General features: G+C 41.1%; 2 protein-coding genes across 3 annotated transcripts; both read right to left on the minus strand.

The window, feature by feature from the left end:
* Positions 1-25,082: 25,082 nt before the first annotated feature.
* Positions 25,083-50,702, minus strand: GCS2alpha (glucosidase 2 subunit alpha). 2 transcript variants are annotated; one of them, XM_067784651.1, is made up of 9 exons: positions 50,553-50,702; positions 35,462-35,575; positions 28,384-28,525; positions 28,210-28,304; positions 27,531-28,034; positions 27,359-27,465; positions 26,831-27,298; positions 25,857-26,767; positions 25,083-25,788 (listed from the first exon to the last, which is right to left on the minus strand). In XM_067784651.1, exons 2-9 carry the CDS (start codon positions 35,560-35,562, stop codon positions 25,360-25,362), a joined length of 2,757 nt encoding a protein of 918 aa, XP_067640752.1. In that variant the 5' UTR covers positions 35,563-35,575; positions 50,553-50,702; the 3' UTR covers positions 25,083-25,359. The 2 variants fall into 2 exon arrangements, with proteins under 2 accessions (XP_067640752.1, XP_067640751.1); XM_067784650.1 differs by having other exon boundaries at positions 28,210-28,307.
* A 2,364-nt stretch (positions 50,703-53,066) lies between these two features.
* Positions 53,067-60,688, minus strand: LOC137248979 (tektin-3). The gene is made up of 8 exons (XM_067780009.1): positions 60,573-60,688; positions 60,336-60,540; positions 57,821-57,904; positions 57,472-57,740; positions 57,038-57,413; positions 54,835-55,046; positions 54,275-54,583; positions 53,067-53,295 (listed from the first exon to the last, which is right to left on the minus strand). The coding sequence occupies exons 1-8, from the start codon at positions 60,686-60,688 to the stop codon at positions 53,067-53,069; spliced, it is 1,800 nt and encodes a 599-aa protein (XP_067636110.1).
* Between the last annotated feature and the right edge of the window lie 260 nt (positions 60,689-60,948).

Here is a 60,948-nt window from a genome sequence, read left to right on the forward strand (position 1 = left end):
GATACAATATTTCGTTTGATGCTTGTATTCAGGTCTTCTCTCCTGCATTTTGGATTTTTAATTTTGTTTTTTCCTTAATGCGATGAGTCCACATTCGTATGAGTTGACAATAAAGCATATTTAATGAAGCTATGCCGTCTCTTCTTCACTGAAATAGGCAATAAAACACTCTCCTCCGAGTATTGCGGACTTCTTCGCTGGAAAGTTGACAATAAGTTCTTCCCTGGCCCTCCCACAATAGTAAACTGCTTCTCTGCAAAAATATCTCAAAGATTATTTTGCGGAAATTCAAAGAAAAGATTGATCTTATTCCTAAATTGTGACCCGGGAGTATACCTGTTGAGCAAATGGTAACAAGTACATTCCTATCGCTTCTGGATAACAGTTGATAATTGTTAAATTGTGTTTGTATTTACTTTTCTTTATGAAATGTTTGATGCAGGTTACCCTGGTGCTCAGAAAAGGTGCTCACATCTCATAATACTCGTCTTTAAAATTCTGGAACTGTATCATGTATCTGGCGGTGTCACGAGCGTCAGAACTGATTCAGCTTATTATTTATGCTTGAAATAAAATGCTATTGGAACTCATGGTGGAGTTACCTAACAACCGGTTGTCATTATCCTTAAAATATTGGGAGCTTGAATAGACTCCATATAATACCAAGTTAAGACTTTGGGATTGTATACCCGATTTCAAGCTAATTTGGTATCAATTCGTGCAATTAGATGTTTTTTACGCCGTGAGGTTGAGCTTTTGAGGCAGGTACTCACGTTAAAACGTAATTATTAATTGTCGGATCATCGGATGATCACTTTTCGTATATGCACATACTGGGAAAGGGAGAAAAATGTGTTCCATAGAAATCAAAATTAACACATTGAAGCGAATAGAGAAAAGATTTCAGGTATTGTACAAAGTCAACTGTTCAACCGCCTCTTGGGATAGAGACATTGGCGTTTAAGGAGGAATAAATACACGAGTATTTTAATACAAAAAAAATCCTGACAAGGACATTGCGAATCGATAGAGACGATGAGGGATTTATCAAAGCTTGATAATCTTGATGGAATATGGACAGAATAGGCAGCGCAGACAATTGACATCCTTAGAGATGTTCATATTCCGCACGACCACAGGAAATCAGTGCAAATAACAGACGCGAGGCAATAGGAAGCACTTGACGTGTTAGTTAAGAAGATTTTCGCGAAGTAAACAAAACAAGATTTTGTGCAATAGCTCCTAGTCGTATACATCCCGGGAAACCCTGGTTATTTTGCACCTTCTGCTAACGTTCATATCGCTGAACTGTCGCATAAATAACTCCAACATTCAGCATTGCAATATGGTCTTTATTTAGTCTACTTTGGGAGTAGTACAATTATATTTCAATATCACGTACTGCATAAAATCATGTTTAAATCAAACTGATTACTGATTCCTCAACTTGCCCTGCTTTTATACTCTCGGTTTTCTCGTTCACCTATTTCTCCTAAGGTCTAGTCATTACGCGAACAGTTCGGGAACAATTGTATCTCATGCTTGGTTACCAGCTATATACATGTATATTTGTAGCCATATGTGTGAGTATGTGGGAGTAACTACTTCGGCTGATGACTACATGTGTGTGTGTGAGAGATATCTCTTCGTTGCCTTATACATAAGTGTTGCAGCTTGCTGTCTTTTGTTGTTGCAATTATTTACTAACAACATAGTGACGTCAACTTTCGCTACATTATTTATTATGCAGGTAGAAGACCTAAAGACTTCTAATCAACGAACTTAAAGAAATATGCACTTTATTCACACAGCCGTACTCTGGTTACATAGAGGAAACAAGAAAGTATTTCAGGTCAAGTATTCAGACCAATAGGTTATATTGTATTTGTTTTAAAAGCTCTCTAGGGATAAAACGACAAATATAACAGAAGTTCTGGGCGAGTTTTCCCGTTCTTCATTTCAGCATGCTTATATGAGAAGGAAGGTTAGTGGTGCGTATAGTGACGATGTCACTTCTGTAGAAGCATTTTACTCTGGCTGCGTTTTGTTCATATTGTAACGAATATTAACATCACTAAGCGATACTAAGCATATGTACGCCAACAAATCAATCATCGTGTAATCATCAGCCGAAGTAGTACTCACATATACACACGCAAATAGCTACAAACTACAAATGTACATGTATATGGCTGGTAACCAAGCACGAAATTACTAGACCTTAGGAGAAATGGGTGAACGAGGAAACCGAGAGTATAAAAGCAGCGCAAGCTGAGGCATGACTAAGCAGTTTGATTTAAACACGCAATTAGTTGTGCTGTATGAGTTATTGTGAGTTATTCTCAAAGTAGTCTAATAAAGACCATTTGCATTATAGAATATTGGAGTTATTTTTTCAACAGCTTAGCCATTCGAGCGTTAGCAAAAGGTTTGGAATAAGCGGAATTTCACTAAATTCGTTACAATATGAAGGGTGCTTACCACAACATGACAGCTGATGCGATAGAAGCAAAGAAGTGGAAGAACCAAAAAAGAATTGGAACTCTTACTTTTTCATCAGCGGCAAAATCTCAACAGAGCTATGGAGGATTTGTTATACAACAGCTACGAAAGTGCTAGATAAATGCACAGAAAGCTGAACACACACAGTAAAATAAGAGAAGTAGATGTGAAGGAAGACTAATCTCTCTTGCTACTTCCAATTGACGCTGTTATCATTAGCCTATTTTTTATTTGAGTAACAACCAATATTTATTAAATCTGTGAAGTCAAATTTTCGTGACTAAGCAATAAATATAAAGGCATTAAAAACTTACAAATTCATAATATTAGCAGGATTGAAATAAATAGCATTTAATTTTCCACCAAAACCTCAACACTTAAAGAGCACTTAGCAATCAAGAATCACTAATGTGTTTCGCTTTAAAACACCAGCTGCTCAACGACGGGGCGACCTCATTAAAGAGCGGAACCCATGCACTTCGTATATACTCAATATTTCCAATAAATATACATACAAACATAAACAGTTAACTGAGGGGAGCCACATGTCAACGGTGCTTGATTTATAGTCACAATCATTTGTGCTTGTAATGTTTCCCTCAGCTGGTGTCGGCTTAATATCAAGTAGAGTGAAAATGTTCATTATGATGAGCAAGCAAAGTGCGAAAATCAATGGGTTTTCACGACCCTTTATCACCCTTTTGGCTTTTGAAATGCCAAAGTGCACATATTTTCTTCTAAGTATCTTTAAACATTTGTTCCGCACTCTGCTCTTCGCTGCTATTTTTGTCCATCACGAATTTGTTAAATACCAACCAATGGCACAGAATTTAATTCTAATGTTGTTGTTACGATTTCGCTATTGCTTTTGCTGTTGTCGCACAGAAGCGACATTTGCCTAACAACAACGGTAATAATTTGCCCTTAGGGGCTCGCAGTAGTGACATTCGCTTAGGCGACTAACAGTGCTAACGTTGAATGACTAAACGACTTGCTTGCTGGCCTTCAAGCTGAACGAGGACACTTTCATTAGGTATATAAGTGCAAAGGGGGTTTTATTTATGAATATGATGTTTTTCATCTCACATAGACTGAATAAGTCCGTAGTGTTACCAGATGTTTTTCTAACGACCAAACTGAAAAACCCTACCAAAAACCAGGAGCTATGTTATAAAATAATTCCGTCCTCTTGGAAAATACTAGAAGCTTCCTAGGATTTAAGCCACTTGCTGCTTCTAGATCTGACAGCTGTATCACTCTTAATAGCTGGAGTCTTAGCCTGGCAAGCGCAGGGCCAGAGCACAGAACGTGCTCGATCGTTTCCTCCTCCAGCCCGCACTTCCTACATCTGCTATCACTGACCAAGCCTAATTTAAAGGCATGTGACGCCAGAAGGCAGTGTCCAGTCAGAATACCCGTCATGAGTCTACAGTCGTCTCTTTTTAATGATAGAAGCAACTTTCTTAGTCTAAGGTTGTAAGACCTGCACATAATCTTCGTACTTACTTACTTAATTGACGCTTAACCGTTTAAACAGTTATGGCCGTCCAACAAAGCGCAGCGCTTCTTCGCTCTACCAACTGCCGTCAATTGGTCACAGCAAGGGAGTTTCAATCGTTTTCCACCTGGTCCTTCCAACGGAGTGGGGGCCGCCCTCTTCCTCTGCTTCCAAGTGCGGGTCCCGATAAGAACACTTTCTTAGCCGGAGCGTCTTCCTTTATTCGGATAACGGGGCCTAGCTAGCGCAGCCGCTGCGTTTTAATTCGCCGGACTATGTTGATGTCTGCGTACAGCTCGTACAGCTCATCATTAAATCTTCTTCGGTACTCGCCATCGCCAACGCGTAGAGGTCCATAATTCTATCGAAGAACTTTTCTCTCGAACACTCCCAGAGCCGCTTCATCTGATGTTGTCATGGTCCATGCTTCTGCACCATATAGCAGGACTGAACTGATGGTGTTGCTCAACGTCATTTTGAACAGCCTTATAAGTTGTGCGGGGAAACCAAAATCAGACTTAGCGGCATATAGGCAGCGCCTGTTCGTGCTGTCGAAGGCGGCTTTAAAATGGAAGAAAAGGTGATGGGTATCGATTCTTTTTTCGCGGGTTTTTTTCCAAGATTTGGCGCATTGTGAAAATATCGATGGTAGATTTATCAGTATTTCGCACAATACACTTGACAGGACCTTAAATGCGAGTTTAAGAAGGCTGATTCCGCGATAGTTGGCGCAGTTTGCAGTATCCCCTTTCTTGTGGACTGGGCAAGGAACACTTAGATTCCAATCGTCGGGCATGCACTCATCCGATATATTTGCATAGAAGATAATGCGTGCGCTTTCCCACTCCTCGCCGCCGTATTTGAATAGCTCCGCAGACAGTCCATCAGCGCCCGCGTCCTTGTTATTTTTTAATCTGGTTATTGCTATTCTGACTTCGTCATAATCGGATGGGTGGACATTTATTCCACCATCATCGATTGCAGTATCGGGTTCGGCATCCCTGTACGGTAAATCGCTTTCTCCAATTAGGAGAGCAGAGAAGTGATCCCTCCATACTCTATGTACTCTCTTCACATCGGTTACAAGATGTCCGTTTCCTTTATATAAGGTAGAAAATATAAACAAGCTGAGACGAGACGAATACGAATCTATGTCTTCAACTAAATCTCTGAAAAGTGGTATTGCCCCTTCAACAACAGATATTTCTGACCTCGGTTCAAAAAGACAATCAAGAAGGCCCAAAAGCATAGGACAGAAGAAAACTCAACCGTCTACGTACATGTAAAGCTACATACAAAAGACCGATGGCGACGGAAAGTTTTGTGGAATGCTTCTATGTCGATTATCCTTTCCCTAATATAGATCCGGTACGTTCCGTTAACATGCAGGATTATGGTAGAAGCCAAATTAAGGTACAAGCTCGAACATCTCATGAACGCTTTAATATGAGCTCATTGAATCTTCCAGTTTATCCCGCTCCCTACTTCGATGAGTAAGTTGGAGTCGCTAGTGCTTCGTCTGCTAAATATGTGTAACAAGATTCCCCTCGGGTGGGTGAGGTTGACAATTGGGTTGCGGAAGCTGTGCAGCTATAAAGCTTTGTATAACGCTTATCAACCCCTTTAATGCCATTTTCTTTCACTCTTACGGCGTTGCAGTTGATTTGGGGTTTGCCGAATAGGTTAATCGGCAAAAAGTCTAATATATGCGCAGAAGATTTGTTAGGGGTGAGTTATGTGCTTCTTTTATGAGCACTATCGGCGATTGTTATTTTATACATACTCTGATGGCAAAAACTCTTGTACATGTTTGTCTGACAGACCAAGGCACTATATAAGACGATGGTTCTTACTATTGCAGTATAACTCTGGTGTGACGTTGTCTCCCATATATTGTCCATTGCAGTCTGGCAAGTGTACAGCGCAAGAAACGCACTCGTTCCTCTGTCGTCGATGTACTTGTTCGAGTTCAAATTTTTGTCGAGAGGAGTTGTGAGATATTTCAACTTCGCTGGAAAGGTTATGCTCAACTCCACCTAATATGGTTGACTTAGAGGGTGGAAATTCGTAAAGCCTCGTAAAGAGAACCAACTCTGTTTCGGAGGGATTTCCTTGAGCACACAGAATCTGACTAAGAGTCCTTGACGTTTAGTGCATTTTGTAGCAGGTTTTCGATAGTTTGCAGGTGCTTTCCGATTGCTGTTAAGGCATTTTTGGCGTAGACAATAGAGTGGCATCCAGCAGTTTGTAGCCTCAAAGCAATGGTGTTTGCCATGACATTCTAAAACAGAAGAAAGAACCACCTTGAAAGCTGCATCTAACTTACTTGTGATCAGCTCCAACAAAGCTTTCCACATCTCACAGCTATTTAAAAAACGTTTTCAACCCTTCGATTCTCGCCACTTTCTTATTGGGAAACCCTATAAAATCTTCGCATATAAGTATGAATATAAATTTGTCCATACTTGGCAAGCGCCTTTATTGAGGGTAATAATTCGCATTTAACAAGTGTTTCATTGTAAGAGTAAAAGTGCTCAAAATTGTTTATGTTGTTGTTATTATTGTTTTGCACAGCGTAACATATATGCCTTCACCAATGTAATTTCAATTTTAATGTTGATTTTATTCGAATGATTCTCATGAATTGCAAAAGTAAGTAAATTTGTATGAGTTATTGTGTCAGAAATATCGCTATTTAATGGATTGAAGGAAAAGAGCAAGAGCAAGTGGGAAGGAGGATGAATTGGCATGAGTCTGATTCTTGGTGACGGCACAGTCCATGCCCATTATTCAATTATGAACGCATTAAGCCATTTGTAAGTGTGCGGTGAGCTTTCACAAATTTTATCGCCGACTGCAAGCGAAAAACACTGGAAGCTGAGGTAATGGAGCGTATAGGCCGAGTCGTGAAATCGAATTGGTCACGTTTCACAATCATCGACAGTTAGTTTTTTATTATAATCGTTGTGTGTAAATGTCACTGCTGTTAAGATAATTTACGTGATTATTTACCTTGGCGTTGATATATTTTTCGAGTGTTAAAGCCCCGACACATAAGCACTTTTTCATATAGATGAGTTTAACACAAGCTTATGCATTATGAGTAGATTGCACGCATTTTTATGGAGAACGGTAGAATGAGCGACACTGGCGCCATCTGATATTGAAAAGTAGCCATCTCCCAAATTTTGTTAGAAGCAAAGCATAAGAAGAAGTATGTGACATTTGTTTTGGTTAAGGGTGTTGACTAGGGCGGATCGATTTGTGGGGAGGCAAAAAAATCGCCCATTGCTCTATGAAAATCATATTCTAGGGATCAAAATAAGAAACTTTGCCGAAGTATACCTCTAAAACGAATTCTGGCCCAGGTAGGGGCAAATTTTGAAAAATCCCACTTTGACCCATTTAGAGTGCTCCACTCGAGTCCAAATGTATGACCGACCCCCACTAACTTTGGAGGCCCGACCCACCGATGCCAGTGGCACACCCCCTGGAACCCCCCTGGGGGTTCACCATACAAACATTTCAAATTATTTTATTGCAAATTTTTTATTTGTTTATACGTAATAATAAAATGTTACGTATACGCAGTGGTGCACCTCTTTTCAGTTGGTATGGATATGTTTGTGCTGATTTTTTCATGTAAAGTGCAAAACCGGCGATTTTTTGATCCCTAGAATACGATTTTCACAGAGCAATGAGCGATTTTTAAATCGACCCGCCCTAGTGTTAACAAACGCAAGTGAAATTATTTTTCCCACTGGTTGGTAAATTTTCTAATATTTTTCGCAGGTAAAAACTGTAATATAACAAATGAATACGACACAAAATATGTTAGCAAGTATCTTTGTTGTAAGGGGATAATTCAGTGCTTCGCGAAATTTTGTATGTGAATGGGCAAGGCGAAATAAACTTAAATTGCCAAGTCTGAAATTCCTTCATATTTACAAACGTAACAACTTGGTTGATTGTAGCGATGTTATTAGAATGCATAAGCTTGTGTTAAACGCATGTATATGAAAAATGTCATTGTGGCATCGCCTTAAATTGGTGAGCTATGAATGATCAGTGTATCTGCTGCAAACGGGTTTTGATACGGTTGTGGCTAGTAAACGCCCGTCAAAGCTCGGATACAAACTGAAGGTTAGTTTATTTTTTGAGCTGAACTTCAGTTTGTGTTACAATATCTAGGAAATATGTTTGTTGTAGGCTCAAGAACACTCCCCGAAGTTAAGGAGAGTATTAGGCATATGGTCAGATTTGCCAGATATGAATCTGGTAGGTTCCGGTGCTTTGGCCTTATGATAATAGTCCGTCTTCCTATACCGCCAGCCTTTATTTTGAGTCAACATATGTAGGTACGAGTTGAACAACGCTCCTCTTAGTTATTCCTATTGTGTACTACATATTCTAAGAACTAGAACACCGGTTCTCATGTCTAGAAGAAGCGTACATATGGAATTTTCTGTTTCTTATTTTTTGTTTTTCAATTCGGAGTCAACAAAGCGGTCCATTCAATTTTCTTCGTCATGTGAAACCTTAGTTAGGCCTCCTTAGTCTAGGGGCGAATTTAGTACTTGGTTTAGAGCAATTTGTTTCATTTGCATAACAAGGCCTAGGCGAGCGACCTGAAGACAGCGACGGATGAGGACAGAGGCAAAGATTGAACGGAACGAGGATTTCGATAGAGAGGGAAATGCAGGTAGATGGCGTCGTGAATACCGAGGTGGAGATTAAGATCACGTAAACGAGGATAGAGATTAAGACGTGGATAGATATGGATACGGAGGAGGTGATTGAGATGGGAGCGGAGATTCAGAGGACGTAAACGGCGGCGTAGGGGAAAGACTGAAACTTGGAGACGTGAAAGGATATAGAGATGGGAGCGAATATTTGTATGTGAACAGAAACAGGTATAGAGATGAAGACGTGGATGGATATAGGGACGGGAGCGGGGATTCGTATTTAAACAGAAACAGGGATAGAGATGAAGACGTGGATGGATATAGGGAGGGGAGCGGGGATTTGTATTTAAAAAGAAATAGAGATAGAGATGGAGAAGTAGATAGAGATAGAGACGGAGGTGAAAACTGAAACGTAAATGGAGATGTAGATGGATATATAGACGTGAGCTGAGATTTGTATGTGAACAGAAACAAGGATAGAGATAAAGACGTGGATGGATATGGGGACGGGGTCGGAGATGCATACGTGGATAGAGACGAAGCTGAAGATTTAAACGTAGACGTAGACGTGGAAAATTATAAGCACGGGAGCGTAGATTTAATATGTGCGTGGAGATTTCTATAGAGATAAAGAGGGAGATGGCGGTGGCGGTGGAGACTGAGTGAAGATGAAAACGGTGGCGGAAATTTAAATATGGACAGAAACAGGAATAGGGTTGGAGACGTGGATAGAGATAGATGGAGGTAGTAATTGGAACGTACATGGAGATTAAAACATGAACGGGGGCATGGATAGAAAAAGTGACAGAAGATGTGATTGAAGCGGGGGACCTGTTTTGAGTCTGGAGTTTAGATTAAAACGAAGATTGAGTTGAGGATACCAACAGGGATAGGGATATAAGATACATCTCAAAGATTTATTAATGTAATTCTAAACTTACTACTAAATGGCAAAACCAACACGCTTTATTACCACTCCGAATGACATCAGCTAAACAAATATGCTAGGTTAGAGCACACAATCTATACTACCGTTGCCAGCAATAGAAAATAGGGATATTGATATTGAGGAAATTGCAGGCGAAGAGACACGATAAAGAAAATAGAGAAGGAGGAGGGACAGAGCAAAACAAGCTAGATATGAGATTGGTAGAGTTTGAAAATTGAGAGTTTACCGAACACTGCCCAAGCGAGCACTCACCACGCTAAGTAAAAAAATATTTCTGCAAAAAATGTAAACTGGTACCATCATTGTTCTTCACTGTGTAGCAGCTAGTTACAATATTAGGCAGGCCCGGGTTCCAAGCCACAGAGGGGGAGAGCAATGTGCAGGACCTGAACCCTTTACAGCAGTAAGCACTCACACAATAAAATATAACCTAAGGAGGGATAATGCATATCTGGAAAAACAACACTGGAACCAAACCATACAGCTGCGACAGGCAAAGACATTGCTGGGGGGATACATTACCAAGCGACACAGAGCTACCATAAACCTCTTTAAAAGTTAGTTGAGAATGTAACAGAAACTCTTGCGCTGCAGTTTCAGAAGCCGCCACATGGACAACCTGGACATCTGGCGTTTCTTCGATAACGCTGATGAGATTACACAACACATTCTTCTCGATTGCGATGGGAGAAGAAGACTAAAAATGTTCATCTCATTCAAACTTGAGGGTAAACACATACACTTCATGAATCCGAGTGCCATACTCGAATTTCTGAGGTTTCTTGATTTGGATACGGTACTGTGAAGAGAAGCGGACACAATTGTTCTATAGACGACAGTGCAAGGCAGACACCCTAGCCTCTATACTAAGGTGGCTGCACTTCAACACTCTGCTATTTATTGTTGTATCTGTTTAATGGCCGGCAACTGTATATGCAACACAAGACATCCTAATCTTTGGCATGTCAAGCGCACACCTTTCATGGTGCGACGAAAATATTGCATAATACATTTACAATCGAGCACTTTAGTACGCACACATATAAATAAACATATGTATGTACAAACGTTACTAAGTCTCTCAGCGAATAAAATCCTTTTGTGCGTGTCTGCAGGCGATATGATAATTTCATATTTTTATTTAAAATTGTTTAACAGCTTGGCAAAAATTGTATGCATCAACAAAGTTGACAACAACAACACTACCGAAATAATATTTTTCACCAAAGGGTGTGAGAAAAAATTATGCTAGTGTGACAAATCACGAAAATCATGTTTATATTACTTTTAACCCCGTAAAAAAGCACGAGCTGCCAGAAGCTATTGGTGTTGTTGTTATTTTTTACTCCCAGTTTTTCTCCGCCGATTGCGGGAGTATTTGTGTTGCGGTGTTATTTTCGAGTGTGGTAGGGAGATGCAGTCATTGCAAAAAAATACTTTTTCTGCGATTAAAAACAAATATAAAACCACAACAACTGTATAAAGGGAAGTGTGGATATTTCAATGTTTTTCTTTTATTACTTTAGCTATATTTTGTTTTATTTTTTTTTTTATGACTGCAAGTCAAATCTTTACTTACTTATCCAGCTTTAAGTGAAGGGTTGCTTTGTATGCTATAATTTTCCCACTTCAGTTTATTGCCACCTTAAGGGCCAATTAAACTTCCTTAACCCCAACGCCATAGTCGTAACCATACCCATATCCATAACCATCTCCAATGTGATCGATTAATGGTGCCTTAACTTAAAAATCGTGAAAATTTCATAAAAATGAAGAAATCGCAAAAAATTACAAACATATTCCACAAAAAATAAGTCCAAGAGTATCCAAAACAATAAATAAAATATACAAAAAGTTATTAAATTCACCAACTCAAATATTTTTAGGTTATGGATATGGCGAGAAACCAAAAACCAATTGGTTGGCTATGGTATGGTTATGGCTTTAGCGGTATGGTATGGCACCATTAATCGATTACATTGATTTCCATAAGGTTATTTCGATCAGCTGTTTTATCTGGTTATGGATAAGTCACCATTAATTGGCCCTTTACATAGCTTAAGCTAAAGCCACAGCTTGTAAAATTGTATTTATGTATGTATGTGCCCTTTATTATCAGCATAAAGCAAGCCATTTTGGAACCATTTTGGAACCATTTTGGATTAGGAAATCTGGCGATACCTACGATGTGCTTATTTAGAAACTTCCGAAAAACAAACGCAAGCCTCCGTGTTAATAGCGGAGGGCGCTTGGTATGCAATCTAATGAGTTTCTAAACTAACAAAAGTCGGAGCATTTGAGGAGTGCTATGGGAGAATTATAAGCAGGAGATAAGGCGGTAGCCGTGGTATGGTAGTAGCGTGCTCCGCCGCACACCACACCGAAGCTCCTGGGTTAACGCCCGGGGCAAAGCGACATCAAAATTTTAGAAACAATTTTTTTCAATTAAAACAAAGTTGTTCTAAGCAGGGTCGTTCCTCGGCAGTGATTTGGTAAGCACTTCGAGTGTATTTCTGCCAAGAAAAGCTTTTCAGTGAAAACTCATCTGCCTTGCAGATGCCGTTCGGAGTCGACATAAGACATGCAGGTCCCCTCACGCCAACTAAAAAATTAAGAGGAGCATGACGCAATTTGAAAGAGAAGCTCAGCCTATAATCTCTTCGAAGGTTATCGCGTTTTACATTTATTTATTTATATTAATAAGTGCGATATCAGTAAAGCCAGAAGTTTCTAATGAAAAGGGCTCGGTTAGGCGTTAGAAAATATGGTAACACAACCAGCCCCGAAAAAGGTCTAAGTGAACTGAGTTTTTAATAGTTAGCTGGCAAGCTTACATAACCTACTCCAGAACAATGTCCAACCATAATTCTTCAACAAGAATTTGCACCTCTTTTCACCCAAGGATCGAATAGAATTAGTTCCGATCCCCAATCACGGGGGATGAATGAGAGTTGGCTAACCCTTTTTTTAAGTTTTTCGATTGATCACGTGTCATTAACCATTGGCTAATAAAATGTATCCACCCTATATAAGGAACTGACAGAACAGCGCTTGCTTAGTTTAATCATGGTTTTGGCCGGCTTTCCATTTATATTTGAAGTATTTTCCGACATCTCTTGTCAAATTTAGTATGGAGAAAAATCGGTTTAGGGGTTCTGCCATTATCTTCAGTGTCATTTTTGATTTCATGATTGATTGCTTTTTCGACAGGATGAATATTTCATATCCATATGTATGTATGTATGCGGCGGCCACCGTGGTGTGATGGTAGCGTGCTCCGCCTACCACACCGTATGCCCTGGGATCACACCCCGAGCAAAGGAGCATCAAAATTTTAGAAATAAGGTTTTCCAATTAGAAGAAAATTTTTCTAAGCGGGGTCGCCCCTCAGCAGTGTTTGGCAAGCGCTCCGGTTGTATTTCTGCCATGAAAAGCTCTCAGTGAAAACTCATCTGCCTTGCAGATGCCGTTCGGAGTCGCCATAAAACATGTAGGGGACCTTTGTAGCGAAAATCACGAGGAGCACGACGCACATTGGAAGAGAAGCTCGGCCTTAGATCTCTTCGGAGATTAGCGCGCCTTACATTTATTTATTTATTTATATGTATGTATATATGTAGAACAATTTTCCTTCACCCTTGACAAATTTTCCTTAAAGACGAACTGGTTTCGAACTTGTGCCATCTTCAGCGTAATTTTGTAAATTTTTATTGATTTCCCGGCGTTGTGCCGTCTTCAGTATCGTTGTCAGATTTGTTTGGTTGATTTTCCAATAAACTTCGGAAAATTATGTTTACTAAAATGTTTGTCATTTAAAATGAAGACGATCCCGTGTCGTCACTGTGCCATGTTCTATGATATTTCGTTTTTCTTTTTGGTTTGTCGACATTTTCTTATAAAGTATACTTATACAAACGATTTTCCCTTAACTTGTTCCGTTTGAAGACGAATAGGTGCCGGTAGTGTGCCATCGTGTTATTTTTCGATCTCAAGAATCCTTAGGTGCTAGATCAAATTCAAGCACCTTCTACTTCTATTTGCTTCCGTTCAGCGAATCGCACTAGTTCCGAACTAGCGCAGAAGGGATGGACTATTTCTAATTCTGTCCCTTCGCAATGCTTGCTGCAAACACTTTTAACATTGTGATGTCCTACGAAATGGCATTTTTCCCCCTTTGCGTGCCTTTTGAATGCGTTCTTAGCTGGCTCTGTTGTAATTGATTCTGATACAGTTGCCGTCTTTAAGTAATTAGTTTAAATTTATATAGCTCAGACTTAAGCGCTCTTTGTACAAGGGCGATTACCAACTGTCCCGCTCTGCATCCCATTGGTACCAGCTCGGAAGTAGGCAACAAAAGTTGTAGTATGAAACTGGTTCTTTAGTTGGCTGTCTCCATTTTCGCTGCAGTTATGTTACTTCATGTTACTAAGGGGAGGGTTTTCAACTTTAAATTTTAACAACGAACTCAAAGCCCACACCCTAACGCCTAACGAAAACAAATCCGTAGCTGGGAAATCCAGTAATCTGTCGGACATATACATACATAAATCATTTGCAACGCAATACAAATAACCCCCTTTTGTTTCCGCAACAGTCAGATCGGAGAACCAGAACGATACAGATTCATTTGGAACTACTTTCCATCTACATGACCCAATATCTTCGAAAAGTGTTTTTCCGTTACAGTCCAGCTTAACTTAGACATTTTTATTTAAAATTTCTGCCATGCGCCATCTCACGGTCCTTTAGTGATTTTTTTACATAAGACGATCTTTTGACGTCCATTTCGTATTTCAGGACTAAGTTAAATGAACATAAAATATTTTTGAACAATACAAAATTGTCTAGACAACCACGAATACCACACAAAATATTTATAAACGAAAGTTTAGTAGTCAACTGAAACCGAGCAGAACACAAGGAAAAGAAAAAGAAAACAAAAACCAAATGTGTCAACTGGTAAAAATAACACTGTTAATCCCATAACAGACATTGCGCGAACAATTAAACGCCACAATAATGGCAATCGTCGTCGTCATCATCATCTCCATCACCATCGTCTAGGCCAGCACGAGCTCAACTACAAACCAGACATAACTGCAACGACCATTACAATTGGCGATTGTATGGGTCACGATTGCGACCAACGTTGGACAGCCAATTCCTACCTCAATTTGGCCACGCATTACTTACGATATCCTTGCAAAAGCCGGACATTGTTGTTGTTGTTTTGTTACAATTACTGTTACAATGGTTACTATTGTTCAATTGTTTGTTTTCACTTTGAATTGCCTCTACTTACTACCGTTTGTGTTAGTTTTTATGTATTTCAGTTGTATGCGTTGAGATTTCAGTGCCGCTTTGTGATTGCGAAACCGAAGTTTTGGCGGGCAGATGAAGCCCACAGAGCTGATTTAACTTTTTCCTAACTTTTTGTACCGTTTAACAGTATTGCCGGTTCTGAGGTCTTTTTTTTTTTTTAAATCATACTTGGGTAAAATTTATTTGAGGATGGCGGCATTAATTGGCCTATTAGGTGGACTCATTATACTCAGCTGAGCAGAGCTCACAGAGTATATTAATTTTGTTCGGTTAACGGCATAAACTAATCGAGATAGATATAAACTTCTATATATCAAAATATTCTGGGTGAAAAAAAAATTCAGTTAGCCATGTCCGTCCGTCCGTCTGTGCGTCCGTAAACACGATAACTTGAGTAAATTTTGAGGCATCATAATGAAATTTGGTATGTAAGTTCCTGGGCACTCATCTCAGGTCGCTATTTAAAATGATTGAAATCGGACTATAACCACGCCCACTTTTTCGATATCGAAAGTTTCGAAAAACCGAAAAAGTGCAATAATTCATTACCAAAGACGGATAAAGCGATAATACCTGGTAGGTGGGTTGACCTTATGACGCAGAATAGAAAATTAGTAAAATTTTGAACAATTGGCGTGCACCGCCCACTTTTAAAAGAAGGTAATTTAAAAGTTTTGCAAGCTGTAATTTAGCAATCGTTGAAGATTTCATGATAAAATTTGGTAGGAACGTTACTCCTATTGCTATATGTGACCCGGTCTATGAAAAGGCGGCTTATGACTAAAAAATTATGTTTCCACTTTTTTTTCTGATTTCGATAGTTTTTGAGACGCTCTTTCGTGGTGAAAACTAGAAAGTCCTAACTTGCTTAGAAGTGTACTAAAAATGTAGAGAAATACGAGCACAAATGAAAGACGATGAAGCCTTTGGTTCCTTCGATGCGACTTTGGTGGCTGGTGAAGCATCCTCAGATTTTTTTGATAGCATCGGTCAGAAACTGGTTTGTGCTTTGCCTTTTGGGCATGAATGTTCATAATGCAAAAGAAAAACTACTAAGAAACTGAAGAAATGCATTGTTTATCTTTAACAGCTGTTTCTCGCAATTTATTTTTTGAGTCATAAGCCACCTTTTCATAGACTGGGTCACATATGTGTTCTAAATAAAATTAGCAAAATCGGATTACGAACACTTTAAACACTTTTAAACAAAAATTTAATATCTTTACAGTACAAAAACCCTTGGAATCATGGCAGGAATACTGTTCGTTGTATTACATATATAAATAAATTAGGGGTACCCGACAGATGATGTTCTTGGTTACCCTAGTCCACATTTTGGTCGATATCTCAATGACGCCTTCACATATTCAACTAAGGGCCACTCACTTTTAAAACCCCTGATCCACCTTTATGGTGATATCGCGAAAAGGCGTCCACCTATAGAACTAAGGCCCACACCCTTTTAAAATACCCTTTAATACGTTTCATTTGATATCCATGTTATACAAACACATTCCAGGGTTACCCTAAGTTCATTTTTCTACATGGTGATTTTCCCTTATTTGACAAAGGATGAAGGAAAATCGTTCCAAAAAACTTGGTCTACAATTTGGTCGATATTTCCCAGACGTATGTGATATGGCATTAAAAACCACTTATAAACCATCTACGAAACCAACGTAGCTAAGCTCTCAGCTGAGTATGTAATGTTCGGTTACACCCGAACTTAGCATTCCTTACTTATTTTTAAATCATTCTTAGATGTTCATTCAATCATTATTTGGCTGCATAACCATCTTGACGCCGGGTACAGTATGGACCTTTCAACATCCTCTGCTGTCGTCAGTTGGAAAATAATTGTAATTATCTTGGTGTGACCAATTGGGGTCAATGATCTCAACAAAACTGTATCGACTCCATGCTAAACTGCATAGTGATCACTCGCAATGGGGTCTAAGCGAGGCCACACAATTTGTTGACAAAGGAACACCGCAGGATGGGTTATGATCACCAAAGTTGTGATCGTGAACCATTTGCTTAACCGGTTCAGTAGAGAACTAGTCAAACTCACAGCGTACTCAGAAGACATTTCAGACATTATAAGTATCATATGTATGCCAACAATCAACTCTCTGATAGATCAAACGATTCGAGGTGCCCTTGCCTGAGCATGTGGAGTCAAGTTAGCCGCCAAAATCGGAAACCCCCTATCTAGTATTATTTACTAGGTAATGTAAGGTCCCGAATTGATCTAGGTTAAGCTTAAGGGGTGACCCTCCTAGAAGCTACATCACAAAATATCTAAAGACTCCATATGATAGTAAGTTGTCGGCGAAACTCCATGTGGAAGAGAAGCGAAGAAAGCCTTCGGCACTGTATGCATGCACAAGGATGCCTGGATACACGTGGGGCGTATCGCTCACACTCTTTCATTGGGTATTTACGGCAATTATCAAGCCCATATTTTACTACACCTACCCGTGGCGAATCCTGTTTCTTAATCAGCCGAGGCTCCGGTGACCCCAAGTTCTATGCAACTAGAGGGTGGGGGGAGGGATGGCCTAGAAGGTTAAATGTGGTCATATTAAATCGTTCCCGAGATGGTGGTGCTTGTTACCGGCAAAGTGTCTTTATCGCTACAACAACAACAACAACAACATGGGGGATTCAGCTAATCGAAGATTAGCATAAAAATAAAAACTACCCAACAGCTTGAGTGCAGGTCGCATGTCCAAAGCAGTATATCGCGAACGGAATACATGGTACCGTGTCTGTGCTTCGAAAGAAATTTTGGAGTCACAATAGGGTCGGAATGTTGACGCAAGTGTGGGCAAATGGTAGAAAATACTATACACATGCATACCGATAGTTCGAAGGTAATGGAAAGGGTCTGACCTCCTTTTTAGTGTGTCGATCCATAAATAAGTTGATCTTACAGGCTTCCAGGTCACTGAAGTGTCTTTCAGGCGGAATTTCTGACAGAACTGCTGTTTTGTATATTTTGTTAGTTAGGTGGTTTTTAAGGCAACAATCTCACACAGTACTTCAACAAGAAGTATCCTGGAATGCAAACAAACATCTGTGAGACCTCGCTCAGGCTAAACCATACATCTATACTGGATTTCCGGTCATAAAAGGATAAAAGTTAACGAAAAGGCCGATGAGTTGGTAAAGGAGAGTGCAGCCTTTGATGAGCCGTCGGAAGACGTCCCAATCCGTTTGGAAAAATTCAACGTTAGACAGAGGTTGCATATAATTTGTCAAGAAGGCAAGGCGTGGGAAGAAGCATAGAGCTACAAAGTTGTTTATATCTCTAAACAGTAAAGACTTAAAGCTCACGATGGGCTTCGTTAGTAACAGCAGATGTAGGAAGTACGAGCAAGATGAAATGGTTGAGCACGTTCTGTGTACTGCGTGCGGCAGAGTTGCCAGAACTCGAGGAAGCATGTAGGCTAGGTTCTGGTACATAATTGGGGATTTCCCGTTTGGTCCCAAACAAATTCTGGTAACACTACGGACACTTTCAGTCCATGTGAAGTCTTTATCAACCGGCCAGCTCAACCTAACCTAATATTGGTTCCCATCTAAATGAAGTCCTTTACATCCTAATATTTTTACTACTACTCAAGAATTTTAAAGCGGTATATGTTAACCTCTATGTGTTGAAGTTGCAGTCCCCTTACTCTTTATATTTTTTTTTTCGAACTTTTTTTAATAAATCTTTCCTTTTTGTTCTTTAAAGCTAACTGTTGTATTTGTTACACATTCATATATTCGCTGGACAGTAAATGCTACTTTTGTCAGAACAAACGGAAGTTCAAAATGCCATGCAACAACAAACAGCTACATATTCTGCTAATTAATTGTACTTTGTGTGCAACTTTTTCCTATTATATAACTAGAATGTGTTATTGTTGCCTTTTTATACTCAGCTGAGCAGAGCTCACAGTGTACATTAATTTTGTTCGCATAACGGTACCCTGTAACTGCATAAACTAATCGAGATAGATATAGACTTCTACATATCAGAAATTCATTTAGCCATGTCCGTCCGTCCGTCCGTCCGTCCATCCGTAAACACGATAACTTGAGTAAATTTTGAGGTATCTTAATGAAATTTGGTATGTAAGTTCCTGGGCACTCATCTCAGATCGCTATTTAAAATTAGCGAAATCGGACTATAACCACGCCCACTTTTTCGATATCGAAATTTTCGAAAAACCGGAAAAGTGCGATAATTCATTACCAAAAACGTCTAAAGCGATGAAACTTGGTAGGTGGGTTGACCTTACGACGTAGAATAGAAAATTAGTAAAATTTTGGATAATAGGCGTGGCTCCACCCACTTTTAAAAGAAGGTAATTTAAAAGTTTTGCAAGCTGTAATTTGGCAGTCGTTGAAGATATCATGATAAAATTTGACAGGAACGTTACTCCCATTACTATATGTCTTCTAAATAAAAATGAGAAAAATCGGATAACGAACACGCCCACTTAAAAAAAATGTCAAAAGTCAAATTATAACAAAAAATTTAATATCTTTACAGTACACAAGTAAATTATTTCAACATTCAACTCAAGCAATGTTATGGTGCAACAAAATACAAACCAAAAGAAAATTTCAAAATGGGCGTGGCTCCGCCCTTTTTCAATTAATTTGCCTAGAATACTTTTAATGTCATAAGTCGAACAAAAATGTACCAATCCTTGTGAAATTTGGTATAGGTATAGATTCTATGACGAAACTGGTTTCTGTAAAAATGGGCGAAATCGGTTGAATCCACGCCCAGGTTTTATACGCAGTCGACTGTCTGTCCTTCCGCTCGGCCGTTAACACGATAACTTGAGCAATAATCGATATATCTTTACTAAACTTAGTTCACGTATTTATCTGAACTCACTTTATTTTGGTATTAAAAATGGGGGAAATCCTACTATGACCACGCACACTTTTTCGAAATCGAAAATTTCGAAAAATTAAATAAATGCCATAATGCTATACCAAATACGAAAAAAGGGATGAAACATGGAAATTGGATTGGTTTATTAACGCAAAATATAACTTTAGAAAAAACTTTGTAAAATGGATGTGACACCTACCATATTAAGTAGAAGAAAATGGAAAAGTTCTGCAAGGCGAAATGAAAGGCCCCTGGAATCATGGCAGGAATACTATTCGTGGTATTGAATATATAAATAAATTAGCGGTACTCGGCAGATGATGTTCTGGGTCACCCTGGTCCACATTTTGGTCGATATCTCGAAAACGCCTTCAAATATACAACTAAGGACCACTCCCTTTTAAGACCCTCACTAATACCTTTAATTTGATACCCATAACGTACAAACGCATTATAGAGTCACCCCTGGTCCACCTTTATGGCGATATCTCGAAAAGGCGTCCACCTATAGAACTATGGCACACTCCCTTTTAAAATACTCTTTAATACTTTCCATTTGATATCCATGCTATACAAACACATTCCAGGGTTACCCTAGGTTCATTTTCCTTCATGGTGATTTCCCCTTATTTTGTCTCTACAGCTCTCAGCTGAGTATGTTATGTTCGGTTACACCCGAACTTAGCCTTCCTTGCTTGTTTATTTTTACAACTTTGCAACCCTATGAATCCGATTTGGCCCATTTCATGGACATGCAAGGGGGGTGAGGACGTATGCTTTACGAGACATGAGGAGTAAGTTTTTAAAAAAATGAATTGCATAGTCGAGAGCGCTCAGGAGCTACAAGAATTAACATGCATACACACATCAATGAATATTTCTATATACATATATATGCATGGATGTTTGTAGTATGAGTTGTAGACGGCTTACTGGCGCAAGCAGCTGCCGATATATGAGGAAAGTGGACGCATCAACCCACAACTTACTGATGTGTAAAGCTTTTATAGCATTCCATACTATCTGCCGCTGTTGTTATGCTTTTTGTTTTTCTTCCGAGGACCATCTACTGCTATTTGCTATACATAATTGTCCACACAATAAGCGCATATATGTATAGCTAAGCCACAAATTTCCATGCAGTCGTTTAACCTTATAGCCAAGACAGACGGGATTAATTTGATATTACCGTCTTATATAAGATACGATGAAAAAGGCAAGTGAAATACCACTTTTCTTCAACTTACCTCTACCTTAACACCTATAGAGCAGGATCCCGCGAGAGGATCTTCCTCAGCTTCGCGGTCTCGGTACACTCTTCTACGTTTACGAAACTTTTCCAGGAATGTTGTTTCGCGCTTCTAAACTCTTATTTAAACATACCCAACCCCACCTCATAGAGCTACTAGTTGCAGGGTACTTCAATATTATTGGCGGTACTGAAGAGCTGCCCACTGGAAGCTCTGAGCTCGCAAAGTGTCTTTGTCCACCTGAAAGCTTTGCTCTAATCCATATGAGTTTTAAGTGAACAGGAGTAATGAAAAGCACTATTACAAGCCAGAGTGGACTTACCCACCACGGCACCACCAAAAATCCCGAGTTCCGCCAAGAATGTTTGGAAAGTGTTGCTGAAGTTGACAGCAGTTTGCAGGTTATGGGTCCGACTAAAGCGATTTCATACGACCACGTCGAGTCTTTTAGGTCATTCCAAGATACCCTTCTATAAAGAATTTAGATCCACGACCTTACAGTTTGTCGAAAAATCTTGCACCCAGAAATCTGTGTCGTTTTGTCTGTAGTCGATGCAATATCACAGAGACCCTTAATGACATCCAAAAGTATCCTCACTGTACCAGTTTAGGTAAGTTGAGTTGGCAGGTCAATAAAGACTTCAAATAGACTAAGTGTGTCCATAGTGTTACCAGAATTTGTTTAAATACCAAACGGAAACACCCATATTAGGTACCAGGACTTATGTTATAAAATAAGTATGTCCTCTTGGCATATAGTAATTATATTCTATCATATATAGCATAATTGCTGCCGCGAGATATGTCAATGCTGCCTCCGTAATAGCTGAAACCCTGACTTCGCGATCGCAGGCCACCATACAGAATGTGCTCAGTTATTTCTTCCTGTAGCCTGCACTTCAACCTTCTATCGCTTTCCATCCCAACATGGCCATAAGGGCCGTGAGAGTGACGTGTAACAGTATCAGTAGAACAAAAGTCAATTGACATTAACTCATTTTACATTAATTTTACATCATTCAACATTAACTCATCATGTTGGAATCGACATCGATAGACGTTAGTTACCGTCGTGAGACCACACAATAGCCGCGGTTAATTTATACCTTGTTCGTTGGCCTAATAGTGTATTTCTCGATTTGCCTCAGGTGATAACTATGTATTAGTTATACATATATACTTGAGAACTTTTCTTGACAAGCAGGTTAGGGGGCTTAGAATATACTCGCGGCAGGTATGCCTGTCGTAAGAGGCGACTGAAATTCCAAATTGATTCAATTGGTTTTGTAGCGCAACCCTTTCAAGGGGTTGCCAGCGCAATATATAGCTTCTCCAACCCAATTATCAACCTTACCTGCCCGCGAAAAAAAAAAACCTGACAGCCGAGGCTCTGGCGACCCCAAGTTTCTTATGGAAGGTTTCATGTGGTCATACCAAATCGTTCCCGAGATGGTCGGGCTAGTACCTTAATGGTGCTTGTTACCGGAACGTACCGGATCTGCGTCCGGAAAAGGACCATCAACATCGATAACACTCCCTAAGGGCTTCGGCGATTGTCCTTATCGTTACAACAACAGCCAGAAAAGGCAGATAATAATATGCCACACGGACGCCACTGAGGGTAGACTTTAATGGTTTAAAAGTAGCCTGGCTGTCAACAAAGATCATTCGTCTATGAGGCTGTGTTATCATGGAGCAGTCTGGTTGACACTGCCAAACTCAGAACGTCCGTATGACTGTTTGACATGCACATACTTCGGGTACAGCCCAACTTCAGTTCCCATTTTCATTGTTTAGCCATCTGTGTAGACTGTTTTGACCCTGGAAGTCAACAAGTGTATGCATTTAGACGTGACACCCTGAAATCATCATCCATGCAATTTGATATGAGTATTTGCGCTTAGTCGACTGATTTCTTCTCATTAGATACCCTCTGCCTGAAAGCACTATTGGCGGCCATACTTTAGACGAGCACATGCAGAAACACCAACTGGAAGATAACGTTTTACCCTTCCTACACTGCTAATAAATAAAAAAATGTAAGGCGCGATAACCTCCGAGGAGATTTTAGGCTAAGCTTCTCTTCCAATATGCGTCATGTACGGTGGCGGCCACCGTTGTGTGATGGTAGCGTGCTCCGCCTACCACACCGTATGTCGGGGGTCACACCCCGGGCAAGGTAACATCAAAATTTTAGAAATAAGGTTTTTCAATTAGAAGTAAATTTTTTTAAGCGGGGTCGCCCCTCGGCAGTGTTTGGGAAGCGCTCCGGGTGTATTTCTGCCATGAAAAGCTCTCAGTGAAAACTCATCTGCCCTGCAGATGCCGTTCGGAGTCGGCATAAAACATGTAGGTCACGTCCAGCCAATTTGTAGGGAAAATTAAGAGGAGCACGACGCAAATTGGAAGAGAAGCTCGGCCTTAGATCTCTTCGGAGGTTATCGCGCCTTACATTTATTTATTTATATTTTTTTTTTAATTTTTGCTACAAATTGGCGGGACGGGACCTACTTGTTTTATGCCGATTCCGAACGACATATGCAAGGCAGATGAGTTTTCACTCAGTGCTTTTCATGGCAGAAATGCACTCGGAGTGCTTGCCAGACACTACCTAGGGGCGACTCCGCTTAGAAAACTTTTCTTCTAACAGTCATTTTGCAAACACTCCGAGTATATTCCTCCCATGAAAATATTCTCAGTGAAAACTTATCTGCGCCAGATGCCGTTCGGAGTCGACATTAAAACATTAAGGCCACAACCCGCCAATTTGTAGGAAAAATTAAAAGGAGCACGACGCAAATCGCGCCATGTATTTTTTATTTTTTTCAGTTGACTGACGATGTTGATGGTCCTTTGCTGGATGCAGATCCGGTACGTTCCGGTAACAAGGGCGACCATCTCGGGAACGATTTAATATGACCACATTGAACCTTCTAGGTCTTCCAGACAAGGCTGCAAATATGCGAAGGCTGATCAGAGCTATCCCAATACTGCCATAGTCCAAAACAGAAAATGGATTCATGCACAGACATTTCTATGGCCCATACCAGTTAAAGCACTCCCTTCTTCAGCTACGGAAGCCACGGTCAGCAAATTTGCAAAAATTTCGTTAAGAAGAGACTGGGGAGCATCGAGAGGTCGTAGGCAGGCAAACCTTCAGAATCATGATGGCGGGTTAGGGGGTCAGAACATACCCGCGGTAGGTATGTCTGTCGCAAGAGGCGACCAAAATACCAGATTCAAAGGGCTGTGTCGCGCAACCCTTCAGGTTGCCAGCGCAATACATAGCTTCTCCAAACCCAGTTGTCAACCTCACCTATCCGCGGCGAATCCTGTTTCGCTAACAGACGAGGCCGTGGCGACCCCAAGCTCCTCATGGAACTTGGGGTGGGGAGGGAGGGATGGCCTGAAGGTTTAATGTGGCCACATAAATCGTTCCCGAGATGGTCGGGCTAGCACCTTAATGGTGCTGTGTTACCGGAGTGTGCCGGATCTGTATTCGGCAAAGGACCATCACACCGATAATACTCCCCGAAGCCTTCGGGGAGTAACCTTATCGCTACAACAACAACAACAATCATGATGGCGAATGCATGAACATGAACATATTTTATGAGTTAGAAATTTTCGGCCAGATATTGCACGATGACTTCTTCTTTCAAGCTAACAAGCGAAACTGAAAAGTCACAGCGATGTTTCCCCAAATGACCTGCATAGTTTCCCCTTTGTGGATAAAGTTGAACTTCAGCGCATGTCCGTTTTCTCCACCAAAGTACACACAAGCAAACGCATTATCCTTGTCACAATACTATGGTTAATAAATTTATGGCCACCCTTAAGCAATTCTTGACAATGGAGGGTGGTGCTTAAATTCTTACAATAAAAAATATGAGAGCACCCAACTCTTGCGCGAATGCATACAGGGTGCTGCAATTAACAAAAGCATATGTTATCAAAGTTTAAAACAAAATGCACATTTAATTGTTTATCTCTAAGCAAAGCGCATGCTACATTTATTTATCATGGGATGTATGTTTGATATGCCCACGGACCTTATTGTAAGCTTTACAGTACATAAAGTGAATACATATAAAAATACATACACGTCTATTTAAGCTAAACAGATTGGGTGTCAATAAAAAAGCGCTGAAGCGCATACAAATTACGTTTCATACGGAAATGACGAGCATACATGGGTAAGAGTATAAAAAAGTCTCATTATGAAATTTTTTTCGTTTAATTAGCTTAACATTTTAAAAATTAAGTCTTATATTAAAGACCTGTTGCACTGTAATACCAGGTTTCCGAACAGCAACAGCTTCAGAAAAAGGCAGTATTTCCAACTCTTTGGAAATACCATCGACAATTAGTGTAGCAGACTTGGGTACGCGTTCCAAACCAGCAATAACAACTCGTTCAATCCAAGCTACTGTCTTAAACTGAGGTTTACCAATAAAATCCACATCTAATAAGTTATTCTCAAATTTATAGTGTATGTAATTAAATTCGCCATTACGATAGTTATGTGTTTTCTCATCGTCTACATATAGGGTACCATCTGCCTTGCCCGTGCGATTGAGGCATACAACCAAGGTGTATGGATCCTTTTTCATGAGCGTTGCAGCGCGGCGTATACGTTCCTTTTTGGGTATAATTGTGCCACCGCGTTGAAAAACTGGAATCTGGAACAAGTAAAAGTTGTATTTAAAGTAAATTATATAAAATCTAATTTAATTCACATCACTCTCACCTTATAACTATCCACAGCAATACTCTCATAACCAACATTTGCATACTTCTTAAATGTATCGACATCATACCATAAATCACCATTCTTCTTATCATCAATAGCTGGGAAATAAACATTGACTTTCGTGGCACCCTGATGAATTACTGGACGCACCAACAAACGATTCTGTAGCAGGAATTCATCATCAATTGTGAATGTCTCCTTATCTTTAGGATAATGTGCCAGCAATGGACGCATAATCGGTTCACCAGTCAATCGATGTTCATAGAACATCGTATACCATAACGGTAGATATGAGTAACGTTTGCGTAATGCATCACGTACCACCAAACGTGTCTTTTCAGGGTATAACCATGGTTCACGGCGTTTTGTATCGATATGTGCATGACCACGATAGAAGGGTAAGAAAGCACCAGTTTGGTACCAACGTTCAAATAACTCAGCATCAGGATTACCAAAGAAACCACCAATATCAGCACCACAAAATGAGAAGCCAGCAACTGCTTCAGATAAACACATTTTAATGGAATGTTGCAAGTGACCCCAGTCGGCCATATTATCTCCAGTCCAAATAAGTGCATATCGCTGCGAGCCAGCAAAGTGTGCACGTGTTAAAATAAATGGACGCTGATTGAAATCACGTTGGAGTACGCCATCGAAGGTACCCATCAATTGCATATGACCGTATAAGTTATGTACATCACGATGTTCCCAGTTGCCATAATGTACCAAATCCTTTAACATTGTCACTTCGGGGCCATTAAAAACTGATGGTTCATTCATGTCATTCCAAAACATTACATCGGCAGTGACAGTTTTGAAATTCCATAGTGCATATTGATTTGCGTAGTACTCACGCGCAGCAGGATTGAAGAAGTCGGGGTAGCTAGCAGAGCCAGGCCAGCACCAACCTAAATAAGAAACAAATTTAAAAAGTTTCAAAGGAGTTATAAGCTAGAAGAGTTTAAACAAACCTTCATAATCTCTGCCATCGCTATGCTTAACATATAAACCCTGCTCGGTACAATCGTTGTGAAAGAAATAGCTACTGTCACGCTTAATATGTGGATCAATAATAATGACTAAATGACGACCCAAATCGGTCAAATTCTTAATCATACCAAGTGGATTTGGAAATTTAAATTGATCCCATGTGAAATATTTCTTGCCATCTGTATATTCAATATCCAACCACATTGTATCCATGGGAATATCATATTCGTCAAATTTGGCTGAAACTTCTTCAACATCACGTTCATCATTATAATTCCAACGACATTGATGATAGCCGAGTGCAAACATTTGAGGCAGTGGAGCGGTACCGGTAAGCGATGTATACTGTTTAAATGCGTCAAGAGGTGTTGGACCAAGCAATATAAAGGCATCAATAACGCCTGATTCGGACATGAAGTGTGCAGCGAGTGGATCAGATTTACGAGAGCCTAAAACAAAAATGTTTACTATGAATTAATTTTGAATTGAAATTTAGAATTAGAACTTACCTGAAACAAAATTAACAATCGATGAAACTACATTGCTTTCAGCCGTGTAAATATCCACCCACGTCTCAGCTGCATTATGCCAGAAAACGCCAGCAGTGCGTTGGGCGCTATATAAAACAAATAATAATTATTTCTGTTATTTTTTTTTTTTTTTAATAAAATATAAGCTCACCCATGACCGTATAGCACTGGCACGGAACCATATAATGCCATCTTACTATCGAGTATATATTCAAAAACATCGACATTATACAAGCGATAAGGATCAGTGCCTGAAGTGGATTTTAACGCGAATGTGTCTGCATGTTCGGGTATGCCAAAAAGTACTTCAGCTTGTGGGAATGAGAAATCGAGCGCAATTGCTTCAGGTCCATATGGTTTTGAGTCTTGATGCGATTTGAAATTCTCTTCCCAAGCGCCGGGATCATTGATTTCATCATTAGTATTTTGTACTTCATTAGCTGATGCATTTTCTGCATTCTCTGGCGCACCTTCAGCTGCTGGTTGTTGAGGCTTTGGACGCAAATATTCAAAGTTCATAAGGCCCTTAGCATTTGCAGACACGGTAAGTACATCATTTTGATAAAAATCAATACGGAATGGATCAGCGATAATTATAGCTTTGTTAGGGCCAGAGATAATGGTTAATTCGGCATCACCTTCGAGTACTTTAATGCTGAAATGAGAATTTGATGACATTATATATTGATACGGAAATGGAAATTCGTATTGAGAACTTAAAAAAAGGCTGCCCTTATCGTATAAAAATTAATTTGGAAATTGTGGTCAGAATCTTTTTTTTAGATGAAATTTTGTTTCTACAAAGCTATTCAACAAGAATTTCAGTATACCTTCCCGGTTTAGGTGCAGATTTCAGCGCATGTTCCACTTTATATCGTGGCTTCAGTGGTGTTTTTTCATCGATCAGCAAGCGAAATATGTCGCTCTGCTAATAAGTGAGTAAGAAGGTATGATTACAAATTTATATTTGAAAAATAATTACATTTAATTAATTATATAACTACCTCCAAAGCTTCTAATTTTAATGTAAATAAATGTTTATTATCCTTATGTATTAGATCAGCCGTTACAGAATCGGAATATGTATTGAGTGAACCCGGTACCAAAGCAAATTTAGACTGATCTGGTGTCACTTTGCGGCAGCGTCTGCAAATGAATTAGTACAAATTATTAGTAACTTCTTTTAAATATCTTAGTTATAGTCTATAATATAAAAATATGTCGGGTTTTCCTTCCTGACGCTATAACTCCAGAACGCACGAACCGATATCCACGGTCTCGGGCTCCGTGAGGTTTATAGCAAAGAAAATTCAGGATCGACGCACAGGACGCAGGACGGATAATAAATGAAAGCTGTTGATGAGTGCTTTAGTAGAGGGTAATTTTCATACCCCTGGGTGACTAGGGTCTCGAGATACAGGCCAAAACGTGGAACCGGGTACCCCTAGAATGTGTTTATAGGATATGGATATCAAATGAAAGCTGTTGATGAGTGCTTTAGTAGAGGGTAATTTTCATACCCCTGGGTGACTAGGGTCTCGAGATATAGGCCACAACGTGGACCCGGGTACCCCTAGCATGTGTTTATAGAATATGGATAACAAATGAAAGCTGTTGATAAGTGATTTAGTAGTGGTTAATTTTCATACCCCTGGTTGATTTGGGTCTCGAGATATAGGCCAAAACGTGGACCCGGGTACCCCTAGAATGTGTTTATAGGATATGGATATCAAATGAAAGCTGTTGATGAGTGCTTTAGTAGAGGGTAATTTTCATACCCCTGGGTGACTAGTATAGGCCAAAACGTGGACCCGGGTACCCCTAGAATGTGTTTATAGAATATGGATAACAAATGAAATTGTTGATGAGTGCTTTAGTAGAGGGTAATATTCATACCCCTGGGTGACTAGGGTCTCAAGATATAGGTCAAAACATGGAGCCGGATACACCTAGAATGTGTTTTTACATTATGGGTATCAAATTGAAGCGGTTGCTGTATGCTTTAGTACAGAGTCATTTTTACACCGCTGGGTGACTAGGGTCTCGAGATATAGGGCAAAATATGGACCCGGATACCCCTAGAACGTGTGTGTATTATGGATATCAAATGAAAGCTGTTCCTGAGAGCTTTAAAGTAATTTTCATTGTGATATTCGAGTTAGTCGCATCAACCAGGCAAAGCTGATAAATATGCATTCGAAACCGAAATAAAGACATGAATTAATAATACCCACACACCTATTTACATACGTCCTATTCGATTTGCCTGAAATTTGGTATATAAATTTGCCTATATTAGTATTTACGATGCTTTTTTCCGGGAAGTAGACCAGATACGGACTGTGACTGGGTTTAGGACTAGGACTGGGACTGAGACTGAGACTCGGAGTGGGACTGGGACTGAGACTCGGAATGGGACTGGAACAAAATACATCCCACCCTCTGGGACTGGCAATAAGATATGAAGAAGAATGAGAAAACCTTGAGAGAAGAGAAAAGAGAGAAGGATAAGGGGACTGAGAAAGGGATAGAATGAGACGAAGATGGAGATAGATGAAGCGAAAAATACGGAGGGAGGAGTGAATACAAAGATTAGGAAAAAGTGTAGAGGGGCGAGGGCAGAGTTAGACGGAAAAAGCTTATTAAAATGTATGCAGATAGACTAAATTTAGGGCAGAACAACGTCTGCCGGGTCTGCTAGTAAAAAAAATTAATGTAAGGCGCCATAACCTCCGAAGAGATCTAAGGCCGAGCTTCTCTTCCAATTTGCGTCGTGCTCCTCTTGATTTTCCCTACAAATTGGCCGGACGGGACTACATGTTTTATGCCGACTCCGAACGGCATCTGCAAGGCAGATGAGTTTTCACTTCACACTTCATGGCAGAAATACACCCGGAGCGCCTTATACGTAAGTATGTGCATAATTATGTGAGTTCTTACACTCTGCGATAAAAGTTTTCATCTTCTATATATAATTTAATATGTATTATAATTATATATTGTAACGAATTTACTGCAAATCCTCTTATTTGCCCTTTTGCTAAGTTCGAATTACTAAACTGTTGAATAAATAACTCCAATATTGAATAATGAAAAAATGGCCTTTATTAAAGTACTTCACAATAACACTTATACTTTGCAACTAGCTGGCGCTTAACTGAAAACTGCTTCTAGCGCCTCTACCGCTGGTGCTTTTATGCTCTGTGATTTCCTCGTGGCATCTTCTAGGCGCTTCGAGAATTTACTTAGTCACCGCCATATAATTAAAACTACAGATGCACTTATATAGCTTCTCATATGCTTGTATTTTTGAGCGACACTTCCACAGTTACAATTGCATACTTTTGGGAGCATCTCAGATATCTGCATGTGTTTGTGCATCTCTTCTCTGCTGCGTGTACGTACATATGTGTAGACATAATGATTTATTCGTTTATGTAGATACAAGTGAACGGTCTGCTTTATTGTTGTTGTGACTTCATTTACTTAGCATCAGACTAGGGATGTGAGTATCACTTAGTGCCACTCATATTCGTCACACTGCCCTCCACCTAAGTCTGGTCGTCTCGATCAGACAAATCTCTCGATCTAAACGCTGCTAGCATCTCCAAATGTACCACTCTTCTACTTCGTGGTTTCCCAATGGTTTGTATGCAGTAGATGGTGTCAATGATCTTCTTCACAACTTTGTACGGGCCTTCCCAAATGCACCGAAATTTGGATGGAACATCTTTCCGCCGGTGAGGGTTGTATAACAGTACCAAATCTCCCTCCAAAAAACCTTCCGAATTATTGTTCTCATTGTACCTGCGTTTCATCTTACTACTTATTATCCTTGACCTAATAGCCGCGACCGATCACAAATTGTCATCAATATCCTCTAACGGGAGTCCAAGGAAACTTGCCGTTTCAACAGGGGTGGACCATAAGGAAAGGAGTGTTAGAGGCGTTGGTTCCACATTACAATTAAAGAGATGGTTGGTGTCATGTGGGGACACATTGCAAGCAGGGCATACATTTTGTATGTCGGGGTTGATTCTGGATAGGTAAGAGTTTAACCTGTTACAGTATCCAGAACGAAGTTGAGCAAGAGTGACACGCGTTTCCCTGGGGAGTATGCGTTCCTCTTCTGCGAGTTCTGGATATTTTTCTTCAAGTACTGGATTCACCGGGCAATTCCCGACATAAAGGTCCGACGCCTGTCTATGGAGTTCACCAAGGACCTGCTTGTGTTTTTCCGCTTCATACGGCTGGGTTCTCAGGTGCCGTATTTCCTCAAAATGCTTACGGAGATGACTCCTTAGGCCCCTAGGCGGTGCTGGTTCGTCAATCAGATGTCTGTTGGGATGCCCAGGTTTCTGGGTATTCAACAGAAACTGTTTGGTCAGCATCTCATTTCTCTCCCTGATGGGGAGTATTCTCGCCTTATTATGCAGATGGTGTTCTGGGGACATAAGAAGACAGCCCGTGGCGATTCTGAGAGCAGTATTTTGGTAGGCCTGTAGTTTCTTCCAGTGGGTGGTTTTTAGGCTTGGCGACCATATGGGTGACGCGTAGCACGTAATCGGCTGGCTAATTGCTTTGTATGTGGTCAAGAGCGTTTCTTTATCTTTTCCCCAGGTACTGCCAGCAAGGGATTTGAGGATTTTATTACGGCTCTGAATTCTTGGAACAATTGCGGTTGCGTGCGCACCAAAATGTAGATCCTGATCAAACGTCACACCCAAGATTTTGGGGTGTAGGACAGTCGGTAGCGTAGTGCCATCGACGTGGATGTTCAATATGGTCGACATTTGGGGCGTCCATGTTGTAAATAAGGTCGCGGAAGATTTAGTCGGTGACAATGCCAGGTTTCGCGAGGCGAAAAAACTGGAGAGATCAGGGAGATAGCCGTTTATTTTATTGCATAGCTCATCGATCTTTGGGCCTGGGCCTGGGCCTGTGGCCATTATTGTGCAGTCATCGGCGTAGGAAACGATTGTGACTCCTTCCGGTGGTGAAGGTAGCTTAGATATGTAGAAATTAAACAAAAGCGGGGATAGGACACCACCCTGTGGCACCCCTTGTTTAATTCTCCTTTGTTTTGATGTTTCGTTTCTGAATTGCACCGATGCCTGCCGACCACCCAGATAATTTGCGGTCCACCTTTTAAGACATGGGAGAAGGGTAGACCCTTCCAGGTCTTGCAGTAACGAGCCATGGTTGACCGTATCAAAAGCTTTTGATAGGTCTAGCGCTACGAGTACTGTTCTATGGTAGGAGTATTGATTTAAACCGCAATTTATCTGGGTGCTAATGGCATTTAGCGCGGTGGTAGTGCTATGGAGTTTTCTGAAGCCATGCTGATGAGGGGCTAGCTGCAAATGTGCTTGGAAATAAGGGAGCAAAATGGCTTCAAGCGTCTTTGCCACTGGCGATAGGATTGATCGTTCCCTCGCACTCTGTTGTTTGACCAATGAACTACCTTGTAGAGCTTGCTCTTGACGGATTGGCTTCACATACTCAGTATCGTTCCGACGTTTCCCCAGAAGAAGAGCGCGCTGGCTTCAAACCACCCTTACATTCTTTCTGAAAAATTCTTTCAGTCGTTTTAGTGCGTCCATTAGGTTTTGTCAATGCCAGTGTTTCTCTCGCAGGTACTTTTGATTTCGCTTTATTTGGCCCATTCGTTCCATCAACTTTTACCTTTGACTTTCGTGGTCTTCTTTGTCGACTGTTCTCCACCAGTACTCGATTACTGCTGAACCCCTTTTCCAAACTGAAGCTAAGTGGCACATCCTGGTTCTTATAGCGCATAATCTTTCTCCGCATATAGATCCTGATGTCATGGTCAACTAAGAAGTCCACTCCCAATATGACTTCATCAACAATCTCCGCCACAATGAATTTGTGTAGAACCATGACCTTTCCAATTAATACCTCACATACCACTTCTCCTTGGACTTGATTATACTCTCCAGTGACCGTACGCAACCTTGCTCCAGGTAACGGTTTTACTCTCCTGTTGACCAAGTCCGTTCGGATTAAGGAAAGAGATGCGCCCGTATCTACAGTCAGTGTACGCTCCTTGCCATCCAGCTTTCCTTCGTTGACAAGACTGCTGGATTTTCTTCCAATTTGCGACACAGATATCACAGGTCATTCAATAGCTGGGGCAAGTTTTCGTTCTTTACATCTGACACGCTCTTGCTCATCTCCTCCAACTTTGCGTTTACGGTCACCCACATTGTTGGAACTATTAGGACCAAAATCGTAATGACGTGCAATGTGACAGGGCTTCCCGCATTTGAAGCATTTGATAGCTCTCTCACTCCGCTTTTGCGATTTTCAGCACCTCCAATATTGCGTCTACCCACTCTGGCCTTTCTACTTCCACACGGCGTGCTTTGAAAACTGGCTTACACAGAAGCGACGCTGTTTCCTGAATCAGAGCTTGTGACACCGTTTCTGCGAATGTTGGCTTTGGGTTTGCGTATGTAGCTCGCTTTGTTTCGACGTCCCGTATGACATTTATAAAGCTCTGAATCTTTACCTTTCAGTGTATTCCACGGGTGCGACCGCATTCGCTAAATGTGCCAGCCTTTCAACATCCGACGCAAACTCTTGCAATGTTTCACCAGGCCTCTGGAAGCGATTCAGTAACTCCATTTGGTATATCCGTCTCCTATGCTCAGTTCCGTATCTCTAGAGCACCCATCAATGCTTCCTAACAGTTCCGTTCGCCCTCTGGAATTGTTTGTAAAATCTCAGCTGCAGGCCCTTTCAATGCCATGAACAGTGCAGCAACGTTATCTTCAGCATTCCAGTTGTTCACTGCTGCGGTATTCTCAAACTGAATCTTAAACACCTGGAAAGGAACAGAGCCGTCAAAAGATGGAGTTTTTACCTTCGTATTGCTTGCTGAAACAGCTTGGCGATTTAATTGCAACTCCTGTATACGATCTTTCAAAGCATCCATCTCGGCCTCTATTTTATCCTGTCGACCACTGAAGCCTTCATGAACCTGGGTTAGTTTTTCTTCCATATGCGCTTCCAGTTTCGATGATATACGAGCTTCCTGCTCTTCTAGGTTTGTGGACATCTGATATATCTGTGCTGAAATTTGTGCCATTTCGGAAATACGCGTCTCCTGTGCTTCAATCTTAGATGTTATGCGTGTCTCTTGCTATTCCAGTTAGGATGCCATATATGTATTCTGTTCTTCCAGTTGAGTTCCATCTTGGATGTAATCTGTGTCGACTGCGATTCCAGCTGAGATGCCACTGTCGATGTTTGCAGCCAATATCATGTTCAAGTCTGTGCTCGTAACTGTCTGCGATGTTTCGTTTTTCTCTTTAATTTTTGTTGGTGTCTCGTCGACATCAAGATGAAAGACATACTCTTCCACGTTAATTCCTTCTGCTTCCATTGCCTCCCGTAGTCGTGCCTGAAGTTCGAGTTTAATGCCGGTTGTATTCAATCCACGGCTCTCCAACTCCTTCTTCAGTTTCTGGATCTTCAATTCGCATTGGCATGTCCAAGTTGTATTCGAAGTCTTTGGAATTTATTCAACAGTTCCTCTTCTGACACCAATTGTAAAAAATTTACTGCATATCCTCTTATTTGCCACACTAAACTGATCAATAAATAACTCCAATATTGAATAATGGAAAAATGGCCTATATTAAAGTACTTCACAATAACACTTATACTTTGCAACTAGCTGGCTTAATAACCAAACTGACTGATAGCTTAAATGAAACTAAACTATTGGCCGACAGATAGCGTGCTTAACTGAAAACAGCTTCTAGCGGCTCTACCGCTGGTGCTTTTATACTCTGTGATTTCCTCGTGGTATCTTCTAGGCGCTTCCAGAATTTACTTAGTCACCGCCATATAATTATAACTACAGATGCACGTATATAGCTTCTCATTTCCTATGTATAAATTATTATAATTCAGTTTATAATTGAAAAGTGTATATATATAAGTAAGTTTATTATATATCAATTATTATAATTCAGTTTATAATTGAAAATCCAAATTTGTGGAGGCCCCGAAAGCCTGTAATTTTGGGGTCTTCACAGTACTTAATATATTTACCTGCAAAAGCTGCTTTGTTCACATGTCTTGAAATTAGTATGATCAACGCTGTTTGCATATTTAAATATGCAAAATATTAAGAGAAATGCTGCCAAACGCATGTTGACGCTGCAACTGCAATGATGCAAATAAATTACGTAAATTTCTGTTTTTGGCAAATATAGTCAATTAATAATATATGAAGTGTTTTGTGTGTGCTACATATATACTACTCTATAATTATCAGAAATTATATTTCTCCCTTCGCTGCACAAACAAACAAAAATGCAAGGCGCGGTATACCACAGAAGAGAGATAAGGTCGAGCTTCTCTTTCAATTTGGTCGTGCTCCTTTTTGATTTTTGTTTTTGTTATACGCCGACTTTGAACGACATATGAGTCGTTCAGTGGATAAAGGAAATGAGTTCATTTTTAGCGTTTTGGAGATTTAGCTTGATACACTTCCTTTTACAAATAACAATGTATGCTAAAAATTTTGTTTTCAAATTTTAAATTTTAAAGAAACAAAAAATTTTTATTTTCAGTGGAAAAAGGGAATAAGTCCACGCTTGCATTTATATTGCATTAATCAATTGTTAACTTTGGTTTTAACCACGCTTATTTTTTTCTTTCTTGCCTCTCTTCGAGCTTTCGCTTCTTGCCAATTTTTTGTGTACATGAGAGCAGCAATCGAAAGCGTAACTGTAATCCAACTTTATGCTTTATTACATATCGTCGGTCCAATGCCAAAGTCACGAATGTGCATATTTTATGTTTTGAGAAAAACGCGGAAGACATTGTTAAAAATAGAGATTTAATTAATAGAGATTTAATTTTGTATTTTTCAACCACTATTGGAAGGTTTACTTTTGTAAACCACTAAGTAATGTTAATTGAAAAATATTTTTTTTAGTTTTTTTAAAAAAAATGCACATTTGTTGTTTTGGCTTTGCAAAATTTGACATATATAATATTTCGTTAAAACAACAATGGCACATTCGTGACTTTGGCATTGTACCGACGATATGAATTCGACCATTAATCGCTGTTATGATATCGCTGAGTATATAATGTTCGTTTACACCCGAACTTACGACACCTTTACTTGTTTTTTTAATGATAAAGATAATCCCCGAACGTTTTGGGTATTGTTCTGGTTCTTATAGCTAGAAAGATACTGACCGAAGGTTTTGTGGAGTGTTATCGATGGTGATAGTCCTTTGCCGCGTATAGATCTGGTACGTTCCAAGCACCACTAAGGTACTAGCCCGACCGATTTAATATTACCACATTGAACCTTATGGGCTATTCCGGCCCCACGCCCTAAGAAGAAAAGAAAAACTTTGGACCGCCAGAGCTTCGCCTACTAAATACGTGTATGATTTATTCATATTTGTAAGAGGATTCGCCTGGCGTAGGTGAGATTGATAATTCGGCTTGGGTTATGATGGTCCTTGCCGAATATAGATACGATACGTTTTGGTAGCTAGTGCCGTTGAGGAATTTGGCCGACAATCTCGGAAATAGGCCTAGTTCCGTGAGGTAGCCATTGCTCGCCTGCTAAATACACATGTGTATGATCTAATCAAATTTAAATAAGAGTAGATGAGGATGGCGATTGCGCTTCCCAAGGCAGTCGGTTCTATGTACCGAAGCGACTCGGGATTTTTCCCGACCATGGACTGTCATTTCAGTGTAACCCCATTTAATTTGTTGTGTCCCTCCCACAAATTGTCATCCTCCCAGCAGCTCCTTGCAGCGGGACTGCGCCATTCTCTCCTGCTCTGGGAAGGTGTCGAACCCAATCCGGGTCCGTCTCCTAACCTCGGACCTGAGAACGGGGTTTGCTGCGTTTGCCGGAAAATAATATTTTTAGGACGGTCATACTCTTGTCAGTGTGTCACGTGCAAGGGATGGTTGCATCGGACAGGTTGTTCTGGGCTAGATCCCAAAACCAGACGTCCTCGTTACTTTTATAAATCTTTTGCGGCTCCTTGCTGTTCACGCCGAAGGGCGTCCCGTAGTCTACGCCTTAGCACCCCCCCCCCCTACCTTCCAGCAGCTCTGCTGCTCAGCAAGGCACAACAAGTACCCGCTAAAACTCGCGCCCTACGGCACCACCAGTTCATATGGACGCTCCCACTCATAACTACAATCTCCGTAGTAGAGTGGGTAGCAATGCCGAGCATCAGCCCCCGTCCAGTCCCAGGGCCACAATAGCAATTGCGTTCTAGCCTTTCACAACTCAGTGCTAGTCACCCGTCACTTATTCCTAGAGTGATGACGTCTCGCCCGCTCCACTTCAGAATTCTGCAGTTAAACTGTAATGGATTAACTGGGAAGATCACTGTAGGGTTATTTATATACTTAAAATAAATTTACTTTGTTATATTTTAAATTTATTATTATTAGATTGGTTATTGATTATTATCAAAAAATTACAATATTTCGAGTCATCAAAAATATCTTTTAAAAAATAAAGTTTAAATAAATTATTCAAAATTATATAGAAAAGTATTATTTTCTATAATCACGGAGATAGTTGATTTCATGAAACGGCACAACATCCGCATTGCTGCGATTCAAGAGACTAAACTCACAGCAAGATCTGCTCAGCAGACCTGTTCTGGTATAATGTCCACAGAGAAGATCGCGAGAGCGGAAATGGAGGCGGGCTCGCGTTTATCATACACCACTCTGAGCAATATCATATTTACATTCAAGATGGAAGCACAAGAGGAGCGCTTATTATTGCATGTGGCACAAATGTCTTCGCAGTTAGAAGCACAGGAAGCAAGGGTAACATCAAAGCTGGAAGCACAGGATACAAAAATTGTACAGCTCGAGGACAAAATTAATGCCGAGATAGAAGCTTTGAGAGGTCGTATACAGGAGTTGCAACTAAATCGCCCAGCAGTTTCAGCGAGTAATCCAAAGGTAAGAACACCATCCTTTGACGGTTCTGTTCCTTTCCAGGTGTTTAAGCTTCAGTATGAGAAGACCGCAACAATGACCAACTGGAATGCTGAAGATAAAGTTGCTGCACTGCTCATGGCATTGAAAGGCCCTGCAGCTGAGATTTTGCAAACCATTCCAGAGGGCGAACGGAACTGTTATGAAGCATTGATGGGCGCTCTAGAGAGACGATACGGAACTGAGCATAGGAGACAGATATACCAAATGGAGTTACTGAACCGCTTCCAGAGGCCTGGTGAAACATTGCAAGGGTTTGCGTCGGATGTTGAAAGGCTGCCACATTTAGCGAATGCGAACGCACCCGTGGAATACACTGAAATGGTAAAGATTCAGAGCTTTATAAATGGCATACGGGACGTCGGAACAAAGCGAGCTACATACGCAAACCCAAAGCCAACATTCGCCGAAACGGTATCACATGCTCTGATTCAGGAAACAGCGTCGCTTCTGTGTAAGCCAGTTTTCAAAGCACACCGTGTGGAAGTAGAAACGCCGGAGTGGGTCGACGCAATTTTAGAAGCTTTAAAAGGAACGCAACAGAAAAATAACGGTGCAATTAAATGTTTCAAGTGCGGTAACCCAGGTCACATTGCTCATCATTGCAGCACCGGTCCTGGTAGTTCCAATTTGGGTGGCCGTAAACGCAAAGCTGGAGGAGATAAGCAAGAGCAAGTCAGATTCAAAGATCGAAAACTTAACCCAGCTATTGAATGCCCTGTGATATCTGTGTCGCAAATTGGAAGGAAATCAAGCAGTCTTACCGTCAGAGGGAATGTCGATGGCAAAGAACGTGTACTGACTGTAGATACGGCCGCATCTCATTCCTTGATTCGATCTGAGAGTAAAGCCATTACCTGGAGCAAGGTTGCGTACGGGCACTGGCGAGTATAACCAAGTCCTGGGAGAAGTGATCTCTGAAGTCTTAATTGGGAAGGTCATGGTTCTACACAAATTCATTGTGGCGGAGATCACTGATGAAGTCATATTGGGAGTGGACTTCTTAGTTGACCATGACATCAGGATCGATATGCGGAGAAAGATTAAGCGCTATAAAAACAAGGATGTGCCACTTAACTTCAGTTTGGAGAAAGGGTTCAGCAGTAAGCGAGTGCTGGTGGAGGAGATTCGACAGAGACCACAAAAGTCAAGGAAAGTAGATCGGGCAAAGGTTGATGGAACGAATGGACCAAACAAATCAAAACCGAAGGTACCTGCGAGAGAAACGCTGGTATTGAAAACCCCTAATGGACGCACTAAAGCGAACGAAAGAGTTTCCCAGAAAGAATGCAAGGGTGGTTTCAAGCCAGGGCGCACTACTGTTGGGAAACGTTGGAACGATACTGATTATGTGAAGCCAATCTGTCAAGAGCGAGCTCTACAAAGTAGTTCATTGGACAATAGAGTGCGATGGAACGATCCAGGATAATGAGTAGTAAGATGAAACGCAGGTACGATGAGAACAATAACTAATAACAGTAAGCGAGTGCTGGTGGAGGAGATTCGACAGAGACCACAAAAGTCAAGGAAAGTAGATCGGGCAAAGGTTGATGGAACGAATGGGCCAAACAAATCAAAACCGAAGGTACCTGCGAGAGAAACGCTGGTATTGAAAACCCCTAATGGACGCACTAAAGCGAACGAAAGAGTTTCCCAGAAAGAATGCAAGGGTGGTTTCAAGCCAGGGCGCACTACTGTTGGGAAACGTTGGAACGATACTGATTATGTGAAGCCAATCTGTCAAGAGCGAGCTCTACAAAGTAGTTCATTGGACAATAGAGTGCGATGGAACGATCCAGGATAATGAGTAGTAAGATGAAACGCAGGTACGATGAGAACAATAACTCAGAAGGTTTCTTGGAGGGAGATTTGGTACTGTTATACAACCCTCATTGGCGGAAAGGTGTTCCATCCAAAATTCGGTGCAGTTGGGAAGGCCCGTACAAAGTTTGGAAGATCAGTGGTACCATCTACCGCATACAAACCATTGGGAAACCACAAAATAGAAGGGTGGTTCATTTGGAGATGCTAGCAGCGGTTAGATCGAGAGATTTGTCTGATCGGGACGATCAGACTTAGGTGGAGGGCAATGTGACGAATATTAGTGACACTAAGTGATACTCACATCACTAGTCTGATGCTAAGTAAATGAAGCCACAACAACAATAAAGCAGACAGTCATTTGTATCTACATAAACGAATCAATCATTATGTCTACACATATGTACGTACACGCAGCGGAGAAGCAACGCACAACCACATGCATATATCTGAGATACTCCCGAAAGTAAGCAATAATTATGCAAGTATCACTCACATATACACGCGCATGGGCTATTAGAGAAGCAATATAATCGTGCATCTGTAGTTATAGCTGATAAGTTTATAGCTGATAAATAAGTAGTAGATTCTAGAAATAGAAATGCCTAGAAGTATGCGAGCGACACAGCACAGAGTATAAAAGCAGCAACAGTTGAGGCACGAAAATCAGTTTGATTTAAGCAAGCTATCAGTTGCGAAGTATAAGTGTTATTGTGAAGTACTTTAATAAAGGCCATTTTGCATTATTGAATAGAGGAGTTATTTATTTTTTAGTGATTCGAACGTTAGTAGAAGTTTGCAAATAAGAGGAATTGCACTAAATTCGTTACAATATATTTGATCCCGAGAAATAGAAGAAACGACGTTCTGCACAATAAACGGAGACGCCCCCACTCGTATGGTAGGAAGCTGTCACAGTTCGCCAGATATATCAACCGTGAGCGCAGGACTCGTAAACTGCGTCAACTGGCAGCCGACGGTAACATTGGCATCCGACCACGTGCCAATACTTATTTCGCTCGAGCGTACCGCCGACTTCATCGTCACCGAAAAACGCACTTTCATTAACTTTAAAAAAGAAAGGAAAGTGGGATGAAAACAAATCCTTTACAGACAGCCGCTGTGGTGCCCTCCCTATCCCGACTTATGCTCGCCAAGGGGAGCGTGCCTTCCGCAAAGTCATTGAATCCGCCTCGGATCGCTTTATTCCCCCGGAAGAATTCCCGAAATTCGGCCTCATTTTCCGGCGGAAGCCGCAAATTTAGCTAGAGAACGTGACCTTATAAGACAGCGGGCGAAATGGGAGGAGCCTCTAAGTCGTTGTAACCTCTCTGCCGGTTTGGGTAAGCTTTGGTCCACCGTAAAGTCCCTATCGAATCCGTCCAAGCACAATGACAAAATTTCCATTGCCTTTGGCGATAAAGTGCTGTCGGATGCGAAAAAATGCGCGAGCACTTTTTGCCGACAATACTCGTATATATTGCATTCTACGGTTGACAAAGTTAGACGGAGGGCCAAACGACACGCACATAACCATAAATTCAGCGTGTCCCCAATTACCATCACCGCCAAAGAGGTTGAGGATGCCATCGGTCAAGCTAAACCATCTAAAACAGTGGGCCCAGACGGCATAGCCATGCCGATGCTTAAAAGCCTAGGAAAAGAGGGTTTCTAATATTTAGCACATGTCTTCAACCTGTCCCTGTTGTTGTTGTTGTTGTTGTAGCAGTGCTTCGCCCCCCCTAACGCGACCGATCACAAATTGTCATCAATATCCTCTAACGGGAGTCCAAGGAAACTTGCTGTTTCAACAGGGGTGGACCATAAGGAAAGGGGTGTTAGAGGCGTTGGTTCCACATTACAATTAAAGAGATGGTTGGTGTCATGTGGGGACACATTGCAAGCGGGGCATACATTTTGTATGTCGGGGTTGATTCTGGATAGGTAAGAGTTTAACCTGTTACAGTATCCAGAACGAAGTTGAGCAAGAGTGACACGCGTTTCCCTGGGGAGTATGCATTCCTCTTCCCCTAGTTTTGGATACTTTTCTTTGAGTACTGGATTCACAGGGCAATTCCCGGCATAAAGGTCCGACACCTGTTTGTGTAGTTCACCAAGGACCTGCTTGTGTTTATTCGCTTCATACGGCTGGGTTCTCAGGTGCCGTATTTCCTCAAAATGCTTACGGAGATGACTCCTTAAGCCCCTGGGCGGTGCTGGTTCATCAATCAGATGTCTGTTGGGATGCTCAGGTTTCTGGGTATTCAAGAGGAACTGTTTGGTCAGCATCTCATTTCTCTCTCTGATGGGGAGTATTCTCGCCTCATTATGCAGATGGTGTTCTGGGGACATAAGAAGACAGCCCGTTGCAATTCTGAGGGCAGTATTTTGGCAGGCCTGTAGCTTCAACCTGTCCCTTTCCTGCTTTGTCATTTCCGAAAAATGGAATATGGCCAAGGGGGTTCCTCTACTAAAGCCTTGGAAGCCAGCTAACATAGGAGATACATATCGCCCGATATCTCTCCTATCGCCAGTAGCCAAGAGGCTTGAAGCCATTTTGCTCCCCTATTTCAAAGCAAATTTTGTAACTAGCCTGTCATCAACATGGCTTTAGAAAACTTTATAGCACACCACCGCGCTAAATGTCATTAGCACCCAGATAAATTGCGGTTTAAATCAAAACCTCCACCATATAACAGTACTCGTAGCGCTAGACCTATCAAAAGCTTTTGATACGGTGAACCATGGCACGTTACTGCAAAACCTGGAAGGGTGTACCCTTCCCCCAAGTCTTAAAAGGTGTACCGCAAATTATCTGGGTAGCCGGCAGGCATCGGTGCAATTTAGAAACGAAACATCAAAACCAAGAAGAATTAAACAAGGGGTGCCACAGGGTGGCGTCCTATCCCCACTTTTGTTTAACTTTTACATATCAAAGCTACCTTCGCCACCATCGTTTCCTACACCGATGAATGCACAACAATGGCCACAGGCCCAGGCTCATAGATCGATAAGCTTTGTAACAAAATAAACGGCTACCTCCCTGATCTCTCCAGTTTTTTCACCTCACGAAACCGGACATTAACACCGACTAAATCATCGGCGACCTTATTTACAACATTGACGACCCAAATGTCGACCACTTTGAACATCCACGTCAATGGTACTACGCTATCGACTGTCTTACATCCCAAAATCTTGGGTGTGACGTTCGATCAGGATCTACATTATAGTGAGCATGCAACCGCAATTGTACCGAAAATCCAGAGCCGTAATAAAATCCTGTTGTTGTTGTTGCTGTTGTAGCGATGAGGTTGCTCCCCGAAGGCTTTGGGGAGTGTTATCGATGTGATGGTCCTTTGCCGGATACAGATCCGGTACGCTCCGGTAACACAGCACCATTAAGGTGCTAGCCCGACCATCTCGGGAACGATTTATGTGACCACGTTAAACCTTCAGACCATCCTTCCCTCTAGAGATATACGCCGCCGATAAACGCCGCCGCCGATTTTGGTCGTTTTTCGCACGCCGCCGCCGAATGTCAAAAATATCGGCGCGGCGACGCGGCGTCCGGCGCGTTACTATATTTTCTACTCGTTTAAGACTGTTTAGGCCATTTATTGTTCATGTCGAAAATTGGTCGGATATGGTCGAAAGTGGTATCAACGGATGGGCATCAATGACAGTTATAAGAAACTAATTGCGAAATTTAACTCTTTATAACTATTAAAAATTTATTTAAAATAACAGGCGCTTTCGATGTCAGCTTAACACGGACTTTGCATCACCCAATTCAGCAAGTTATTAAAACAAAACACTAAAAGACAAGTTATATAATAAATTTATATGCTCACTTTGCATTTTTGAAAAAAATTAATAATGAACAATTAATGCAAATAAAATGACCCAAGGCGAACATGTTTTTAAGTTGTCCTCAAGAATAAGCGAAATCAGTGATGCAAAATCATTTGGTAGGTTCTAGTGGCATAAACACTCCTTTGAAATTATTCCCACCTCATACTTAAGTTGAGGATATATGTACTTATGAGAAGGGTTTGAAAAATCACTAAGTCTTGCATTCAAACATCTGTTGTTTATTTGCGAAACTATACAATAGCGTCGGAAATGTTAATTTTGATTTTCACACTTCATCCTTCAACACCCAAGTCTCCCGGTTTGACATTTCCTAAAGTTGGCGGCCCTATCCAAAACTAGTCCCTTGGAGTGAATCACATTGATTATAGCCTATCAACCAAGTTTAAATATCACCTACACGTTACGGCTCCTTTCACATATGTGAATACGTAGGCACATATATCTACCAGGTGAGGCTTTGTCCTTCGCAAGAACACTCAAAGTGGTGAAGCAAAAGCTTTCCCAAGACAGTGGAACTAATGACCGTGTGTGATACTACCCTAACGTAGTGGACATTCGAACTTGTCTAAAAACTGAAGCTACGCGGTCATCCATAATGAGCTCCTACATCGTAAGGCCGGAAAACAGTAGTTAACAACTTTCAACTTAAAATCCGTCGATTTTCATTCTAAATTTAATTTAACGAAGACTATTGAAATCAATGTTGTGAACACCAACGTCTGCAATCTTTGGTCTACATTTTAAAAATTTTGTCCAGGGTCCTTGTAAAATTTTAATTATGTAGATGCGCCGAGGATTATACGATTTTCACCCATGTCGCAATAACATCCACTTAGACTGCTTATGATTTCGAGGGCGGCATCCTTGGCCGAATAGTCACTCCCTAACGTTTCAAGGTGTTTCTCTGGTGTAGCTCGGCAGCATAGCGCAACAAAAGCATCCGTTGGATAGTCTTCGAAGCTACACCTAGAGCTTCTAGGAAAGTGACGTCGACGAAGGTATGAGTTCGAAGTCGCAGTCCTATAGCTTCTGTACTGGCATATGGTGTGAGACTCAGGAGGCGTTGTTGTTGTTGTTGTTGTAGCGATACGGTTGCTCCCCGAAGGTTTAGGGAGTGATCGATGTGATGGTCCTTTGCCGTTTACAGATCCGGTACGCTCCGGTAACACAGCATCATTAAGGTGCTGGCCCGACCATCTCGGGAACGATTTATATGGCCACATTAAACCTTCAGGCCAATCCGGTATTTTAGTCGCCTCTTACGACAGGCATACCTACCGCGGGTATATTCTAACCCCCTGACCCGCTGGGTTGGCTCAGGAGGCGTGGTAGCGACTGGTGGTAGGGATTCCTGCTGTTCGCACATCGCAACAAAAAAAACAACTGGAGGCGCCCTGTGCCACGATAGTCATGAGTATTAATAGACCATTAATAGCAACCCTAAGTCGCTTCCCAAGGCAGTCGGTTCTATGTACCTGAGCGACTCGGGATTTTTCCCGACAAAGGACTGTCATCTCAGTGTAACCCCATTTAATTTGTTGCGTCCCTCCCACAAATTGTCATCCTCCCAGCAGCTCCTTGCAGCAGGACTGCTCCATATTCTTTTGCTCCGGGAAGGTATCGAATCCAATCCGGGTCCGTCTCCTGGCCCGGTCCCGAGAAATGGTTTTACCGCATCTGCCGGAAAAGAATCTTTTTAGGACGGTCATACTCTGTTCAGTGTGTCTCGTGTAAGGGATGGTTGCATCGGACTGGTTGTTCTGGGCTTGATCCCAAAACCCGACGTCCACGTAGCTTTTATAAATCTTTTGTGGCTCCTTGCTGTTCACGCCCAAGGGCGTCCCGTAGTCTACGCCTAAGCGCTCCCCACTACCTTCCAGCAGCCCCGCTGCTCAGCAAGCCACAACAAGTACCCGCTACTGCTCGCGCCCCACGGCGCCAACAACTCAAACAGCTGCTACCACTCATAACTACAATCTCCGTAGTAGAGTCGGAAGCAATGCTGAGCAACAGCCCCTGCCCCCGTCTTCTCCCCCCCCCCCCCCCCCTCTTTTCCGGCAGCAATCGTGTAGGTCAGGGAAACAGACTCTGTCCCTACCTCCCTTTGCACCGTTTGCCAGCACAGAATATATATATTTGCGACATCCGCCCAATGCAGCTCCTGCCCCCCCCCCGACGGGTTTCATCACGCCATGTTACCAAGTCGCAAACCCAAATCATCCGGGTACCCCAATGCTTGCCCAAGGACGCCCAGTCCCAGGGCCACAACAGCAATTGCGTCCTGGCCTTCTTCAACCCAGGCGTAGTCACCCGTCACTTACCCCCAGAGTGGCGACGTCTCCCCCCATGCACTTCAGAATTCTGCAGTTAAACTGTAATGGACTAACTGGGAAGATTACGGAGATAGTCGATTTCATGAAGCTGCACAACATCCGCATTGCTGCGATTCAAGAGACTAAACTCACAGCACGATCTGCATTGCAGACCTGCTCTGGGTATAACGTCCACAGAAAAGATCGCGAGAGCGGAAATAGAGGCGGCCTCGCGTTTATAATACACCACTCTGTACAATATTATATATTTGATCCTGGCATCGACCGCAGGGACAATGTCTTAGAACGTCAAGGCCTATCTGTCCGGTCAGGCGATGCAAACCTAGAAATCATCAACATCTACATCCCCCTGCCACCTGTTGCCCCAGTGGATACCGCCCTAATATCAGAGCCTTACTCACTGGCAACAATCGCATTATCTTAGGCGATTTCAATGCCCATCACGATCTATGGCATTCAAACTTGCGGGCGGACAGTAGGGGTGAGATGGTGGCGGATCAAATAGAAGAAACGACGTTCTGCACAATAAACGGAGACGCCCCCACACGTATGGTAGCAAGCTGTCACAGTTCGCCAGATATCTCAATCGTGAGCGCAGAACTCGTAAACTGCGTCAACTGGCAGCCGATGGTAACATTGGCATCCGACCACCTGCCTATACTTATTTCGCTCGAGCGTACCGCCGACTTCATCGTCACCGAAAAACGCACTTTCATAAACTTTAAAAAAGGAAAGTGGGAAGAATATAAATCTTTTACAGACAACCTCTTTGCTGCCCTCCCTATCCCGACTGATGCCCGCCAAGGGGAGCGTGCCTTCCACAAGGTCATTGAATCCGCCTCGGCACGTTTCATTCCCGCCGGGAGAATTCCCGAAATCCGGCCCCACTTCCCGGCGGAGGCCGCAAACTTAGCGAGGGAACGTGACCTTATAAGGCAGCTTGATCCAGGCGACCCCCAAATAAGGGATATAAACCAACGCATCAGATTGCTTGTGGATGAACACAAGCGGGCGAAATGGGAGGAGCACCTAAGAGGTTGTAACCTCTCTACCGGTGTGGGTAAACTTTGGTCCACCGTAAAGTCCCTATCGAATCCGACAAAGACAAAGTTTCCATCGCCTTTGGCGACAAAGTGCTGTCGGATGCGAAAAAATGCGCGAGCGCTTTCTGCCGACAATATATAATGCATTCTACTGTCGACAAAGATAGACGGAGGGCCAACAGACACGCACATAAACACAAAATCAGCGCGTCACCAATCACCATCACCGCTAAAGAGGTTGAGGACGCCATTGGTCGTGCTAAACCATCCAAAGCAGTGGGCCCAGACGGCATAGCCATGCCGATGCTTAAAAGCCCGTCTCTTTCCACCTTTGTCATACCCGAGAAATGGAAAATGGCCAAGGTGGTCTCGCTACTAAAGCCTGGTAAACCAGCTAACATAGGAGAGTCGTATCGTCCGATATCTCTCCTATCGCCAGTGGCAAAGACGCTCGAAGCCATTTTGCTCCCTTATTTCCAATCAAATTTGCAGCTTGCCTCTCATCAGCATTAGAGGATATTGATGACAATCTGTGATCGGTCGCGGCTGTTAGGTGGGGCGAAGCACTGCTACAACAACAACAACAACAGTAACCCTAAGTCGCCTTTATGCGTGACCGCCAAGGAGCGACAAATGATTTAAAGAAATTATGTTCGCGATTTTTATTAGAAGTTAACCCTAGGTGAAACCACGCTTTGCACGAAATATACAGGCAAAAGTGTGACTATTTTATGTATCTCTATTTCTTTTCAGCAGACGCAGCAGTACCAATTCCAAAGACCGGTGTTAGGTTCGAAGCCTCACTGGAGCAAGCGAACGAGGGCCAATCCCTTCGCAAGGAGCTACTCCTGAAAATGTTTGAACGGTCTGCGAGATTTTGATGCAAAACCCCCGCATCTTTCCGAAATGGCCAACACGTTGATTTCCTTAAATACATATAAACAAAACCTTTCCTAAATATTATTTTTTTAAATAGAAAAATCAAGCTTTCAAGTAAGAACATCGGCGTACGCCAGCGCGCCGCCTACGCCGCCGCCGCCGATAAAGTGATCGGCGTAAACCTCTACTTCCCTCCCCACCCCCAACGTCCATGAGGAGCTTTGGGTCGCCAGAGCCTAGTCTGTTAGTGAAACAGGATTCGCCGCGGATAGGTGAGGTTGACAATGGGGTTTGGAGAAGCTATATATTGCGCTGGCAACCTGAAGGGTTGCGCTACACAACCCCTTGAATCTGGTATTTTAGTCGCCTCTTACGACAGGCATACCTACCGCGGATATATTCTGGCCCCCTAACCCGCTGGGGAGTAATAAAATCCTCAAATCTCTTGCTGACAGTACTTGGGGAAAAGATAAAGGGACGCTCATTACCACTTACAAAGCAATTGGCCAGCCGATAGCGTGCTACGCGTCCCCGATATGGTCGCCATGCCAAAAGACTACTCACTGGAAGAATCTACAGGCCTGCCATAATACTGCACTCAGAACCGCAATGGATTGTCTTCTTATGTCCCCAGAACGTCATCTACTTAATGAGGCTAGAATAATCCTCATTAGGAATAGAAATGAAATGCCAACCAAACAGTTCCTGTTGAATACCCAGAAACCTGGGCATCCCAACAGACATCTGATTGATTAGACAACACCGCCCAGGGGCTTAAGGAGTCACCTCCGTAAGCATTATGTGGAAATACGGCACTTGAGAACACAGCCGTATGAAGCAAAAAAACACAAGCAGGTCCTCAGTGAACTCCACAAACAGGCGTCGGACCTCTATGCCAGGAATTGCCCGAAGAGGAACGCACACTCTCTATGGAAACGCGTGTCACTCTAGCTCAACTTCGATCTGGATACTGTAACAGGTTAAACTCTTTATCTATCCAGAATCAACCCCGACATACAAAACATATGTCCTGCTTGTAACGTTTCCCCACATGACACCAACCATCTCTTCAACTGTATTGTGGGACCAACGCCTCTAACACCCCTCTCATTATGGTCCACCCCTGTTGAAACACCAAGTTCCCTTGGACTCCCGTTAGAGGATATTGATGACAATTTGTGATCGGTCACACCGATTGGATGGGGCGAAGCACTGCTACAACATCAACATAAACAACAACAACATTAACAACAACAACAGGATGGCGATTGGGTCGCAGAAGATGTCAAGCTACAAAGCTTTGTATTACACTTAACAATCGCCTTAATGTAGACGTATTAAATGATTCAAAGGGTTGATTTCACAACATGAGTCGACCAATCTCAAGGGGTTCAATAGCGCAACCCTTTCAATGGGTTGCCAGCGCAATATATAGCTTCTCCAACCCAATTGTCAACCTCACCTATCCGTGGCGAATCCTGGTTCATTAACAGCTTAGGCTCCAGCGACCCCGAACTCCTCATGGATCTAGGGAGTGGGAGGGCGAGATAGCCAAGAAGGTCGCATGTGGTCATAACAAATCGTTCCCGAGATGGTCGGGCTTAATACAGGAACGTACCGGATCTGCATCCGGCAAAGGACCATCAACACCGATAACACTCCCCAAGGCCTTCGGGGAGAGTCCTTATCGCTACAACAACAAAAGCAGTGACACGCTACTCCTGGGCAAGTCTCTTCTGCCGAATATCATCAAAATTATTGCAGGAATGGTCCTTCTTTGCGACGCGTAAGACCTAAGCACTGATCGATCCACTTACAAATTATCAATTTAGACATGTATTAAGAGTGTCATGATTTCGTATAGAATTATCATTAAATTTCCTGTGCGGCACTTGCAACATACAAACCAAAGCAAGAATATTTCTCCAGTGATTTTCTCCGGACACGTCACACAGTAGATTGAGAATCTGGATGTGTAATAATTCAAATGCTCAATAGGTTCTTCTTTAACTCTATTTACCCGTTCCTTGCGTTTAATCTTTCCAGTTTTACAGAACTTTTTATTAAAAAAAAAAAAAAAATAGAAGAAAAAACCATGCCGGTTCCAAGCACATCACGGTAATTCTATTACCCACTAATTTATGTCCATTGATTTTTCGCAACGAAAAAATGTTATCATTTACTCACCAAAAACAAAATTAACAAGTTATTTTGTTTATAACCTTACGATTATCCCAGAAATCAAGATTTTATTGAATTTTCGAAGTGTTTGAGTTTCAGAAGATGGCCAAATTGCCTGTAAAAATTTAAGTCAGTAATGCAGGGCAGAAATGATAGCTGCTCAGCTGTTTAGAATGGTTATGACTGATATTTTGCTGTCGATAATTGCATCGCTGTGTCTGAAAAATCGCGATTTGAAAACGTGATTTTCGATTCTTCTGGTAGCAAGATTTTTTCTGGAAATCTGGCAGACAAAGAAGGATTTCATGTTGATATGATGAACACGATAACCCAATCGCTGGATATGGTTACTTTTCGCCACCCGATATGAAGTAATACAGTGCTGATACCCCGGCTTGAAATTAATAAATATCTAAGAAAAATCAGACCATTAACCAGCTGGAGTTGGTACCAGGTTAAATTTCGTAAAATAAATTCATCAACTTATAATTTCTAAGACTAAAGCAATCCTCCAGTCAGGGCCTTAAACGAAGTCTGCTTATATCAATTCCTTCAAGCTATGCCAAAATTTCAAATTCCTGCTAAGCTTATACCAAAAAAAAACTGCGTCTTTTGATCGCCAAGTATTGGGTTATCAGGTTCAGTATCTCCCTCACTCTTTAAAAATGAGCGCCGAGTGATGATTTTCAGTCGTCTTTGTTGTGTTAGAGACGTTGGTTCCACATTGCAATTGAAAAGAAGGTTTGTGTCATGTGGGAACACATTACATACAGGACATACATTGCATGTGTGGAGATTGATTCTGGATAAGTAAGAGTTAAAATTATTGCAGTATCTAGATCGAAGTTGTTCCAGAGTAACACGCGTCGCCGTTTCTTTAACTGCGAGTTCCAGGTATTTGATGCTTCGAACGAGGTACACCGGGAATTTATCGACTCTTTGTGGATGACTCAGATGGCCTCTAATGCTGTACTGCTGAATTCTTGTGTGGCTGATTTCATCATAGTGCTGGTGGAGATGGCTCTTTATGTTCCTGAGAAGCGGGATTTCTTCAATCAGATGTTTGTTAGGATACCCAGGTTTCTGAGTATTCAAGAGAAACTGTTTGTTCAGCATTTCGTTTTTCTCTTCATTGGCGATTATTTCAGCCTCGTTGTATAGATGATGCTCTGAAGGCACGAGAACACATTCCGATGCAGCTCTTTTGACACGTCTGCAGTTTCCTCCAATGTTTTCTTCAAGCTAAGCGACCATATCTTAAGCGCGTAACATACAAACGGCTGGCCAATTGCTTTATATGTAGCTATTGGCTTTTCTTTGTTGTTGTTGTTGTTGTAGCAGTGCTTCGCCCCACCCAATAGGTGCAAACGATCACAAATTGTCATCAATATCCTCTAACGCGAGTTCAAGGAAACTTGCTGTTTCAACAGGGGTGGACCATAATGAAAGGGGTATTAGAGGCGTTGGTTCCACATTACAATTAAAGAGAAGGTTGGTGTCATGTTGGGACATTTTGCAAGCGGGCATACATTTTGTATGTCGGGGTTGATTCTGGATAGGTAAGAGTTTAGCTTGTTACAGTATCCAGAACGAAGTTGAGCTAGAGAGACTCGCGTTTCCCTGGGGAGTATACGTTCCTCTTCCGCAAGTTTTGGGTACTATTGTTTGAGTACTGGATTCACCGGGCAATTCCTGGCATAAAGGTCCGACGCCTAAATGTGGAGTTCACTGAGAACCTGCTTGTGTTTTTTTGCTTTGTACGGCTGAGTTCTCAGGTACCGTATTTCCTCTTAATGCTTACGGAGATGACTCCTTAAGCCCCTGGGCGGTGTTGGCTCATCAATCAGATGTCTGTTGGGATGCCCAGGTTTCTGGGTATTCAGCAGGAACTGTTTGGTTAGCATCTCATTTCTCTCCCTGATGGGGAGTATTCTTGCCTCATTATGTAATTGGGTTTCGGGGGCATAAGGAGACAGCCCGTGGCGGTTCTGAGAGCAGTTCTTTGTCTTTGCCTCAGGTGCTGCCGCCAAGGGACTTAGGGATTTCGTTTCGACTCTGAACTTTAGGTACAATTGCGAATCCGTGTTCGTCAAAACGTAAGTAAATTTCGAATACCACAACCAGCATTTTTTTGGTATAGGACTAGAAGGTTAAATGTGGTCATATTAAATCGTTCCGGAGATTGAAGGGATAGTACCTTTATGGTGTTCTATTCGCCGTATATGCTGTATTGTATAATGGAAATCATAAAAACAACTTAAAACTTTAGACTTCACAACGAATACGACGCTCTTGTGAATCGCCTTTTTGATTGGACAATACAATATAACGTCCGTTTGGTCTTTTAGACGTCTCCTTTTTCCTTATCAGTTCATTTTGCCCTAATGAGTTGTAATAAAACTCGTTCATTTACAACATCCCATATATTTACACAATAGACGTTGTTACATTACCATATATATACTTAATATGTCGACTTCTCAATTTATATAAACATAAAATTTTTCAAAATACAAAAATTTAATATTTGATTAAATTATTAACGGGGAAAGAACGTCTCAATCCCATACACTTTTCACGATCAATAAATAATGCATTCACTTTGCGCCGCAAATCAGCCTCAAGAGTTGAACGTGTCTTGAGGAGATTTTGGTGTTGAGCCTCGGCTTCTTGCAGTTTATGATGTAGTTGTTTGACAGTATCCTGTATATCTTTTACTTCTTGTATTAAGCGCAGCTGAGCCCAATCCCTGAAAGGGAAAGAAGATTTTAGTAAAATTTATTAAATAAGAAAATTTAATGGAAATACAAATTTTGATATTCTGGATATCGAATGATTTGAATTGTTTCCCACTCACTGCATATCCCACCGCTGAAAAGTATAACGGTTTCAGCGAGCTCAAAAAACAACTAGTGTGATAAGGAATTTCGCGCCACCTGGGAAAAGGACGCTGCCTCCAGGGCAGAGCTAGATTCTCACAGTACGACAGATTCAGGTGAAGGCCCACGATGGTATAACGGACTTTCTCCACCGATTTGCCGACTTCAAAGCAACTTTTGACAAAGCGAAAAAGAGTTAACTTTATGCTGCCATGCCGAAACATGAATTTCTCTGAAAATCCCATACGACTTTGCCAAAGGATGTTAAACAACACCATTAGCTACACCAGGATCGGAATGCAACTCTTCGAGGAGAGGTTACAGAGCAACTGAACTAAGCCGCTTAAGAAATGTCTATAACAAGATCCTGATATTGATGGTGGTTTCTGAATATATTGATAACAGTAGCGCAATCTCTGCCTTCTTTGGGTTGAATAAAGAAGTTGAAAAGTGGGTCCTGCGGTAAGGACGAAGATAGAATTGCTGCACTTACGCCTTGCCAACAACGTTACTTTTGACATATATAAATTCGAAACTGTGAATGGGTTCTGAGACCCAAAGGAGAACCAATTGAAAAGAAGAGTCCTATACCGACATTATATTTTGCTTTGTTTACTTTCCGACAGGGTGGATAATTGTTGTCTATTGTCTCCAAACCAAATTTGACGCGAAATAGAGGAAAATCGTTGCAATATACATATTTCATTATCCTTATACATGTCCTGATATATGGCCCGATATCTAAAGAAGATTAGAGTATTCAAGGCAAAAGTTTGGTAGATTTTTAGTGCTTCTTGTGATATTAAACGTGTACATGGAAGAATGTTTCTATATTCAAATTATACTCACTTGCACAACTCCACACCCTCACGATGGGTACGTGCTTCCAAACGTGTTTGAGCCACTTTCAATGGACCCGATTTATCTTGTAGGGCTTTCTGTATCAAGAAAATGTGCTTCTCTAAATCGAAGAGCTCCTGTTGCACTTTGTGCAGATGCAGTTGTATCTTATTTTTGGATTCATTCATTTCTTGTGCACGGCGATCCAAAGCATTATTTGTATTACTCCAATGGTCCCAAACGGATTGAGCAATAGCATTAACAATTGTTTCAGCATCGCTACGTAGTTGTGAGAGCTTGGCGCGCTCAGCTTGGGATCTACAGGTAGGGTACGAAGTAGTGATCAGAGATGAAAGTTAGTTATAAAGCTAATCAATGCAGAGCTGGGCGATACGCATTACGATTACATTACTATTATAACAATAATCGTTATATAAACTTTTTATAAATCTACTATAATTTTGTTGTATTTCTAGATAATCTTTAAATCCACAATTATGAATAAATATAATTGAAAAGGAAACGCAACAAAAAATTTCTAATGCCCAGTTCTGATCAATGTTTCGAACCTGCTAACGCGCTGGCTGCTTGCCTCAGCCCAAGATTCTTGTGTACTTATGCTTGGATCATATTTTTCAATGCCACCATAATAAGTAATACCGCGACTATAATTATTTAGCTGATGGCAAACCGAATCAATACCCAGCGTAGACTCCTTATGTGCTACATCGTCCTCCAACAAGTGTTGAGCCGCCCGGCAGTCGTTGGCTTGTCTTGTTATCTATAAATATGAAATTTCTTGTAATTGTCACCTTTCCAGCAAAGAGTGACAACAATTCAAAATAACGTATATCAGATTTCGATTTGATTACAGTTTCAAAATTAGCTTTCTGTTTTGGTCTCAGTTTTGCAAATAGAGATTTTCTATCAAAGCTCTTAGTTGGGGGAATACCCTTGAAGACGTAATATGGTGGGGATAACTAGGAAGACATGCCTTGAACCACAGCTGGGAATTTAATGACTAGCGTTAGGTGGCCACTCAGCAACATCAAAAACCTTTATAAGCAAGGCTGCCTTTCGGTAGAGGTTTGGTCAACACTCTGCGTGCATTCTGTCATGACAAGCTTCTCAGCAAAATATCATGTAGATCACGGCCCACCAATTTGCAGCGAAAAGTATCACTAATTTGAAGAAAAGCTCGGCCTAAATTACCTCGGAGGTATGTCGCGCCAAGAATTTATTTTTCGTTTGAATATTTCACAGAGCACCTTCTACGTTACTAGGCGATATGGCTACTGTTATAACAATAAGAAGCAGCAATTTGGCATAGCTTTAAATAATACAGGTTATACTCAGTGTAAATAGCTGGAAGACAGATCACTTTCTTCAGCTGTCGGCAACAAAAAGAGGTGATATGGTGCAAACATGCAGCTCCACAAAATATTTGCAGGGTAAGATTAAACCACGAGCCCGCCTTCTCAGAGTGAATTCGAGGAGCCTGCGCAAGACTGTCCACGCTACAGCTAAACTGAGTTGGCATATGGCAAGCATAGGCGGTCCAAAGTCATATACAAGGAAGTTGCTAACATCGGACTCGTATTCTTTTTCCTTATATAGTCCAGAATCCTGGCCGAATACAGTAAGGTCTTGGCAGTACCTATCCGCGTTCACATCGCTCCAATGCAGAGGTGCGCTGCAAGTTGCTACAGCTTACCGAACGAATTCCGCAAAAGCTGTCCTAGTTGTTAGTAGAATCATGCCGATATATCTTATTGCTGAGGAAGGAAAAGAAACACTGGCTCAGAGGCGTGTAAGCATGTTGGTGTTATACCCGCGTGAGAGGAATTCACCCCACCCTCCCGACATCAGCGGAGCAGCTTTACTGTTGGAAAGTGAGCCATTCAAAAAAAAAAACCTGAACAGAACCCTTAGTTGAAACGATCGCATGGAAAGGGTCAGATCCTATCTGACTAAATTCTGAACTGGAGATATTTATGAAAATAACGGAATGAGAAAAATTTAAAGCTCGAAATGTCTATACCGAGAATATACAGAGTACGCTCTTCACACCTTCATCTAATGCGATCAGTTCGCTCAACAAAGAAGCAGGGTAGAAGTGGCAATGTGCGGTCTATATACCGTCAGTTTTATTATATTATTATTATGGCTTATTTTAAGGTCGCCTTAGATAAAACGGCAAGCATCTGCCTCAATGCCATTATCCTTTGATGATTGGTGTTTTCATGGCTATTGCCCATTGGGGATCATGCAATGAGTTTTAATGTGTAAGGTGGAGGCGAGTCATTGCATTACTTAATGCATAGCTTTCCCAATTTTGTAATGACAAGTCAGCTACTACAGCTTGGGTGTGAACGAATTACATCGAAAGCCGAAATCAGCCTTATGGGGAACTATATTTATGCAACTTTTCTTTTCAAAGTCTGCAATTTATTTGCCTGGCACACCGAGTGTCCAGTATTCAAAGCCCCAGATAGGTAGCATCAGAAATTTAAATATTAAAAAATCGTAACCATAAGCAATGATCAAGAAATAAGTCCTCCAAATAAATATCATCCATGAAAATCTCAGTATGGTTCCATCTGTTGTAACATTGGAACCGTAACCAAATCTTTAAAACAACAAAGAGTTGGTTCCTTTTAAAATTAAATTTTCAGGTTAAATTTTGAAATATTTTACTGTTGTAATACTCTCAAGATGTTGCTTTGCACCTCTTCCCCTCAATCTCAGAGTCACACCCACAAGTTTTCTTACCTTTTCATGCAGCTCCTTAAGCTTATCGCGCGAATTTCGTATGTTATCAATCTCCAGCAGCAGTGCTTTCTCCGCTGTATCATGCACCTTTTCTACACCTGCACGTGCCTCACGATGGTACAAGCATTCCTGTGCGATATGTAAGGGTGCCTCTAAGTCCAACATCGCTTTGCCACACCGCCGTTTCAATTCGGATATTGCCGCCGATTCTGATACGAGTTTGTCTAATTCGGTATTTAATTCATTGCGCCAAAAAGTTACATCTGTTATACGTTCACCTAAACGTCGGCCAGCATCACGTTGGCCCTGAGAAGTTTTCTCATCGGTTTCACGCATTAGACGTACTGCATCGTTACGCAGCCGTTCCGATTGATTTCTAACCGAATGTACAAGTGAGCAAATTCAATTAAATTCATCTTCTCCTCACCACTTACCTATTTATATTAGACTCGGCATATTTGGTAAGATTACTATTGACCCACTCGTTGTTGGTATAGCGTGTAAAGAGTGCCGCACGAGCGGCATGTTGTGGGTTACGTTCAAAGCCCGTTACCAAGTTAGGAAAGTTCATTGGTTCAGTTGTCATGCCCGCGGGTAAGAAGCATGGTTTGACGAGCTGATTTGTTACTGGTTGTTCAGCCAAATTCTTGACCTCAATCATTTCGTAGGCTAGCGCTGGTCGCCATGGATGGGGATGATTTGTCTATGAAAAGTATATAAATAAAATGAGAAAAAGTAAAAAAAAAAATTTAATCCTACTACAAATCAAAAGTTGTATCTCACTTGATAGGAAATGCCCACACGTGGGGGCACTGAAGGCCCGGAAACAGGCTCCATGCATGGTGGTGCTCCAGCTGTACTCCATGGCTGCAATTGTGAATACATCACAGTTTGTTCAAATTTTGTAGTCATTTTTTTTTAATTTAATTCATATATTTCTTTTTTTATTTTTAACACTAACAAAAAACTAATTACTATAATCGTAAAAAAACTGCTAATTTAAAAACAACAGAATATAACAAAAAAAATGTATGAAACTTCAAAACAACGAAACGTTTTTTTTTACACGCTACAGTTGATGTGGTGAAAAATGTAAAAAAAAAACCAGCTCTACAGAATATGGTGGGCGTATAAGATGTAAAGGAATGTGTTTAGTACAAGCGAATGGGTGGTTGCACGCAGTGGGTAATTTAAGAAACTTGCCTCCAAATAATAAATTTCTGTATCACATACAAAAATATGCATAGCTTGAAAGAAGAAGACTCGTTTTAAAAGTTTTGGTAATAGTCTAGAACAGCGGTCAACTCCAAATACCAGTAGCGGGGTTCTCTAACTTTTGCCGATTCTAAAATCGAGATTTTTACCGAAGTAAATTATTTGTTGCAATGTCGATTAAGCGACTCACTAACTTGTTGAGAAAAAGTGGCAATGAAAAGTCAAAATTTACGAAAAGGTCAAAATAAAAATGCCATGAACTTTGTTTTTGGACTAATGTCAAGTACGGAAGTTGGAGACTCAAATCATATTAAATAAAATAATTTAAAAAAAATTGAATTTAAACGGTTTTATTGAAAACAATGCTTACATGAAGTAATAATAATACTAGAAGCTAGAAAATATCTAGGTAGGTCCTAGGTGCTAGTCATCACACTCCTCATTAATCTAGGGCGAGGTTCAGTTGGTCTTACTTATGACTATCAACTTTTATTTAATTATCTGATCAACGCCCTAGATTGATGAGGAGTGTGATGACTAGTACCAGGACCTACCTAATTATTTTCTAGCTTTTAGTATTATTATTACGTCATATAAGCATTGTTTTTAATAAAAGCGTTTAACTTAAAAAAATTTTTTAATTATTTTATTTTCAAGTTTTTAGTCTTTATTTAATTGCCTATTATTTCTCATTCTATTTAGGTCATTTAGTGACTCATTATTACACGGACTCTTTCCTGAAAATTTTGTGCAATCTAAGTCCTCAATACATAATCCTTCCAAAGACTTTACTCGACTCTGCGCCACATATGCTAGTCCCTCCTTGAAGTCAAAAATATTCTGATGTCACTTCTACCGGACTATATGTAATATTTATTCCAAATATGAGACAAATCGGACATCATAGGTCGCTTTCTATTCATGTATGTATTATGTGTTCCAAAAATAGGATTTTTTTTTTGAATATCTCGATCTTTGCGCCACCTAGCAGCGATATTTTCCACAGGCCGTTTTCTACTCATGTATGTATTATGTGTTCCAAATATGAGCCAAATCGGACCACAAATACGATTTTTTTGAATATCTCGATCCTTGAGCCACCTAACGGCGATTTTTTCATAGGTCGCTTTCTATTCATGTATGTATTATGTGTTCCAAACATGAAAAAAATCGGACCACAAATACGAATTTTTCAAATATTTTGATCCATGCGCCACCTATCGGAGTTTTTTCTTCTTATTATTGCATTCTCATCGGGTTCGGAATGATATTCCAAGTTTCAAGCTTGTAGCTTATTGGGAAGTTACTTAAATTTCAATTACAAAATTCGTCCCAGCCAGCCAACCAGCCAGCCTGTCCAGTCAAGTTAAATAAAACCGTTTAAAAATTACCAATCAGCTAAATTCTGGCGTCACGTGGTTCCGCCATGCAGCTGCCGTTCGGAGTCGACATGAAACATGTGGTCCCGTCCAGCCAATTAGTAGGAAACTGTAAGAAAAGCTCAGCTTAAATCTCTTCGGAGGGAAATCGCGCCAAGTATTTATAATTTATTTATTAGCAGTCGAGTGCTGTCCTAGACTTCTACCAAAGTTTCATTCTGAAGTCACAGTCCACAACAGAAAATGTTTACAAAATGAAATCAACGACTGGATTCTTTTTGAATTTTTCCCCTTTTTTATTATTTTTACTGACACTGGTTCAAATGGCTGAAAAGTATTCGTAAAATGTAAAAGTTGGGCTCCCAGAAATAAAACCACATATTCGCCGAGAAAACCAGATATTAGATTTAAATTTTCATTCAGATTTTTTTTGCACACTATTTTGATTTTTGTTTAGAATGAAACTTTATAGTTAATTTAATAGCTATAGAATGAATTGCCAGTTTGGAAATGTCGGAAATCACAGTTGATTTAGATTTATTTATTAAGTACCTCAAAGCTTTCACCATCGAAATATTTTTATTATTGTAACTAGCTTTTGCAAAATAACCCACTGTGTACCATGTTGGTGTTATATGCGTTATAACATTATATATAAGAATGCGTATATTATATTATATTATAATGAAAATGGTATGCGATACGTATGATTCTGCCAAATTCCTATGATCTTTGCGCTCAATATACTCGTGTATGGTGCTATTTTCTGTCGGCCATTTATCCAATAGATTATCCTTAACCAAACGATGATCGAAAATGCGATTCTCCAGATATGATGTAGCATGATACTTCATGTTTGGTAATTTTGAACGATGCGATTTTGAAGTGATAAGTTTAATTGGGTTTTTGATTTTTATATTTTTTTTGCATGCTTAATAACAGCACTCACTATGGGTATACTCGATTTCAACATTAAATCTTTGACCGATTCTGGTTTTGAATATATAGTCGGAAATCGCGAAAGTAAGTTTTTATCCTCAACAGCCCAACAAAGCATTGATAAACCAATATAATTAAAGTGCTTAAAATTTGTGAACTGCACGAATTTCCGTCTCCCAACTCAAGAGCCTTTATTGTAATGGAATTTCGCACATTAGAAGTGGAAGCGGAGAATGAAATTCGTATTGATAAAACCAAAATAGCATGGAAACCAAAGTTTTCATATTTGCATTGAAAAAAAAAATAAACAATTGTCCTTAAAATACAAGTATGTAGGAATTAATCTACTAGTATGTACATATGTATTATATATGCAAA

This window comes from Eurosta solidaginis, chromosome 4, assembly GCF_040869045.1.
Source record: "Eurosta solidaginis isolate ZX-2024a chromosome 4, ASM4086904v1, whole genome shotgun sequence".
NCBI lineage: Eukaryota > Metazoa > Arthropoda > Insecta > Diptera > Tephritidae > Eurosta > Eurosta solidaginis.

Coding starts and splice junctions, on each gene's coding strand:
- LOC137248979 (XM_067780009.1), bottom strand. CDS start 60,688: ATGCTTTGTTGGGCTGTTGAGGATAAAAACTTACTTTCGCGATTTCCG. Junction 57,414..57,471: donor GCCGAGTCTAATATAAATAG/GTAAGTGGTGAG, acceptor ACATTCGGTTAG/AAATCAATCGGAACGGCTGC. Junction 55,047..57,037: donor TTAAGGAGCTGCATGAAAAG/GTAAGAAAACTT, acceptor TCATATTTATAG/ATAACAAGACAAGCCAACGA.
- GCS2alpha (XM_067784650.1), bottom strand. CDS start 35,562: ATGCGTTTGGCAGCATTTCTCTTAATATTTTGCATATTTAAATATGCA. Junction 28,308..28,383: donor TAAAATTAGAAGCTTTGGAG/GTAGTTATATAA, acceptor CTCACTTATTAG/CAGAGCGACATATTTCGCTT. Junction 26,768..26,830: donor CGATGGCAGAGATTATGAAG/GTTTGTTTAAAC, acceptor TTTCTTATTTAG/GTTGGTGCTGGCCTGGCTCT.